Raw genomic sequence first — 72089 nt, forward strand, 5'->3', positions numbered from 1 at the left:
CCTCTATTACTTTAATTGAGTTTTGTTCCTAAGATTACTATAAATAGTGTGCTGATTTCACTATTCATCCCACCCAAAAATCAGAAAATTTCACAACCTCCTGTTTTTCCGGCCACCCTCCGACCACCACTACCTGCCGGCCTCCATTGCTGGGCTCCAGCTTCGCCACCATCGCCAGCACCACCACTTCCTCCTCCCTCCCCCACGCTGCACCCCTCCTCTCTTTCTCGCTACTCCCCTCCCCCTGACTTCTCTCTTCTCCTCGGCCCACCTATGCTGCTGCCACCCGACGCGCCGCCACCCTGCTGGGCAGCACGCCGCATCCTCCTCGCCGGAGCTTCGACCCTCCCGGCCTCCCCCTGCACTGTCCGTGTTCTTGTTAGTTCACTTAGGCTCCGTTTGGTAGGGCGTAAAACGTTTTCCCGGAAAACTGTTTTCCTCTATTTTCAGTTTTACATTGTTTGGTTGGCAAAAGAGTGTAAAACCATTTTCCCTTGGGGTAAAATTACTCTCCCAAGGATGGAAAACCATTTTCCTTTCAAAATGAAGGGAAAACTATTTTCCTTCTCTTCTTGTACACTCCTCTCACTACCTCCTTACTTTCCCTTTCATTTTCCTTTCATTTCATCATTTTTTTTACATCGAACCAAACAACGGAAAACTAATTTTGGAATTGTGTTTTCCATTGTAAATTGTTTTCCATGAAAATCATTTTACACTGAAAATATTTTACGCCCTACCAAACGGAGCCTTAGTGAAGGTATATTGCATACCTTTCCCTCCATTTTTTTAGTTTGAAAAAAAAGAGTCTTTAAGTTATTATAGTTTGGGCTCAATGATTTATTAACATGACCCATTAGTATATTGGACTAATTAACTAAACTAATTTAACTTGTGATCTTGTAGTTGATATTCATATTAGCTAATAAACTTATTTATGAATAATTGTACTTCTAACCTTGTAAGTCTAATGTAAATATAGGGACTTAGTATGTTTAATAAATCAAGTTGTTTGGACTTAGTTAATTAAACTTAATATTATGACGTAGTCACTTTTACTACACCTTAACTACATGAATGGTGCTTTTGGTTAATAAGATTATAGTTTCATGCTCATATAGTTATAACTTAAGTTTATGTATTATAAAGTAATACTAATCAAGTACACTTGAATTTTAAGAAAAATGTTAGTAAGCTTAGTCTATAATTATAGTCCCACTTTTTAGCTTAATGAAATGAATATCGCTTCTTAAGTTATAAATTAAGTAAGTCACTTATACATGGACACTAATTAGTAAAAAATATCACTAGTAGAAGTTAGAGTTGAATAGCTAGTTAGATAATCATTTTAGTATTAAAAGTCTAACTAAAATATGAAAGTTGTATAATCATACCTTCAAGTCATTAAACATGAATTTCCATAAATCTTATAAGTAGTGGTTATTACTAATTAAATAGTTTTACATAAGTTAGTAATCAAGTTACTAAATTCAAGAATTATAGTTTAAGTAATAAATGGTGATAATAAGGTTTCATAACTATTAACTTCATAAACTCTCTAGTATGGAAATGGATCGTAGAGTTTAAATCTAGATTAAAATATTAACAAGTCGTCTTTTATGAATCTTTGAATAGATTAGAAAGGAAAAGGGATATTACAAGTCTTCCCCGGCTATCCAGTATAATAATCACGACTCGAGGTAACGTCTACTGCTAACACCCACACTCCCCCTTCCAACTATGTTTTATGACGCTTTTACATAATGTTTCGATGATACGTGTTTATGGATTGCGGGTTATGAAATATTTTGCTAACTGATGTTTACGATGATGTTATGATATAAATTGTTTTTCAAGATGCTTAAAAGATAATTTATGACGTCTATATAAAAATGACGAAACGTGGTAAATGAAAGTGAAAAACGGTTCTTAGCAGTACTTTATGGGCACCGCAAGTGTTACCTTTGTTGTGACCGCCTTTCGGATATGGGCACCGTAAGTGTCACATTTGTTGTGACCGCCTTTCGGATTAATGTTATAGGCACCGCAAGTGTCACCTTTGTTGTGACCGCCTTTCGGATTAATGTTATAGGCACCGCAAGTGTCACCTTTGTTGTGACCACCTTTCGGATTAATGTTATGGGCACGGCTAGTGTCACCTTTGTTGTGGCCACCTTACGGTTTAATGATTATGATGATATGATATTGTACTTGTCAAGTTACCATTGATAAATGACGTATGTATATAAAAAGGATGATATCTTATAAATGGTTGAACTTCTATGTGTTTATGAAATGTTGTTGTCAATATTCTCTCCTCTCTGATTTCAAATAAAATGAGTTAAACTAAATTTACGTTGTTACAGTCATATGTTACTGAGCCTCGGCTCGCGACGTTTTGTTTTCTGTGTTAGGTATGGCAAAGCATATGCAAGGGTGATATTATGGATTATGTTGAAGTGACTCTACATATATTTGGGATATTTAGAATACTTTGTATTAAGGGTAATTATCACCTTAAATTGATCATATGTATGTTTAAGAGATAATTTTAGGCTATTAAGTTAATAGTGGGCCCTAACCCATAAGCTTAATTTATGATTCTATTGTTGATTTTAGGTTATGTATTTTCGGGGAGTTACATTTAATGGTGAATAGGTATAAGTTTCAGGTTTCGATCTCAGTTCACCTTTGCTTATGGATTTTGCTGCTTGGCTAGCTTATTTTAAGCTTGTTGTTGATGTACGCTGTTACACAGCAATAATGACGATTTTTAAAAGAAAATTTGTCAAGTTTTTTGGTTAATAAGAAAAGCCGGAGCATTTAAGAAATGCTCAAGTTCTCGTATAGTGTGTTACAGGTCAAATACAGAGTATTTGTACTATTTTTAACCGGAGCACTTGATGTTTTTTCACTATTGCCTATGAGTTCAAAACCTAGTATTCTTAAAACCCGATCATCCAATCCAATCTGCTTGCATAGTCCATTTCAGTCCATTCCATGTCTATATGCATATATTTAGTCCCATGTCAGCATCATGATCAAGCCCATACTAGTTCAATACCATAGTCATTCCTAATTATTTTCCATTCCGTTTCCCATTTCGCATTTCCCTTTTCCATTTCCTATTTCGAAAATAATTTCTTAAAACTTACAAGTAAGTTCCGTTTGATTTATGTTTATGACAGGTTGTGAGGTTATAACTTGGGAATGTCCAACGGAGACTAAAAAAGGTCAACCTACTCCCAGACTCGTCAAACAAATTCTCACCTTTTAGACGAATCTTCCGAAACTTCTAAATTGTCATCTGAAAAGGGAGACACTTATGAACAACTTAGTGCCATCACGGCTCAGCTTTAAATAATCAACTCTCTTCTTGAGGAACAAGACAATGAAATCAAGGTGCTAAGAGAAAAATTGACAACTGAGGAAGGAGAAGAGGAGACACTCCACCACCACCACCTCTAGAGGTGGGCATGGGCCGGGACAGCCCGGCACGAACCCGCTCGAGGCCCGGCCCGTTGTCCGCTACGTGGGCCGCGGTCCTGTCCCGGTCAAGAAATTTTATTTTCGGCCCGCAACGGCACGAGCCCGCGTGGACCGGCCCGCTGGCCGAACGCTCCTTTCCTTTGATTTTTTACCCCAAAACTGTCTAAAATACAAAAATACAACATAAGACATGGGCCGGCCCGCGGGAAGCACGGGCCCGTGGGCCTGGCCCGGACCGTGGACAAATTTTTAAAATTTCAAACCTGGATCGGCACGGCCCGCCACTCATGGACCCAGGCCCGGGCCCGACCGAGCCCGTGAACAGGCCCGGCCCGCCATTTACTCAAGCCCGCAGGCCGAGCCCGTGAACAGGCCTGGCCCAGCCCATGCCCACGTCTAACCACCTGCTATCCAAATTTGAGGTTTGAAAAACTCAAGCAATTGATCTAGTCAATTACTGCACTCGAGGATCAGGCTCATGGCCATGAGATCATCGATCGTGAATTGAGGGAAAAGCTTCGTGAAAAGGTAGCACTGGATGACCTCCCGAAATTCAAGGGGGTCGACACCCAAATGATCATTTGAGAGCTTTCTCCATCTATGTGGCTCTCAAAGGCGTGGCTCTCAAAGTCATGAGCAAGGACATGTTTGCTTATGTCTTTCCCTTAACCTTTGACGCACATCCATCCAGGTGGTTCAAGCACTGAATAAAACTAAGCTAAATGATTGGGACTACAACATAGAAGAGTTCCGCAAGCAGTATATATATAACACTCACCTTCCTATTGGTCTCTATGAGTTGGAGTTAACCAAACAAAACTCCAACGAAGACTTCATCACCTTCCTGAACAGATGGAGGAAAAAGGCCGCACAAATGACTAATAGGCCAAATGAAGAGGACCAAGTCCGACTAGTGATCCGTAACTTGCAGCCCAAAAATGGAGATCACATCAAATTCTTACCCATAGAGTCTTTCACGGAACTCTTTCAAGAAGTGTAACAATAAGCCTTCCAGATCCAAAGAATAGGTGCAAGCCTCAAATAATAAGGGTTACAATAACAATAACTCTTTCAAGAAGTGTAATAATAACCCTTCTAGCTCCAAAAGCAATGATGTCAATGCTTTAAGTACTTAAAAGGGAAGCTACCAAAAGCCTCAAATAACCTTCACTCCCATGGGCATGACTTCATACAAGAGGAGAAATCCAGCCTATTGGTTGCACTCCAGGCCCTGCACCTGAGAATAAGTCTAAGAAGTGGAATCCTAATGCTTATTACAAATACCACCAAGGGAATGGACATCCAACATCCGTGTGTTGGGCCTTAAAGAATGTTCTATAGGATATGGTTAATAATTGTAGACTTTCAATTCCGTCTGCAGCAAAAGTCAGCAACAATAACAATCCGGTAAGCATCGTCTCAACAGTGCATAGGGGCTTAGTCATTTAACGTTAGTTTTCTAAGGTGAGTCGACGAGTCACTCCCCTAGCTCTTTTATTTCCTTTCATGTCGAGTCTATGTCATTTAGGACTTTATTCTAATAAGCCTTATGTTCTATTTATTTCTAATTATTAAAAGTGCATTTCCTTTTTCATTGGTGTTCCATCATTATTTATGCTTCTAATTCAATGATGAAACTTAAATCACCTAAATAACTTTGAATAAAAATAAAGTGGACATACCCTTGATTATGAGTTATTTTCATGTATCCATCATTCAAAAAGCCATCACCTTCAATAAACCATCCTCATCCATGCAATCCCAAAAAAAAAAAAATCGTAATCCATCATCCTCCATGATCCTTAGCCATATAATCGAAGCTCCACAAAATATTATCCTTCAAGCCTTCCAAAACCATAAAAAGTCGTGTGTAATCCTTACTACACAAAAAAATCAATGCAAGGAAAAAAATAAAAATAAAAAAGGTGAGAAAGATCAAAGTACGAAAAAAAGCAAAATAAAATGTACAGAACAAAAAGAAAAAAATGCAAAAAGGAAAAGTCAAAGGCAAAGAAATAAATAGTCAAGTTAGGAGGCTTGCACACAAGTCTCTACCCCTCATTCAAAACCTTCAATCTATCAAAACCTTTACCCATATAATCTAAATATATCGTTTTTCTTCATATACCCTTAACAAAAAATTTTTTTGCACCATATACCTTCTCGACTTTTGAAATTCACCATATACTCCCCACTTTTCAAAAAAATATGTTCACTTATCCTTAATGACTAATGGCTTTAAACTTCGTTAGTCATTAACCCCTAAACTCCCCTTTAATCCTAATTAACTAACCTAAATCTGACCCCTAATCTAAGTAAACCCTAAACACCCCTCCCCCACCCTAACCTTAACCCTAAGTAAACCCTAAACACCCCTCCCCCACCCTAACCTTAACCCTAAGTAAACCCTAACTCTCTCTCTCTCTCTCCTTAACCCATCACCAACCCCCAGCCCCCCAACCCAACCCCAACCCCACCACCCCCTCCCACACACACAAAACCATCGTAGGCCCCACCCTCCCTCCCCCACCCTCGTAATCTCGTCAGCCCCCCACCCCATCCCCACAGCCCAACAGGCCCCCACCCCCACGCCCCCAACCCACCTGATTTTCACAACTCTCACACCCCACCCTACTGATTTTCGCACCCATCCCCCCACCCCGTCGATTTTCGTACCCAACGACTAGAATTTCGTGAACTGGGAATTCGGTGAAATTTGTAATCACGGGTGTTTATGAATCTGGTATATTTGGCATCTGAAACTCAGTGGGGTGCGAAAATCCAGTGGGGTGGGTACGAAAATCTAGTGGGGTGGGGGTGAGAGTTGCGAAAATCGAAGGGGTAGGGGTTGTTGGGCTGCGGGGGTGGGTAGGGGAGGGGGAGGGGGCGGGCGAGGCTGCAGGGGTGGGGGAGGGAGGGTGGGGGCTGCGGTGGTTGGGGGGCTGGTGGGGCTAGGGTTGGGTTGGGTGGCTGGTAGTGGGTTAGGGAGAGAGAGAGAGTTAGGGTTTACTTATGGTTAGGGTGGGAAAGGGGTGTTTAGGGTTAGGGTATTAGATTAGGAGTTAGTGTTAGATTTAGGTTAGTTAATTGGGATTAAAGAGGGATTTAGGGGTTAATGACTAATGGAGTTTAACATCGTTAGTTATTAAGGATAAGTAAATGTATTTTTTGAAAAGTTGGGGGTATATGGTGAATTTCAAAAGTCGAAAGGGTATATGGTGCAAAACAAAATTGTTAGGGGTATATGGTAAAAAAAACCGCTAATATGATCCTACATTAACCAAACCAATTAAACCTTCATCAAACTTCAAAATCTCAACCTTTCATCAACGCTAACTCCTCTTTCAAGTCCAAGCTCGCTAGGTTGAAAACCTGAAAGGGAAGCATAGGCAAAAGTTAGGGCACAAAAAACAAAACACTGGAAATATAAAAATCAGATCCATAACTACGAATGGTCTAAGGATACATATGAATCCTCATCTCGAGATCCGACCACTTCAATAAAATAGTTTAATCATGGTCAAATGATTTGATTTTATAAAATCTAAAAACATACTCTTTCTAGATCCCGGCATAGACTCGATTCTAAACCTATCAGCGTCAAAGCCTTTTCCCACCTACATCTATATGAGTAACAAATTTAAACCTTTTATTTTTCAATCACAAATTCTCATTTTCCCTGAAGGACTCTCCGACAATTCCATGCTATATGGCGATATTTGACTTTGCCTATATCAACTCCCGAAAGAAGAATCCCTCATTGAAGAAGTTTGAGTACTCAATACAGATCAAGTACATTCCAATCTAGGCTCATAATTCCTAATTTAAGACAAAATTACCCAAAAAGGGGGATTCCTACATATGAGGTGGTTCCTCCAAATCAAACTCCCAAAAAGTTGTAATCTGCGGATCTCACTTGTAGACCCTGATTATTTATCAAAACAGTTTTCGAAATCAATCTATCTATTTCTAATCATTTTATCTCCCTAACTATCCAGATCTCCTAATCTTGCATAACCCTGACCTTACATAACATTTCATCTTTTAGCCTTGCATAACCATGACCTTGCATGACAATTCATCTTCCTTAGCTTTCCATAACTCTGATCCTTGCATAGTGTCTCATGCATCCTTAGAGAGTCTAAGTTTGCATCTTTGCATCATTATGTGCCTTATACGAGTTGCTTGCACCTATCTGCTATCATCTTCTTCTGCAGGTAATCAGATTGCTTGTAGTTATTGTCCTACATATTAACTTTGTCTTGCAGAGACCGACGATATGTAGATCAGTTCTAAACTGCAAAGCATTTAGAATCGTTTTCTGTCTTGACACGGTAAACTTTGACTTTCGGTTTCCTGAACCTCAGTCAAAGTGGGGGGATTCCCTAGACACATAATGGTATCTCCCAATTTAAGGGCCTAATGATGAAATATATCACAGTCTAAATTGGTCCCGACCCAAGGGGAGAGTAGTATGAAGAGCCAGACCCAAAATTATTTTAAACTGTATTTATTAATTTTAATTATCTAAATCCTATTTTAAAAGTCCACTTAATTATTCATGATAATTAATTGTATTTTGAGCCCATTTAGAATATTTTAAGCCCAATCCTTTGAAAAAGCCCAAATAATTATTCAATTGTAATTAATTGTTTTAATATATAGATAATTATTTTTAAAGAAATTTTTAATCAAAATCAGATTTATCCCATAAAAGTGATTTTCGGATTTAAAGGATAAAAGAAAATTGTTCAAAACACTTTTAAAAGAAAGGTTGTCAAAACGTATTTGTTGCAAGGTGGCGCACCACATGCGCACATCGCACTAGTTGAGCTACATCAAGCACACCACTTTGCGCCTGACACGTGTCTTGTGCGTCACACAAAGACGTGCGCCTAGCGCTCTCCTTACATGATGCGTATTTTGTTTTTCTGTCTTTTTTTAATGTTTTCCTATAAATACGCAATGGTTTTACGGATCTAAACACACTTCGAATATACGACTTTAAGAATACACTTTTGTGCACCTTACACTCGAATATGAATTCTCTCACAAAAACTCTCTCCTTAAAAGACAAACAAAACACATACTGTTAGATACACATAAATTCATATTATAGGCTTCATTATTTCTCATCCCGAAGGTTGTCACTCTCTTAGACCTAAGCCGCATAGGTATACTCCTGAGAGTCCTTGAATAAATCTCTATTATTTTAATATTGAAGTTACTAACTATTTCTTTCCCAATGTAGTTTTTTTTTTTTTTGGAAATTCAAAATTGTTATTGATAACCAAAAAAAAGAGTAATACAAACACCAATTCTCCAAACTTCAGAGCAAGAAAGCATCAGTATCCAAACTTACCCACCTTCTAGGAAGGGTTGTAAGAGTAGACCCTTCATGTGCTTCTCTGAAGAAACAACTAAACCTAGCCAACAGCACAGCAAAGAAAACAACAAATTATCTACATCGTTGGGTTTTCATGGAATCAGGAATTCTACAAGCTATATTGAATAAAATTAAATCCATTGTCTGATTAGGGAGCTTGTGATTGCCTTCAAACACTTGATGGTTCCTTTGAAGCCAAATGTTGTAAATTGCTTCTGCAAACAGCATGCCATATAACTGGTTCCTGGTGCTCTTCCTTCTGCACTTACTTGCAGCTGTAGAGATTTCGTCTAAGAAAGCCATAGGTCTTCTAGCTATGCCCAAGAGATTCAAACACTGCATCCATATATCAGAAGAGAAGGGACAGTTGGAAAATAAATGTTGTATATCTTCTTCTGCATCATTGCACAAAACACAAGTGGTATCACTGATCATATTCCATTGGGCTAGCCTACTTTTGGTAGCAAGTCTGCCAAGCACAGCCAACCAAGTAATAAATAAGCTTTTTGGAGAAGCCTTGTTATTGCAAAGTAGCCTCTTTCATCTGACTTGAGTAATAGGTTCTCTAAGAGCTTTATAGCATTTACTAATAGAGAACTTTCCATTGTGTTCATAATCATGAAGTTTAGCACCATCATCAAAGTATGATCTGCAATTCATGATTTTCTTTAGAACCCAAGACATACCAATAGGGATTCTCATGGTCCAAATATTGTTACTCTTAATATAATAAGAGTGAATCCATTGTATCCACAGCTTGTCTTGCTTCAAAGCTATAGCCCAAAACTGTTTAGCTATGGCTGCTTTGTTCCAGTTTTCTAGATTGGTAAAGTTAAGCCCTCCTCCAGTTTTAGGAAAGCATGTTTGTTCCCATGAAACTAGTGTCTTCCTTGAAAGAGAATCTTTACCTGTCCAAAGGAAGGACTTGCAATGGCTTTGGATTTCTTTTATAATTTTCTTAGGGAGAATGAAGATTTGACACCAAAACACTTGCATACTTAGTAACACAGAATGCACCAACTGAGCTCTGCCAGCATAAGATAGGAGTTTAGCAGCCCAGACTTTAGTTCTAGCCATAATTTTCTCAATCAAAGGCTTACAAGTAATATATGACAGCTTCTTTGTGGATAAAGGGACACCAAGGTATCTGAAGGGAAACTCTCCCTTAGGAATCTTCACTAAATCTTCAATTTCCCTTATAGTGTCATTCATAACTCCCCCAATGTAGATATTGCTCTTCTGCAGATTAGCCTCAAGACCTGAAGCTTTTGAGAACTTAGTGAAGGCATTCATAAGTTCAGTTATAGAATCAAGGTCACCTCTACAAAACATCAACAAATCATCAGCAAACATCATATGAGTAATAGCAAATCTAGAGCATTTAGGATGAAAGTGAAACTTATGATTTCCTTTCAAAGTACTAAGACATCTAGATAAGTACTCCATGCCAATAGCAAACAAGAAGGGAGAGAGAGGGTCTCCCTGTCTGAGGCCTTTTTTTTGCATGAAAGGGGGTGCAAGGTTTGCCATTAAGTAAAATAGAATAGGAAACTGTAGAAAAACAGGCCATAATCCAATGAATAAAAATCTGAGGGAAACCTAATTCAACAAGCATACTGTGAAGGAAAGGCCACTCTATGGAGTCATAAGCCTTTTTAAGATCTACCTTTACTGTGCATCTTGGAGATATACCCTTCCTAGTATAACCCTTGATGAGGTCAGTAGCAAGAAGTATATTATCAGTAATGCTCCTTCCTGGAATGAAACCTGCCTGAGCAGTATCCACAATATCACCAATAACATCATGCAGCCTGTGAGTCAGAACTTTAGCAATAATTTTATAAATCATAATGCAGCAAGCAATGGGTCTAAAGTCACTAGCATAAGTAGGAGTAGAGACTTTAGGCACTAGAGTTATAGAAGCTATGTTTATTTTGTCTTCCATATGTCCTGTTTCAAAAAAGTTTAAGACAGCATCATAGATGTCAGGCTTAATATAATGCCAAGTTTCTCTAAAAAAGATCCCATTAAACCCATCAAGCCCAGGGGCTTTGTTACCATCAATGCTAAATAAAACCTTATCAATTTCAAGTATAGTAACAGGAGCACATAAGCTTTGTCTAGCAGTAGGGCTAAGAGTAGGCCCCTTCCTAATAATAGGAAGATCAATACTAGGAAGTTCTTGATTACACTTGCCCATTAGGTTATTATAAAAGAGATTCAACTCAGACTGAATCTCTTGATCTTTCTCCAGCTTAGCACCATTTAAAGAATAAAGAATATCAATAGAATTCCTAGCATATCTTTCCTTCATAGCTACAAAAAAGACTTTGCTGTTAGAATCCCCTGATTGTAGCCAATTTATTCTGGACTTTTGTTTAAGGATGCTTTCATCTATTTGCAACCACTTCCTGAGGCACTGAATGTGGTGTTGCTCTTGATCATGCAGACTAGAGTTGAAATGATCCTCATGAATTTGGGATTGAATCATATCTAACTGCCTCCTAGCTTCTTCAATTTTCTCTGTGATATTATTATAGTGATTGAGCTGCAAAGATTTCAACTGTCTACTTACATTCTTCAATTTAGTCCAGATATCAGCCAGATTATTAGCTGCTCCATTCAGCCTCCAAGTTGTTGAAACAATTTCATGAAACTGTGGATGCTTCACAAGATGGTTAAAAAACCTAAAAGGTCTTCCCCCATGAGAGGTGCCATGAGTTAGACTAATCATAAGAGGATTATGATCTGAAATAGACTGATTTTTCACTTCAATAGAGATATGAGTATGATTAGTCAACCATAAGGCATTCCATAAACATCTATCAATTCTACTATAAATTCTTTCTTCTTCATGTCTCTTATTAGACCAAGTAAAAAATTCTCCAATCCCCTTTACTTCAAGTAGAGAGGAGTTGTCAAGAAGATGACAAAAGTCATAGGTCTCAGCATTAGAAACAGGAACACCATTAATCCTATCCTCACTGCTTAAAATAGAGTTAAAATCGCCCATGGCTATCCAATCAATCAAGGTACTATTATCCAAGTTAAGTAAGATGTTCCAAAGACGTTTCCTAGCATCAATGCTATGAAGACCATAAACAGCGGAGAACATCATTTTATAGCTAGTGTTTTTATCTGTCACCATAGTGTGAATGATCTGATCAGACTAGGACAACCTCAATAGTAATCAAGTTAGGGTTCCAAGCCATCCAAATCCTACCTCTAGGACTATAAGTGTAATTATCAATCCACTTCCAATATCTACCAAATTTCTGTTGAATTCTATCTTTATTATTAAGTTTAACTCTTGTTTCAATTAAAAGCAAATAAAGCAATTTTATTTCTATTAAGAAAAGAAATTACATCCTTTACCTTGAGAGGGTCATTTAGCCCTCTGACATTCCAAGTGCAAGCAACTATCATGATAAATAAGGCTTTTCACCCGCTATTTCATCATTGTTTTCCTCGTCTGGGTCTTCACCTTGTTCCTCAAGAAGGAATTCTTCATTATTGTCAGAACATGGAACAATAACCCTCTTCCCTTTGTTCTTCCTAGTCACCATATTCCATTGATGGACAATTGGTTATACAGGTGTAGTAATTGCACTAGAAGGGTTAGATGAGCCCTTTTCCACCACTGCAGCTGGTTGGCTTTGTCTTTCCCCACCAACTTTGTCCCCAGGAATAGGATCAATAGAGATGGTTTCTGTAGGTACAGCATTTGTTTGCTTGGGAACCCATTTCTGCACCACTTTGGGTCTGTTTTGTTGTGGCTTGAACTGTTTATCTCCACAAGTATGTCCAATTTATTGACATTTCTGACAAAATGGAGGCCACCAATCATATTTAACCTCCTGCCTTATGGTCTTGCCATTAGCATCTTCCACCATAATGGACTGAGTCTTGTCCTTAGTGACATCAATTTCCACCAAGATACGAGCAAAAGAGATACGCATTTGTTTTGAAGTGCATTCATCAGCATACAATGGTATCCCTAGCAAGCTACCAATTCTACTGAGAGAGTCAAGGCTCCAACAGTTTAAGGGAAGATTAGGCAACTTGACCCATATTGGAATAATTTTTAAAACTTCCTCCTTAAAGCTGAAGTCTGGTGTCCAAGGTTTTACAATCATAGGACGACTGTAAAAACTGTGAGGTCCAGCATACAGAACTTCATTGCGATCATCAATTGATTCAGATTTTACCACAAAGAAACCATCATCGTGTAAGAAAATTTTTGGTTTTGAAACAAAGTTCCAGTCTTGTTCTATAAATCTCATCAAAGCACCTATAGTAGGAGTATTACCCACGATGTATACTACTAAAGAAGTAGCCCAGATTCCTGAAAGTTTATCAGTTTCAGATTTATCTAAACAAGCAACTGCAACCCCATCTTTGATTGTTGGTGCTACAAAGTTTAATGTAGTACCTTTAGACGTAAGTCTACTACTTTTGAACAAAGTATTCCATGTAGAATCAGTCTCTCTGATTGTTTGGACTTCAGGTGGTGGTTGCTCTGGTGGTTCTTCAATCTCTGTCACAATAGTTCGAGGTTCTCTTAGAGGTGTTATAATCGCTGTTTGAATCGCATTCAAAGCTGTTTGTAACTCTGTTGAAGTAGTGCCAACATTTAATTGTGGTTGATTATCCTTAATTTTACTCTCCGGTACAACTGATGAAGGTTCAGATGGAGTTTTCTTCTTCCTAGCCATGGCAAGAACTAGTTGAAACCCTAACCAAGAATCGCCATGGAAGAGAGAAAAAAACTAGCCGTTGGAGCGTGCAAAACCTTTTTTTCCCAATGTAGATTTTTAATATAATAAAATTACTTTTTTCCTCTTTTTATTTATTTTTGGTACACATGGATGTTACATGATTGTCTTGTTATGCTTTCATCACCTTACATGTTTTTATTGTTAATCAAGACCTAAAGAATAGTTCTAATATTAATCAGATAATTTGAACAACTTGTGAGATTTTCTATAATATTGATTGTTTAATACCATATATATCACTAAAAAAAGTAGTCTTTATGTGTTTCATGAACCAACCTGGACTAATTATTTTTAGGGTGTTTTAAAATATTATGTGGTTATTCTTTTGCATAAAACTTGACATGAATCGATATTAGGTCTAGGTCATCAATAGGCAAACATGGTTCCTGACCGTGTTCATACCCTCACCCCCGAACTCAATTTTTGGTTCATTAACCATCTATGGGGTCCAAACGGGGAAATTGACATCGGATAAGTCACTAATTTGTCCCTGATATTTTCCAATATCCAATTAGGTGTATGAGTCTTCCTTTAATGATTTGTTCACGACTTCAAAACATTTTCAATACAAAACCTTTACAAGGAGGTAGTCAAATACGCGCTCATCCTGCGTAGGCGAAATAAAAACACGCCTACAAGTAGCTAGGAAGAGAAATAGGTATTGAGAAACTGAGAGTACTTTAGAGTGATTGGAAGAAATCTTGGCCTCTCGAATTCTCTGACTTAGCTTGTAATTTGTTCCTCCGTTGATCACATATCCTACTTATGTTACACTCTTGTTCTTTCTCTTCTTACTTTCATTTTTTTGTGGTGGTTCGGCTTGTTCATGAGTACTCATTAAAGTCTCGAATTGCTTGACTTTCTTAAAGTACTCATTAAAGTCTTCACTGGAGAAAGGATATAAACACTAGTTGAAAAAAACGCAAGGGCTGCGTTTTTTGGAGAACGCAACCCTTTTTTTTATAATTAATAGTCCATTTTATTATAATGGAAAGAGGAGCAAAAGCTCAATACACCAAAGAACACACCTAGAAACCATCGATTTGGGAATCAATCTCCTAAAAAAACCCCCATACATCATTCATGACTCCAATGAAAACAAATTACAACAACAAAAAGACCAAGACAACAAAGTTAAACTCCACTAATTAAGCTTTCATTTAAACCACTAACTAAACTCCACAAACATGCGAAATCATGTGATGACGAGGATGAGCTACAGATCATGATACACCCCTCGAACAAAACAAACAAACAACAATCACCATTGAAACTCCTAATTGTGCACCCTCTTTGCTACTTGAAAGCCATTCTTCTTTTCCATCTTAAACCCAAGATGTTGAAGTAATGGTGATATATTTTTCTTCTCTGATTTGTGATGAACCCCCAAATGTTGAGAAAGTCTACCATTATTTTTCTTTGCTGACCATTGAAAGTGAGGACTTGATACATTATTGCTCCCATTAGGCTCTAAAGACATACTCCTACCATCACAACCATCATCATCCGATTCAACAGATCCATCCAAACAAGTAGAACCTGCATCCGTGCACTTCTTATAAGAAGAACGTCGAACAATAACAACTCCATTAACAATAACATTTTCGAAGGAGTTCTTTGGTTTTGGCGACACTTTTTCATTGCTAACAACCTCTTTAAGAGAGACATCTTGCAACAAACAACTGTTATCACTAGAGCTCTTCACATTTTCAGCAATGCCCTTTGATATAGAAGGAAAATTTTTATCATTCTCCATTTGAAGAAGAGCATCCACCTCTAATTTAAGCTCACTAACTTCAGACAATGACTCTATTTTTCCTTTGTGCACATCAATAAAATCCAAATTGACATTCTTACATAATCCTTCATAACTTGTAGAGGGTCGCTTCATCTCGTGACCAATAACATGAAAAAAAGCATTAAAAAATGTATTACATGGGTTAACACTAGAAGAAGCAGGGACAAAGACTGAATATGATACACCCTTAATAATAATGCTTAGTTTCAAAAACCACCCCCATCTATTACAACCTGACTGAATTTTCCACCAAAGATGACCACGACGGATAGAGTGTTCAAACTCAATCAAATTTCAACAACAATTAAGCACGTTGGAAACCCATTTGACCAAATTAACTGGAAAATTAACCCAACGTTCCCGATTCTTAAACAATTCACGGAATTTTACAGAACCATTAATCAACTCCAATTTGAAAACCTTACCCTTAATTTGGATCTCCATTATCAACTGCAAATTAACACAAACTTGAATTTGAACTTACAGAGGAACTTGACCAATGACACTAGATCTGAGAAGAATCCTCCCTGTAGAACTCGAATAACTAACGGAAAAAATTGAGACTTGAAACCCGGTGGAGCTCGCTCTAAGAAGAATCCTCCCACCTTAGACAAGCTTTGATAAATAGTTGGGAGGAAATTCGAATCTGGAAATCAAAGAAATCAGAAGTTAATGTGAAAATATAGTGAAATAATGCTCGCCAGAAAGATTAATGGCTCGCCGGCGACTGAGAAGGGCGCAGCCACCGGCGAGACACAGGAAACTTAGGGTCGCAGCGTGAGGTTTTGAGGAGGGATTTGGGGGGTCTTTTAACTTTTTTTTCATCTAGACTGTATCTAACTCGACATCCCATCTTAAAGGATCTATGAAGAACGCAACCCTTAATAGTGAAGAGTTGCGGTTAGCCCAAAAACCGCAGCCCTTTGTATACGAAGCGTTGCAGTCAATGAAAAATTCGTAGCCCTTTTAGTGAAGGGTTGTTGCGGTTATCCCAAAACCGCGGCTCTTAATTACTAAAGGGTTGTGGTTTTGGGCCAATCCGCAACCCTTTATAATTAATTCTCGGGATGATGGCCTAGGCTTGTATTGAGCGCGCACAAATGAAACCTAGCACAAATAAATCTTCCTGAGCGCCGAATTTCTCTCATCTTTCTCTCTCCTCACTCTAACCTCTCCCCCTCTCTCATTCTCGGTTGTTTCCTCTCACAAATCTTCACACCACCACCACCACAAATCTTCACAAATCTTCGCAGCCCCTCTCCTCCTTCACAAATCGGTGGTTTCCTCTGACAAATCTCACCGGCATTTGCGCACAAACAGTCGCGCACACCACCACACCACTCGCCTCTCGTCGCGCACAACACCACACCACTCGCCTCTCGTCGCGCACAACACCACCCCACTCGCCTCTCGTCACGCACACCACACCACATCAACTTATCGCCTCTTGCCGTCACCTTTACTTTCAATATCTTTAATGGCGGCTTTAGTCCATAGCATCTCTGATAATTCTTTCTTCCAAATCTCTGCCTTGGGTTTTTTTTTTCTTGCTACTACATGAAATTCAGATGGTAAAATTCTTCTTCGTTGCTTTCTTTCATCGACGCATTTCGTCGAACATGTTGAAGACAAAAAAGAAGACGACAACCACGTGGATTTCAGTAAATCTACGAGTAAAATATCCATCAAAATATTGAAGTTTTTTTTTGAGAGAAATTTGGATGATTTTTAGATAGACTGGGGATTCTGATATATGAGTACCATAGTAAGATTAGATGAAGAGGTTTGAAATTTATTGTTTTTTGTAATTTTATTTTTTTTTTTTTTTTTGTATCTGTTGGTTCATGATTGTAGTCGATTTTTGGTTCATTTTGGTACGAGATTTATTAGTTTTTGTTATTTTGGTTCGCAATTTATTAGTTTTTGGCTCGAGATTTATCAGTTTTTGTCATTTTTAATCATCTTCTCTTGTTGTATGATGTTATTTAGAGTACCAATTATAATGTTCAAAATTTACGCTCTTTATAATTTTTGGTTATGTTTTAGAGCGATGAATTGTTCTTTGGTTCATTTTAGGGCTCAAATCGATCGAAAAAATTATATACATAAAAGTAACTGTTATTTTTTGTATATTTAGTACTCAAAAAATGCAACAAAAAAAATTAGGTCATGAAGGGCTGCGATTTTGACCATTAATCGTGGCTTTCTGAGCTCATTGCAAGGGGACTCTTATATTTGCATATTTTTATAACACTCTCCCTACAAGACCGCGACTCTAAGGATATAGTTCGATGATACCTCTAGTCAGATTTGGTCTAGGTATTTCTTTATTAGTGCATAAATTATTACCATAATATTTTTATTTTCAAGATGATAATGAATTTTCAATTGAGAAAGTGATAATATGCTCGCCCTTTCTTCTTGTTATGGTTTCCTGAAGGTTTTGCCCTTTGTCATTTATTAAGGTATTACTTTCATCATGTGGGATAAAAAACAGAAACTTTTGCAAATGGTTTTAGTTTCGCTCCCTTGAATTCCTAGAAATCCTTATTTGTTAATGTATAAAATGGAAGTACATGTGGAGAGAACGATAAAAAATAAGAAGTTTGTATTCATTGTAGATTTTAAGCTACGCATGCTGATACCGGTAATCAAGCTATAATTGGATTAAGCATTTGCGAGTTCTTTAATTGATGAACCCTTATACTACTCCTTCAATCATGCTTCTTAATGGTCCATGTGTTCAACGTTGGAAGTTTAGTATCTTGAACTTTAACATGTTTATTACTTTGTTTAATAACAGTAGGGGAGAATATACCACTACTACTAATGCATAAATATGAGAAGAGCTAGAGAGAGAAACTCTAATCTCTCTCTAGAAACCAATGGAACAGTAACTGAGCGCCTATTTTGCTTCTTCTTCTCCGGTGTGTAATCGTTGGTGCCATGGCAAGAGGGAGAGCTAAGAAAAGTGCTCAGAAAGGTAAGGATAAGGCAACGGGACCGTCGTCTTCGCCGGTTAAAAAAACTAAATCAGTAGATGAAGTAACTGGAGTTAGTGAGTTACGAATTCCAAGCCCGATACTAGAAAAGGAGGTGTTGAGTTCTAAATCGATTGAAGAAGTGACTCAGAGGATGTCAACGCCGGTTGCGATGGAAGAGCATCAGATGCCAGAACATAGTGCTATTTCAGAATGGAGGGATGTGATGACTAGTGGAGCTAAAACTCCTACCATAGCTAGACGAATGTCTTGGGCAGATGATGTGGAGCAACAGGAAGTTAATCAGGTGAGTAATAAGTCTCCCACTGTTCATATTGTGTCTGATGATATCCAAGAAGAGGTAGAATATTGGTCATCGGCGGTTGTTTGTTATGTGCTAGGAGCTAACCCACCATTTAAGGTGATGGATGGTTTTTTTAGAAGGATATGGGGGAAACTAGGGATTAAAAAAACAGCTATGGTAGGGAAGGGAATGTTTATTGTGAGATTTGCTACTGTCGAAGCTTGCTTGAAGGTTACGACTGATGGGTTTCAATTTTTCGACCAAAAACCAGTGATAACTCGAATGTGGGATGCTGATATGCCTCTTGATAAGGAGTGTATACAGAAGGTACCCATTTGGATTAAGTTACCTGGATTAGCCTAGAAATATTGGGGTGAGAAGAGTCTATACAAGATTGTGGGGCTTGTAGGAGATGCTTTGCAAATGGACAAGGCTACTAAGATGAAAGATAGGCTGCAATATGCTAGGGTTATGGTTGAAATACAACTTCAATAGGAACTTCCGGAGGTTATTTACTTCTGTAATGAGCATGGAAATGTGGTGGAACAGCAGGTGGAGTATGAATGGAGGCCTACTCTATGCAAGAAATGTGGGGGTATAGGACACAGTGAGGAAGAATGTAGAAAAGGTGAGCCAGCTAAGAAATGGGTACCAAAAAAACAAGTGAGAGTAGATAAAGATGGTTTCCAGATGGTAGGAAGTGGTGCTGGTATAATTGAGAAGATGCCAGAACTTCCTGTGCATAACTCTTTTATGGTTTTGATGGATGATCAGGAGGTGGACAAGGTGGATGAAGTGAAGGAAAAGGCTAGTGAAGATGGAAACATCAGTGTGACTGTCCATTCAGGGGAGGAAAGTGGAGAGCAAGGGCAGGGGTTGGCAGCCCCTATGCCCAATGGATAGAGTTCTATCATGGAATGTAAGGGGGCTGAACAGCAAGGCTAAACAGATTGAAGTGAGAGCTTTCATTGCTACTCACAACATTAAGTTGTCCAGTCTCCTTGAAACTAGGGTGAAGACACCTAACTTGGGGAAAGTTTATCTTAATTTGTGCCCAGGTTGGTGTTTTACCCACAATAATGCCCACCATGGAAATGGTAGGATAATTATAGGTTGGTGTCCAGGAGCTTTCAATGTGAATATTTTGACTATGAGTAATCAGTTTATCCATTGTGAGATTAAGCCTACACAAGGTGGGAGTGGTTTTGTATGCACATTTGTGTATGGGTTTAATGACCTTAATAGTAGAAGTGATTTATGGGAAGGTCTGAAAGAGATAGCAAAAAAGGTTACTGGTGGATGGGTGCTGATGGGAGACTTTAATGCCTTATCCAGTGTAGATGATAGAATTGGTAGCTCTGTTAGAATGTCTGAAGTGAGACCTATGCTTGACTGTATCCATGAATGTGGCCTGAGTGATGTGAAGGCAACTGGCAGATACTATACATGGAGTAATAAGCAAGAGGGCACAGCAAGGGTATTTTCTAGAATAGATAGAGTTCTAGCTAATACAATGTGGTTGGATAGCTTTGATCAAGCTGTTGTCTCCTTTTTACCAGAGGGTAACTTTGACCACTCTTCTGCTTTACTTAGTGTCTATGATGTTCCTGTGATTCATAGACCATTTAAGTTTTGCAATGTTTGGATTCAATACCCTGCTATGATGGAAGATGTGAAAGAAGCTTGGAGGAACCCAATTCATGGCTGTCCTATGTATATTGTGGTTGAGAAGATGAAAAGGGTTAAAAGGGTTCTGAGGAGCCTTAAGAAGCAGGGATTTGGGGAAGCTGAGGCAGACCTTATTAAAGCTACAGAAGAGCTTAAGAAGGTGCAAGATGAGGTCCATGAAAATCCTAGTAATCTAGATAGCATAGCTCTGGAAAGAGATGCTATGGCTAGAGTTCAGAAGGCAAAAAAGTGTGTTATGATTAAGCTACAACAACAATCAAAGTTGTCATGGCTGAAAAATGGAGATGAGAACTCTAAAATTTTCTATCAGGCTATTAAAGCTAGAAAAAGGCAGAATACAATTCATGCCATACACACTGAGACTGGTGACTGGGTAGATTCTCATGACAAAGTCTCTACAGCATTTCTGGACTATTATAAGAACCTATTTGCTAGCAAGAAGCAGAAGCAAGTTGTTTTCAATACACTGATGAGCAGAGGCAAGAGCTTAAATGATAATCACAGGAGGATCCTTCAGAGACCTATCACCAAAGAGGATGTCAAAAGAGTTTTGTTCAGTATCCCTGATGATAAGGCACCTGGAGCTGATGGTTTTAATAGTTGCTTCTACAAAAGTTGCTGGGAGACTGTTGGTGATGATGTGGCAGCAGTAATTATTGATTTTTTTAGAACTGGCAAGTTATTGAAGGTAATCAATATAACCACCTTAACTCTGATTCCTAAAGTTGTTGTGCCTAGCAATGTAACTGAGTTTAGGCCCATAGCTTGCTGCTCAGTCCTTTATAAATGTATCACTAAATTAATTAGTGAGAAGCTCAATAGTATTTTACCAGATATAGTGTCTCACAGTCAAGGAGCATTTGTCACTGGTAGAAGTATCCTTCATAATGTGTTGTTGTATCAAGATTTGGTGAAGGTTTACAACAGGAAGGGCAGTAGAGCTTGTTGTTTGATGAAGCTTGACCTTAGGAAAGCCTATGATACTCTAAATTGGCAATTTTTGCAGCAAATGTTGGAAGGTGTTGGTTTTTCGAAAGAGTTTATTCATTTGATTATGATATGTGTCACAACTCCTCAGTTTACAATCATGGTGAATGGTTCTTTGTCAAGTTATTTGGAGCTCAGAGGGGGTTGAGGCAGGGTGACCCCATGTCCCCTCTCCTATTTGCTCTCTGTATGGACTATTTAGCAAGGGTGATTGATTACATTGGTGAACAAGAAGGTTTTAAATACCATGCTAGATGTAAAGAGCTGAAGTTAGTTCATCTCTGCTTTGCTGATGATCTGCTCCTGTTTCGCAATGGAGATTTTAGATCCATTTACACCTTGTTGCAGGGGGTTCAAATGTTTTCTAATGTGTCTGGGTTGGAGGTTAATAGGAGTAAATCTGAAGTGTACTATGCAGGGATGAGTGATGAAGACATTCAAAGAGTTAAAGATGTGAGTGGATTTCAAACTGGGAAGCTGCCATTCAAATACTTAGGAGTTCCTATCTCTTCTAATAAGCTGAAAGCCAGTGATTGTCAATCTTTGCTTGATAAGATGATAATGAGAATTAAAACCTGGAGCACTAGGAACCTGTCATTTGCTGCTAGATGCCAATTGGTGAATAGTGTTTTGATGAGCATTCACACTTATTGGGGGCAACTGTTTCTTATCCCTAAAAGTGTGATTAATGAAGTGAATAGCATATGCAGATGTTTCATTTGGAGTGGTGCTCATAATGATGCTAAGCCTGGAGCTGTTAAGTGGGAGTCTCTTTGCAAATCTAAAGCTGCTGGAGGTCTTGGTCTCAGAAATACTATGAACTGGAATATAGCAGCAGTAGGGAAGCTTGCTTGGTGTATTGCTCAAAAGCAAGATAACATGTAGGTGAAGTGGGTTAATGAGATGTACATCAAGGATCAACAGTGGAGTACTTATGTTGCTCCTGATAGTTCCAGCTGGGCATGGAAGTATATTTGTCAGGCCAAAGAAGAAATGAAGGTGAAAATTGGAGGGGATCAATGGTTGCAAGACATCAGGTATAGCATTAAGAAACAGTATACAGCACTGAATGGAAGTGATACAAGAGTCCAATGGAGCTCTTATGTGTGGAATAGATACACTCAGCCTAAGCATCGATTTATCTTATGGATGAGTGTGCAAAACAGGCTGAAAACCAAAGACAGGTTGAAAAGAATTGGTGTGTGTGCTGATGATGTGTGTCCTATATGTGGACAACATGGTGAAACTGTTAAGCACTTGTTCTTCCAATGTTACTACAGTAGTCAGTGCATTGAGCAGGTGCTAAGATGGTTGGGTATGCATTGGAATGCCAGGAATGTACTTCAGCTATGTAGATGGATCAAAGGGAGATACACTGGGTCCAGTTTTCAGAAAAAGGTGGGTATAGCTGCTGCAGTTTACTCCATCCATCTGGAGAGTGCGTAATTCTGCGCATTGGGATGGCCTTGTGGTGATTAGTAGTAAGACTGTACAGGAGATAAAGTACTGTGTGAAAGAGAGAATTAAACAGCTCATGAATGACAAAGTGAAGGATAGGGATAGAAGATGGTTTGACAATGTATAAGCTGGGCTTGTCCAGTGTGTAGTGTGATTTGCTGTGGCAAATGGCTAGGTGTAGTTTTGGTTGTGCTATTAATCTACTTATCTGTTTCAAAAAAAAAATATATATATATATACCACTACTCCATGTCTCTTTTGTTTGATCATTAGTATATTGAGCATAACATATTATGATAATTGTAATTTGATCCTTTTCGTATGGATGGAATATATTACTGCATATCGATTTCATGACACGTATATAGTAAAACACCATACGACTTTAGCCTGCATGTTCATGATCATCATCTAAGAAAGAAAAGAACTTCAATTGCAAAATTCAACTCCAGCTAAATCAATCATCAAACAATGTTCATCTCCAAGGACAGAAAGTAGTGGTGGTTCCGACTTGTTCATAAGTCGGTCGATGGGATTTTGGAAAGGTTTAGTTTGTATGCTTCAGAAAAATTGTCATATATTGCTTGAGCAGACTTAGGGTCATTTAGAAGTTTTTATGAACCCCCCAGCACCTTCTACTTGTAGTTCTGAGCACTATATTTTCATGTTACAATATTAATTTAGTTGTCGGATATAATTGAGAGTCTCTTTGGAGTTGTTCTTCTTGGTTAGTTTATTATTTAGCATTGTGTGTTGTAAATTAATTAAGGCTGACATTGCATAAGTTTATAGGTGCTACATGCTTTGGTCCCTTTATAAGTTCTTAAATATTTGGACCAATTAACTAAATCGAATCAATGATATATGTGTGCTGAATTCTTCATTTATAAATATTTATTTTTTTACAACGATAAAAATAGATGATTGAGAAGTAAAAAGTAGCTTGTGGACTTCAAATTTAGGAAGTAATTTATTTTTAAGTATTAGGTTTGCTTTTCTTTTGTTTGGAATTGAATATGGATATACTTAATTAAGTCCATAGCAGTATAAGGTTTAGTTCCGTCTTTAAACATGATTATTATATGTATTTCATTATTTAACATTTGCGCCAAGTACAATATATATATTAATATAATTGTATGTGTTATTTAGAAGTGAAGAGACTTATGCATATATTTAGAAGTGAAGAGACTTATGCATACATTATAGAGGTGATCATGGGCCGGGCCGGGCCGGGCCGGGTTCGGGCCGGGCCGTGGCCAAAAAAATTTGCCCATTGGCCGGGCCGGGCCGGGCCTAAATTCGGGCCGAATTTTTGTGTCCAAAGCCCGCTATTTCGGGCCGGGCTTAGCGGGCTTTTGCGGGCCAAAACGGGCCGGGCCAAAAAATAGACTAAAAAGTCGTTTTTAGCTTTCCCAAAGCCGCCAAAAACAAAAAAAAAATGACCGGGCCGGGCCCGGCCCGGCCCGCGGGCCGAAAAATTCTGCCCAAAACCCGGCCCAAAAACGGGCCGGGCCGGGTCGGGCCAGCGGGCCGGGCCAAAATGATCACCTCTAATACATTATAGGGTGTGAATATATTATATATTATATACAATTATGCATATAAAAGTTGGAGGAAAAAAATAAAAGCGAATTGTGATGCTTTAGAGCATTAATATAGTTTGGCTCGATTGTTGGGAACTAATTGTACAAAAATTATCGGCTATAAAAAGCATCGATATTTCCATATAGTGATTCCAATCAAAATATTCTCGTAGAGTGACTACAAAAAACTTCAATATATTTCGGCTCTGAAAATAGTGACGCTTTCTTGAAGTGTTGAGAATGAAAACAATGACGCCTTTATTGCGACGAAAAAACGTCGAAAAATGTCGTGTTTTCTTATAGTGGTACTTGTAGGACATGAATATTCCTTGAGTGATTTCTAGTGCATGAAGGTGGCACAAATAATAGTTTACACCAGGTACATGTATGTTTAAGAGTATCATGTTTTAGGAACATTTTATTATGCTTAGGAAACTTTGATTGTTCTTAAGCAAAAAATCTTGTGACAAAATATCACATTGCAGTTATTGTTGTGTAAAAGCATGTGATTTTTATTTATTTATTATGCGTTTTGGACTGTTGACACAAGCATGTTAAGGGAGTTTGATTATTTGTTAATCATTTTTATTTATGATCTAAGATTGATAAAGGTAGTTATTCAGTTTAATCTTATATTAATCCATGTTTAATATTTATTGCTTATGGAAAGGTAAAGGTTAGTTTGTAGAATTAATTGCAGTCTTATTGCTTTGTTACTTTATTATTTTTTCATGATCGTAAATCTGATTCAGTAAGTGGAAGGTACGGTATGTCTTAATGACATTAGTTTAATGTTGTTTTTTCATCAATTGGATTAAAAGATTATATTACACTAGTGGAAAAATGAAGAAGGGCTGCGTTGAAAAAGGCCTGTAAGGCTGCGCTTTTTGACAGCAGCCCTTTCAATAGCAGCCCTTCATGGCTAGAAGGGCTGCGCTTTTACCTAAAACGCGCAGCCCTTCCTACCAAAAAAAATAAAAAAAAAAAAATTTTTTTGAAATTTTTTTACTCATAATCTCACATTTTCTGAAATTATATAGAAGAGAAGAGAAATGAAACGAAAATAAACCCAAAACAAAAAAAAGAACGAAACAAAAATGAAAAAAAAGAACAAAAACTAATATACAGAAGAGAAGAAATTATAGATCTGAAAATACAAATTAATCAAAACGAATATGAAAATACAAGAACATTAATCAAAACAAAGAGAAGTATACAAGAACATTAAATCAAAACAAAGAGAAGTATACAAGAACATTAATCAAAACAAAGAGAAGTATACAAGAACATTAATCAAACACAAAGAGAAGTATACAAGACCTAATAATGTTTAAATACATAAAACAAAACCCTAATACATAATTAAGGAAAAAAAATTTCGGAAAAACTTAAAATGGCTATTTGGAGCCTTAAATGAACTCAGATGGCTTAAAAGGTATCACAATAGGCAATCGGACTCCGTCGGCATGATTCGTGCAAATCATTTCAGGCTTTTTGTCACGTTTGTCGCATTTTCTGGGAGTTTTTGAGAGAGAAGAGAGGATAAGAGAGAAGGAGGAAAGGGAGGAGGGTCGTGAGAGAGGAGAGAAAAGGAGGAAAATGGATGAGGGACGTGAGAGAGGAGAGAGAAGGATGGATAATATATCTGAAGCCCGCTCAATATTTCAAAGCCCGCGAATTTTTATTTCAAATTTTTTTAAGAAGGGCTGCGCTTTTCTTCAAAAGCGCAGCCCTTCCTCCGCAGCCCTTCCTCCGCAACCCTTCCTTTTTTTCCCCAGTGTTAATGATTATGGAATTGGTAATAGTGTAAGATCACTTTGTTCTCTTTATTCGCAATTAATGATTAATTAATTACTTAAAGTGAAAGAGCATGACCAATAACTCTGGATTAATGCACGTATGGAGTACTAAACACTAGAAGTTGGAGTACATGGTAGTAAACCATGGCTTTTCAAGGACAGCTTGATCTACGTGTCCATCTCATATTATTTGAATAATCCATATCGATTGGGTTTGGGGGGCAAAAAGTCGCACATGTTGCCCCGTCTTCTCATTGAAAACTGATTTTGGTTTAGTCAACTCATTCATTGTTTATTTAAACTAAATTAATTAATCAAATTAATAGTGGAGTCATGTTTTGTTTTATTTATTTTACACTGCAAAATTCTGAAAAGATCGAAAGGTTTTCACATGTTGTGGTAATACTTTAATGATCATTCATAATTTATTCGAAGAAAGTACTTTTAAAAGGAGAGAATTGTTGGGTGTCACATTACCAATACTATAGTGAAAATAACATATAGAATTTTGTTTGTTAAATTTTATAAAAGAATGTGCCAAATTTTCTAGCAAACTAAAAAAAATGCTTTCACTAGCTAGTCATAGAAGATTTATTGCCAATCTTGACAAAAACATATTATATACCTTGAATTATACGATTTCTTACAAAATTAGCAATTGTTAGTACATTAATATTCACATGTCCTTGGAGACACCAAAAAAGTAATTAAAAGAAAAGTAGGGAATGCCTTAAAAATAGAAGATAATATGGTGGTAATTTAGTTGAATGCACGAAGCATATATTCTTAGAAAATACCAGTGTCATGGAAATTTATTTCATGAGAAATGCTAAAGTTGCTGGCTGGTATAGGAAGTGAACATTCACATGGGAAATACTCGCTCTATTTTTTTTTATCATTCTCATTTCATGTGCGCATTTTTCAATACATGTCTTGAACTTAAATATATTTTATTATCTATTAGTAAAGTATAACGATTGAATATTAATAAAGTACTAATTGAGATGAATCAAACAAGACCCTTCATGATTATGTATTTTCTTATAAATTGAGAAAAATTGAGAAAATTTTCCACAAATATGAATAGTGTCAAGATTTTCGATGAAAAATATAGAAAAAAAATGGAGGGAGTACTTACTTGAGGAAGGGACTGAGTAACTGAATTCCTCCCCTTTTGAGAAGTAGAACATCCTAAATTCCAGCTCCTAAACTTCCTATATTTTTTGTTTGCTCTGAAGTTTTTCTTGCCACTTTGAGTGAATTTCTAGTTCTCATAATTTTTCATATCAACCAAAGAAGCCCTTCATCACATCAAAGTCCATACGCAATTGACATTAGAAAATCCTTCTAAATTTTAATACATACAGATAAGTTCATAAAAATTCCAATAAGTTTTGATAAGTTACATTAACTTTTGATAAGTTTAGATGAATATAATTCAAATTAGTTTAGGCGAAAATAAAAGGTGAAAAAACGTATCTATAAACATTCCGAATACTTCAAATTATGAATACTCACGTTTAGATTGCTTGAATAGAATATGTCCTCTTTTATTCAGTGATGAACATCATGCAAATCAATCTAAACTTCAACCATATATATATATATATATATATATATATATATATATATAATCGGAGGAAGCATATTTAACAATTGCTGTAATAGAATCGGAAAGTCAATGAAGCTTTTTTTTAAACAATGTCAAACATACAAAATATTTGAAATGTCGCAGGAATCAATAAGACGTTCAATTAAAAATAATTTCATTGAGCTAAATTATTGCAACTAATAAAATGGATTGTTACTAATAATAATTATACTTCCTCTAAATCTAAATAGATACATCAAGTTGACTAGGCATACAAGTTGTCAATGAAAAACTTTAACTCTAATTGTTTTTAAACTTATATTATTAAAATTTATAATTTTTTTTTTGATTATATACATTAAGATTATACATATAGTAATTAAACTAATGTCATTTATCTCTATATATATTAGTAATTAAATATGATCAAAGTTAATATTTTAATAGTGTAAAAAAGTCAATACAATACACTATACAAATAATAATTAAACTAATGTCATTAACTTTATACATTATCAATTAAATATGGTCAAAGTTAATATTTAAATAGTATAAAAAATTAATACAATACATCCGAAAATAAAGAGAAGAAATCTTTGAAATTGAAACTAACTTATCATCAATTGAACCAATCTTTCATAATTTAAAATGAATTTTTTCGTTGACTCTTCATTATATTCTCTTATATAATTTATTTATTCTAATTAATTAAAAATGTAACTTAACGTAAACAAAGTTAGTTGATTCATTGTCCCTCTACATATAAAAAATAATTTTCACTAGTCATAGAAGATATATTACCAAATCTTGAAAAAACACAATTACATACCTAAAAAATTCGATTTCTTACCAAATAAGCAGTAACACATTGACTTTTCTGTCCTTGAAGAAAACCGAAATATTAGAAAGAGTAAAAAATTAGAAGAAAATATGATTACACCACCAAAGTCTTTACACATTTGACACTGAAAAAAAAAAGCCTTCCAAACAATAATCTACTACTCGTCTACTATATATAATATGAGTACTTAAATCCCTAATCCAATAATTACACTCATTTCCCTCCACACTTGTACAACACACATTCGCTGTAATAACAAATAAGAGCATCAAACAAACAAACAGTAGTACTACTACTTACAAACTACAACTACTTAACTCTTTCACTTTCTCTCTCCTCCAACCAAACAACCCCTTCTTTCTCTCTCCTAAATTCTCTCTAAACGGCGGCGTCGTCGCCATGAATAACCCGGCGAACTACTCTAAGCTGAGTCAGCAGCATCAAGTGGACCCCAGTCCACAAAGGGGTGGACCCCACCATCGTAGGGCCCTCTCAGACACAACTTTCCGATTCTCCGGCGACGAAGACGATGATTTTTTATTCGACATCGACAACTTCAACCTCTCTTCTTTAGACCTAATTCCTCCTTCTCCTTCTCCTCCTCAATTAGCTGCTTCTATGCCTGTTGATTCTTCAAGGTCGGATGAATCTAGCGGTGATAATCGCTCTTCTTCCACATCTTCTAGGCTGCCTCAACCTTACAACAATAATAACAGTAACATTCCTGTAGCTGCTCACCTTCGGAGTTTGTCTGTTGATGCCGATTTCTTCGATGGATTGTCATTTGGTGGTGGTGCTGCTGGTGGTGGTGCTGGTGGAATTGGAATTGAAGGTGGAGAGAGGAAAGTAGGGATGCATCGGAGAACTAGCTCAATGGATGGTGGGAGCTCGTCGAGTTCGATGATGTTTGAAGGAGAGTCTATGTTGGTGGATGGTGTTAAGAAAGCTATGCCTCCTGAGAGACTTGCTGAACTTGCTCTCATTGATCCTAAGCGCGCTAAAAGGTTTTCTTTTCTCCATTTTTACAAATGCTGTATGTTTTTGGTATTACTGTATGTGTATTTATTTTGTTTTGTGTTTCTGTTGCATTTTGATTTTATGTGTTTTAAACCCTAAGGAAAAGTGGTTAATTTTGTATGAATCTATCTTGCTTTTATATTGACTGCAGAATTACCATCTAGAATTAGTTCTTACCGTGTAAAATTATGCTAATGCTTAAAATACCATGGCTGTTCGTGGTCAGACATACTGTTTTTTATTGTAGCAGGAGAAAAAAAAATTGAGAATAGAGTTTGTATGAGGGTTATTGGTGGAACACTGATGTATTTTTGGGAGAGGCTCAAATGATTCAGTACTTATTGGACAAGGTTTGGGAACAAATGGTGAAAGTTTAGAAAGAGGAGTGCTTTGGAGGTTCTTAGGTTTAGTTTGCCAATGGAGAAAATGATGTACGCTAATGGTCTAAAAACTTAAGCCACCGAACTTTTAGCAAAGACTATACAGTACAGTCCACCGCGGAATGAAGGTTGGAGAGTGAAATGGATATTCACCACAACTATGAAGGATGAACAATGGGGTTGTGGATAAAGAATTTCACTTTGCTGACCAGAGTGTTATACCATAAAGGAACAAATCTTGAACGAAACTCTCAAGAAAGTGTCAATGATGCTTACTAATTAATAAATATTTCGAAGTTTGTATTGCATGGACATGTGATACTTGTAGTCTAGTATATATAACCTAGATCTAGAAAGACCTACTTGAACAGAGAGTTAAAGATGATGTCTGGTATCTCCAAGCAATATCTTTAAATTACTTCCATTCTTCTATTTAAGACAAATTCCTTAATAGTACATGACGTGTTCGGCCCGGAGATCTCTTGTTCTGGAATTTATGTGTTAATATATTCTTGAAGTTTTCTTTCGACTTAAGTTTTCCTCATTAATCTTTAACTCTCTCACGGAGTCCAAAGAAGCCTTCAACTACATATTCACCGGATTCCGAAATTGAGAGCTACAAATTTTAGAATTTGACTATTACGTGGACCTCAGGTAGTTTTTGTTGAACTGTTGTAATGATGGACTAGGTTCTTGAGGTAGTTCCTCGTTCTGGAGAGAGACATAAAAACAAACAACTTACTAATTGACATAGACATGAAACATACAACTTGCTCATGCACAAAAGCATAGAAACAGACCACTTACTCATGGACAGAAACGAAAAAGCAAACAAATTGCTTTTATCAGGGTTATCTCCTGTGTGCTGTCTTATGCTGTTTGAAGGTTACTTTCCTTAAATACCTTCATTGTGTCAGTGTGCCCCTTGAGAGTTGAGGTTGTGTCTCTTGTAATACTCTCATTGTTGTTGATCTATTTCGTCCTTTTTCTTTCATATGGAGGATTTTCCTGCTTTGCTTCTCGTGTATTGCTTTGTTGCATCATCTTTCTTTTTTCTTTTTTGTGCTGATGCTATGCTTTTGATAGTCGTACCAGCTATGCAAAGATCCGCTGACAGAACTTGTAATGTCCACTTAGGTGAACTCTCTGTTTGTGCTACATATATTACACTGATAAATTACGAACCCATCAAAGACAAACAATTTGTGTCATTCCAAACAATTTTTTTAACTACTCTTCGACTTTGTATTCCATGATGAAGCTATTACATTTATGTTTCACATGCTGTAAATTTTCTTGCCTTATGGGTAATGCTGAAATGCTTGTTGCACATAACTAAACCCTCAGGGAGAAGTGCTTAATTTTGTATGAATCTAACGTTTCTTTTTTCTGCAAATTTGTGATGTATAATTAGTTCTTACCCTCTTGAAAGTTTCTATTACATGTAGTCACGTACATATGATACTCACTTATATAACCTAGGTCCTACAAAAGACCTACTTGAATGTACAGTGAAAAAATGATGTCCGGTTTCCCTAAACAATATCTTCAAAGTACTTCTCTTCTAAATTGAGACAAATAATAGTACATGAGGTATTCAGTCAAGAGATTCTCTGAATTTACGTAAGAATCTAGAAATATTCTGCAAGTTTGTTGAATAAAGTCTCCCAGTGAAAATTCTAAATTATTAGATATTGTATCTATAATCTATATAAAGTGAGATTCAAATATTTGAATCTTTTTAAGAATAAGCTTCAAGTCTTTCAAGAGCTCCAGGTTTAGATTCTGAGTGTTGCTAGGACTTCAGGTAGTTTGTGTGAAACTGCTGTAGTGATGAATCAATATTTTTGAGGTAGTCCCTAGTTCTGGGGAGACACAAAGAAAACAACTTACTAATTTTCATAGACACAGAAACAAACAACTTAATCATGGACAAAGACATATAAACACACACTTTACAAACAAATTTTTTTTTGTTATGAGGGCTACCTCCTGTCTCTGTGATATGCTCGTTGACAGTTACTTTCTTTAAATGCCCTCATTGAGTCAATATGCTCGTTGAGGTTGTTTCTCTTACTCTCTTATAATACTCTCATGGTAGAAGATTTATTTTGGATTTTCTCTCTTATTGAGGATTTACCCACTTCTGTGTATTGCTTAATTGTATCATCTTTTGTTATTTTCATGCATATGATCTTGGTGGCCATACTTGCTACGCCAAAATCTGCTGATTTTTTTTCAGTGTCCACTTTGGTGAACTTTGTGTTTCTGCTACATATGTTACCTAACAAATCATGAACACAGCAAACACAAACAATTCCGTCAGTCCAAACAAATTATTATTAGTCACTCTTTAACATTCGTATTCTTGCAAAAAAAATTCCATGATGAAGCTATCACCTTTATGTCTTGCACATTGTGAACTTTCTTCCCTTGAAGTACTGCGGCAATGCTTGTTTCACATAACTGGATCTTATATCTGATTTTCAAATCCATTTATAACTTCTCCAATGTTGACTTATTGGATCTGCTGATCCCTTATTGTGACAGTTGTACTTTGAAACTAGAAAGATCACCAATTTCCAATCCTTCTCTCTCTTTCCTCCTTTGCTACTTGTTCAAGATTAAACTATCTTAGGAATCTTCATCTGATTACGGTTTCCCAAAACACCAGTCTCTTTAAGCTGTCCAAAAACCATATCCGTAATTTTTTTGTTCTATTTACTTAATGTGATCAAGAAGTTCCATAGTTATCAACTTCTCACAACACAAGGTCTTTCAAACTTCTTGAACCCCTTTAAAGTAAACATAACTGTTCCTTTGCTATCTCAAAACTGAATCTGACTTTGGATATCCTACTCTTTAATTAATGTCGTGTTGCAAATGGTCAGTTTTCTTAAGAGCAGACAATTTATTAATTCATGCAGGATCTTACTTCCTGGATAAGATTTTCTTTTATGAATAATAAATATTTGGAAGGGGGGGGGGGGAATAGTCGCTGGACGTACAAGCTTTACTTGATGAATGAAATAGATATTTCGAGGTTTTCTTGCTTATATTGCAAAGTGGAGTAAGGCTTAAAAAATATATTGATATAGATCTATGTCAAGGTCCTTAAACCCTAGGCTACTGGAGGATCTAGGTGCCCATTTTATGCCTTCTCAAACTATTAGAGTAAAAATATAGGAATGATATTGATATATGATTGCCGTAGACAATATTTCTTAACAATTAATTTGTAATTGAAGGCAAATTTTGGAGAAAGATCATGAAGAATTTGGCCATGAGATTTTTAAGTCTGAAATATAATAAAAAATCTAAACCGAATATCCTAATTCAGTTTTTCTAGTGAAGGGCTGATACTTTGCACTTACCAAAACTAACTGCAAGATAGAGTATAACATTAACTCCTTCCAAATTAAGAGTTCTTCTCTTTCAAGGAGTCTAAACTCTAGAAGTAGTAAGAAGTTGTTAAAACTCCAACTCATAGTTCGAAAATACGGTTTCGGTCACGGTTGCGGTAACGGTCACGGTGATGCGGGAACGGGGATGATGCGGTTGTCGTATCGCTAAATATCGGCTTAGACCATGAAATATCCCTAAAATGCGGTTTTTTACATCTTTACGATGCGGGTAATACCGGTTCGGTAGATTTGAAAACCTTTACGATACGGGCGATACGATACGATGTAGTTAATGGAGCTTTATGATAGTAGATAGTCTTTTCAATTCGGGTGTTACTGATAACGGCACTGCCATTGAGATTGTCTTGAAATCTTGAATTGAGATCCTATAGGATATGTTGGTGGCATATCTATGTGGTTAATGGAAATTTGTAGTACTCTATCTAATTTGTTGCTGAGAAAGAGGTGTTGGTATGGAAAAAGGAGATAATTTTTATTCAGTAAGTTAGATGAGTGCGTATTTTACTTGTTGGTACCTTTTACATTGACTTGGAAGAATCAGACCATAACTTGCAGCGCAAAAATTATCTTTCCTTTTCAGATTGGATACAGGGCTTCTGTTTGTGCCTATTATTTTCCATACGCTTTGCCATCAACTACTTTCTTTTCGAACCTTTTCCTAACTTATTTTCTTGTTATAAAATGATTTTAGAATGCTTTCAACATTTATCCTCATGCTTGTGTGTAAGATCTTTCTGATCAACTACAGCATTGCCTGCTTTCTGTTATATTTTTCTATATAGGATTCTTGCGAACAGACAATCTGCAGCGCGATCAAAGGAAAGGAAAATCAGATACACTGGGGAGTTAGAGAGAAGGGTACAGACACTGCAGACGGAAGCAACTACTCTTTCTGCACAAGTCACATTGCTTCAGGTAAGTAAAACAATTTACATTGGACCTCTATCAAGTTCATTACGTACTGAACCCTCTCGACAGGTGCTTTATATTGTTTTCTTTTACCTCAGTTACTCTTTTCACGGCTCGGTGTTATGTATTCATGTGTTGGTTTTCTTCCTAAGTTTGAGTCCACAGTGTTTGATATGTTATCCTTCCCGTGCTTGACACGAAAGCCATTTTAATGGTGTAAAATTGCTTCGAACCTGGTTAATCCTAAGTTTTAAGTTTTAGGAAAGTATCACAAATAATTTGAATCCATATCATCATGGAGGCGTGACGAAAGCAGTTTCTATCTTATATCTGCTGCTAAATGTCTTCCTTAGTATGTCAAAATATCAGTAAAGGAAATATGGGCAGCTATAACTGACCTTTTAATTTTACAAACTATAATCTCTAGAAAATCAGAAGTGAAAACATCCTTTTGATTGTTGGTATGATGTTGTGATGCCAGAATGACTATTGTGGTGCTAAAGCTGATCATCATATGGATTTACCAACTTGCATACATTAAATCTGAGAACATTGCAAGGTAAAGATAGCATGGCTGCTAGTACTTATGTTCCGCATCTTTAGTTGATCCACTGATCAGTAAGTGTTCATCTTTGATATCAACACTAAACTCTACTCGTGACTACTTATCTTTGATGCCAACATTAAACTCCCTCAGTGATTGTGTAACACTCTGTTTGGATTGAAAGATTTGGAAGAAGGGAAGGGAAAGGAAAGGGAGGGATCAATTTAATTGTTCATGTAACAAATTGATTGAGATGAGTGAAATGGAGGCAATGTTTAAAATAAGTCAAAAGGTTCACACTTGCGGCTGAGAAGAAATATTTTTACATCTGTGTAATGGGGTTAGGAAAAATCTTGAGAAATAATTATATTCCACTCCCAGTAGGTGGACATAATATGGCACGCACTAAGTTGGATGAAATTCTGGTGAAAGGATTTCAATCCAACAATGGTAATTTCTACTGAACATAATTTTTCCGTCCTACATTACCAGTTGTGGTCTCAAACTGCTAATCTTTCCTTCCAAACCTGGTCAATCTTGGAAAGATTTATTATACTGAAGAATGAAGACTGAAGGGAAAATAAATCCCTTCAAATCCTTTTCTTTCCTTTCCAAGCTAACCCAATTGTTATCCGAATGAAAGAAATAGACCACCACCTTTTACTTTGCTCCAAATCCTTCAATTCACATAATTTTTCTTATTACCTCATTTTAATTTCCTACACTTCTGCTGTGAAATTACATGGCTTAGACACCATTAATGCCAGATTATAAGGAAGAAATAGATTATTTAGATTAGTATTAGTGGAAATTACAGCAAACTGTAAAGATATTCAAGCTGTCAAGACTCAAGAGGCTTGAATCTCTCCCAATTAACTCTTAAAAATCACGTGTTGAACTTTCAAAATCAAAGCAGCTTACTTTTTACTTTTCAGTCTGCCCAACTTTCCAAATGTTGAGCTATCAGTATGTTACTCCGACACGGATACAGGTGTCGCATCCAAGTAGAGATTGGAGGATCCGACACTCTACTCCAAAAGTATGGCCGATACGGGGATACGGTCAAAAGAGTGTCTTGTCCAGTTTTATAGACATGGGTATCGTATAATTGTCGGCAAAAAATTCCCGACATCTTTTTCCCGTAAAAAAAAATTTAAAATTGTTAAAAAGTAGGTAGAATTTAAAATTCTACCTTTGGTTTAATAAGTAGGAGTAAATGAGGGCCATGTTCCAAACTTCCAATACACACTAGTTCCAATAGTCAACTGTCAATGCAGACATTTGATAACTATTTATTTTGCTTTTATTTGTTTTGCTTTTCTTTATAACATTTCAAGCTTTTAGTAGTATTTGTTTTTGTTTTTGTTTTTTAGAAGGACCATTTCCCACGTTTGACCTCCCACCCTTCCACCTTCTATCTCTTTCTTTCATCTTCTTCAGTTCTCTTGGTTCTCCCTATGTATGTCAATCACATCATAGCACCGGATAACAATGAAGTCCTCCTTCTAGTTTGAAATTGATCGAAAAGCAAAATCCCTATGGTAATTTTCCTAAGCTCGGTCTCCTCTCTTTCCAATTTCACATCTAGGTTTGTCATCCAAGCCCTAGATTTGTAATTTCTCCGTTGCAATTTCAATGGGCTTTTCTTTATTCTCTTTTTCTCTTATGATTGGGTGATTTCGACACTTCTCTTCCGACACTTTTCTGATACTCGACTCGGACCAGGCGTGTCGAGCGTCGTGTCGCATGTCGTGTCGAGTAGACACGCGACACCCAAGGTGAAAGGTGGTGTCGAAGTAACATAGGCTGTCACTATTATTTTACCTTTCACTTATATTGATCTATATTTTCTTTTACCCCCACTTCCTTGCCGAAAGCTTAGGGGCTTATTTAACTAAAACATATATTTTGGCCTCTTTATATTGATTAAATTATTAGTTAAACAATATTATAGTAATTATTTTATACATCAAAGTATCCCATATAGGTTATTATAACAGTTTTCATAATATAGGAGACCATCGTACCCAAAATTTATTTTTGTGCCAGGCTTCCTCAAGCTGTCTTCTATAGTAATGTCTTCTATAGTAACCTGGCCTCTCTTTTTTGAGAAATCTAATCCCAAGGAAGGATCCCCTTTTAGTGTGATGGCATCCCTCCTATTTGGAATTACAATGTCCGAATATTTCAATTTGCACTTATTGTCCCCATTTCTCTATGCCCAAGCTATGTTGCTCGGACTCGGGTACCTATGTCCAACACGGGTGCGTGTCCCAGTGTCCGACTCGACTATTTCAATTTTTTTGGCCCAAAATGAAGTGTCCAAGTGTCTCACTCATGCCCGAGTGTCTCACTCATGTCCGAGTGTCGAGGATCCGACACGGGTACTTGAGATGAAATGAAGAGTCTGAGCAACATAGCTCCCAAGAATGCAAGTCACGCACTAGAATAGTGAGTAATTCTTAATGACTCCTAATGGAGAATAATCCCTGGCATTCCTCCTCCTTTAAATTGTTTTCACAATGCCTATAGAAATACCTTTAGTGGGGTAAAAGTGTAGCTGCAATTTCTTGACCAACATAGTCGAAGTGAGATTATGAGTGCCCTCCATGTCAACCATAATTGCCACCTCTTATGCCTTAATCACCCCTACCATCTTAATGGTCCTGGGAACAATGACTCCCATCATTGGGTTGTGGGAGGTCTTTGAATTGGTTCAGTGTCTCTCCATGAAATGGTAATCTAATGCAAGTTCTTCTTTCTCTTCTTCATCGGTGAGAAACACCCAATTCTCGTCTCCCCCCTTTGTGTTGGAGCTCTTTTCACTCAGTTTCCTTCTCTCCTATTGGGTTTGCGACACGTATGTTATTATTGTGGTGGCAGAGGCTGAGCGAGTGGGATAAATATGTTGAGGAATATAGGTTTCAGTTTTTAGGGTGAATATTTGGTTTTAAGTAGTTGGGCTTGGTGGTATCGGGCCCAAGTTGCATCTTCTCTATCGTAAATTAGAGATCCATGGCTTGGTCCAGTGATCACAGGCCCTACAAACTGACTTCGGCCTCCACCTCATCTTACATCCTACATATGTAATACCCCTTGGTAATCTCTTTTGGTATATCATCCAAAGGATAGCCAACTCAATGAATCTCCTTCGATACTCTACAACATTACCTTGCTATAGTCACAACCATTGTTCATGGAAAATAACAACTACAACTATGAAATCAAAATCCAACATTTCACTCATACGAGCATAACATGTCCCCTTAGAGGCATACGAGCATAACATGTCCCCTTTACTGCTGCGTAATTTTGTAATGAAGGTATCTATCCGCTTGTAAATCCAACAATTTGGATTCTCTCCACCAAAGATTAGCATATCAAGCTTGTGGAACCTCTAGCCAGAAGGTAAAGGCATATAGATACGTCATTGGGCACTAAAAAAGAGACAAGGAACAGGTATAATAGGTGTTGACACAAGGGGGATAAGTTGTCTCCTCCTAGCCTTTTCCCTTGCCGGTATGAAGGCAGATGTAAAAGAATGCCAGTGGTTTGTTCGATCAACAAAGGAAATTTTAAGGTTACCAAAATTAAGCTTTGGGGAAGAGCCCTTTGGATGTGCCCTGTACTTTTCAATGCTGCCTCCATGAAAAAAAAATCTCTTCTATGCATTTTTAACTCTTCATGCTTGAATTTGCTTGCAAATTCTAGTGATAGAAGCAGATAACCTTCTCATTCTCAGTTCTGACAGCCATGCTTAATTTTTAGTATGGCAATCCTGCATACCTAACATACGTATTTGAGGCTTCTCTTGATCAACTACTTGTTTGAATGGCATCCAGAAGAGGTGAGTTAAGAGTAGACCTTTTCCTTCCGCTCTCAAGAATCCCACAAACTGCTCTATCTTCCGTATCCCCATCTGCGATCCTCCCAAGTGAAACTATTTCTGGAAGAGTATGCCTTTTCCTTAACTTGAGCATCATAGGTTTTTGAGGATAAAGCGAAGAGCTAATACTAGCTTTTAGTAAAACAACTACATCAGGCTTGATCTTCCTTGACTCAAGTAATTCTGCACTACTTTTAAACCACAAATTCCACTCCATGCTATGCAATTCAAACTTCACATGAAGTTGAATAATCTCTATTTGGACATATTTATTGTGAGATTTGACGGTAAGGGCTTTTCATAATTTTGAAGAGCAGCTAAAAAGTTTCTCACCTTTGGTCAAGTTCGGGCTCTTTGGAAAAGCACTTGTTTGATCCAAAAGAGACTATATAGGTATACAATGAGGTAACATGATCAGACTTATCAAGTTCTAAGACGCATGCTGCGAAGTTCAGATGGCATAAAACGACTAGGCTTTCCATTTTTTTTCAGTAAACATGCAGCAAGAGTTAGAAAGGAAAAGTTTTTAATCTTGGACTTGTTAGCTTTATACTCTTATAGGTGGTAAACTGGTAATATATTTTACAAACTATCTGGATTTATTTTTTAAGGTCTAAGTAATACCTTTTGTTAATGCAGAGGGACACTACAGGACTGACTGTTGAGAATAAGGAACTAAAATTACGTCTGCAGGCTTTGGAGCAACAAGCACAGCTGAGAGACGGTATGTCTGTTCTGGCAATGTATATTTCTTCATATTCGCCTTCATATGCACTATGGACTAAAACCTTATTCAATTACCTGGTGCCATAAATTTAAGCAATTGCTGCTTGTTTAATATGTTTTTGAACCCCTACTTTGTCTTTGTTGTTGGCTTGTAGCTCTGAATGAAGCATTGAGACAAGAAGTTCAAAGATTGAGGATAGCAACTGGGCAAATTCCACCAGGCAACAACTCTTCTGGCAGGGGGATGTTTTCTCAGTTTCCAACACATGCGCAAAACGCACAATCCTTTGGCGGCCAGCAGAACCAGCAGCAGCAGCAGTTTCATATCCCTGATCAGGCGGCTGCCAACAACGCGGGTGCTCATAAGCAGCTGAAACCAAATTTCATGGACTTCAATCACAAAATTTAAGGTATATTCTGAGGCTGCGACTGTTAGAAATTTGATGTCTCTTATTCAGGGCTATCTGTAGCCAGATAGCATGCTGTAAATATAATGGTGTATGTATATGTTTTATCTGCGGATCCACATTTTCAATACTTCATAGATTTTATCAAGTTGGTTATATTGCTACTGTAGAATTGGTGTATTTTGTTTAGTTGGACCACAGAGATATTACAAGGAAATGTTTTCCTACACCTAATCCTCTCCCCCAACCCCACCCTTCCAGAACCCCTTTTATGCATTTAGGATGCCTTTTGAAATGATTTGTAAAATTTTCTTTAATATTTCCATTGAAAGAAAAAACGGGTTTTCTTAAACAATATTCTTAGGTGTGATGAACTTTTCTTCTTATGGTTCCTTCAAATGATCTGGTCTATCTGTCGTTTTATAATATACTCTCTTTACTTCCTTTTAATCTACGTTGTTTCCATGCAACTTTTGAATGTGGGTTTACACATCTTTTGTTTGATTAAAATCCCCATGCAATGATTTTTTTTTTTTTTTTTGCTTACTTTTTAATTTTTATTATAATTATCATAATTATTAAGATACCCATGATTTTATTTTTTGAGGAGAAGCAATATCCATTGACAGATAAAAGAAGTATGAGAATTATAAAAATAATCATAATAACAATATTGATTATTTGATGGAATTGGAATTTTTCATTACTTTCCTTCCACATAGTCCAGATTATCGCGAAAAAACTAGCAGACAACACCTTTTCTGAAAACTCTTTAGGCCAAGACTATTGATCAAAGACTTCTGTGAGATTAGGAGGTAAGACCCAATGATAATTCCAGACATCAACCACTAGCACCATAATTTCCATGTGAAAGGACAAAGTAACAAGAGATGATATGAGCATTCTACAGAGTTCCATAGTACCAATGATGTGAAGATTATTGACCATGCAAACTCTGTAGAACACTCGAAAACTGATCACTTGAAGTATTTGTTAAGAATGTGGAGATTATTCAAAGGCTTTGATTTATCTTAATTGACATGATCATATCCTCCAAAGAGAGGAAAAGATCTAGAATTTCAAAGCTTATAAAACCCAATCACCGCATCATCATTGGTTACGGTTTTCATAACATTAGATTTGACTGTTACAAGAGAAAATTGAAAATCGGTGGCACGGAACATAGCACGGGGTTACAGACATTGCCAAGGAGATATCTTGAAACCTCCATTTGCTTAATTAAGAACTCTGTAAACTTCATAGTTGTAGAGTGTTGGTCTGGGTACATTTTTTTTTTTTTTTTTTTTTTTTTTTTTTTTTTTTTTGAGGGGTGTTGGTCTGGGTACATGATTATATATTTAAGAGTCTTTCTATCCTATACATCTAGCGGAAAGGTTAAGTCTTATCTATTAAACAAATTGATTAACTAAAGTAGAATATCTTCCTTATAAATATGCTAGATAATTAGTTTTCTTATTAATATATATTTTATCTTTCCTTTTAATCAAATTAAAATTGTCATTAATATATATTTAAAAGAGGATATTATATTTTAGTTAATTAATTTATTGAATTTTTTTTTTAAAAATTAACATTAATTCATTGATTCAAAGTCATACGACATCTACAAATAGAAGTAGAAATTAAACAAATACATATCAAAATAAAATAAATACAATTCTAATATGATAAAATCACGATCGTTGAGTAGATATAACACTTCTGAAAATTCTTGTCTTTCACATAAATGTCTGATGCAGCCTTTTGCAAGGGGTCTGTCGATTTTTGTAGTTTTGAAGTAGAACTGGATTTAATTCGAGTGATTGTAAATGAAGTCTTGACATCTGTTGCAACTTCGCACAAATTCCGATCAACAAATCAACATATTGAATTACACTAAAAACCCAAAAACAAAGTCTCCAAACTCTCACATGGAGAGAGATAAAACCCAATATATGGGTAGATATAACCCAATATATGGTAGAAAAATCTCCATTAAATAGAAACTGAAATTTATTGGAAACATAAACATAAAAAAAATTAGTAACAAAAAGAGAAAAAGGGGCTTACCACCGGGTGGTGGTAGCCTCTAAGTTGAAAATTAGGGTTTTGTGGGAGAGGAGAGAGAATAATCTTGATCCCCCGATACTGTTGTTCAATTTTTTTTAATTAATTTATTGAATAGATGAGACTTAACCTTTGTACTAGGGGTATAGATTAGAAAAACCCAACTTTCGCATAACTCGTGTTATTGTTGAACATGTGAACAAACCGTTTCTGTACATTGGCGGCTGTGGGTGGAGGGTGAGTAAAATTTGAATTTTGCCTAATCGTACTTAACCAATAAAGCAATTTTAGATAAAAACATAGGCAAATTAGAGGAATCTACATAGATAAAATTAATCACTGGTAAAGTTTTCAGATACATCATCTTGCTATAGGAGTAAATATTCAAGAAGTAATTTAGGAATAATAAGCTTCACACATACTGTACTCTCAAGTCAACTACTCAGTTACATCACTCATTAAGTAAAGACTTAGATTAGCTTCAAGCTCAAAATAAGTACTCAACAGTGGTAAAACCACCTGAGTTATGGTTCCATGTAACTTGAACCTTAATCATGCTCTCTTCATACTCAAACTCCATGTCTTCTCCATTAACTCTACACGCTTTTGGCTTTTCTGATGAATAAACCATCATTTCTCCGGCCCCTTTAATACCAACCTGAACCATCTTATCCTCATTATCCTCACTGATGTCCAAAGACTTGACTGCCCCTCCGGCGTTGAGCATGTTTACTAATCCTATGGGTGCAAATGCGATCGACTCCCAGGGTAGAATTGTCATCGGAGAGACTACAATAAGCTCGTAATCGAAGGGATCAAGTGATATTTCAATGGTGTCAGATAGTTGTGAGAGGATTAGCTTTTTTTCCTTGGTGAAGTACATGGCAAAACATTCCACTCCTTTGATGGGGAATGGCTTGTGTCCGTTCTCCCATTCAACATCTTTTGGACTTGTCTTGCAGGAAATAGGTTTTGAATACTCTGAGAAACATAGATTTTTTCGAGACTCACGGCTCCACCCTCCTCCTTGGCAATTGAAGACTCCAAGCACTCCATTGTACTGCAATATGGAAACACAGTCTTTATTATGTTTATGGAAAACCATCAAAGTCTTTACTAAAGTTGACAAGTCGAACTTAGACTTAGAAGTTAGTATGAAATTTTCAGATAAAACTCCATAAAACAAGACATCTAAGCTTAAAGATTAGTTAGGCGTATGCTTATTTACCTTGTTGAGGTTCCAAATTTTGAGCATTGTTTTGCCATCGTGCAAAGGATCTACAAATAGGCAATCCTTAGTAGGAAGTGCATGGTACTCGCAACGAAGGATCGAACCATCAGCCAAGACGAGCCTTTTGAGCAAGGGGATGTTATGCTTGCCAACAACATCACTAACATAAATTGGTCCACCAGAAATCGCACGAGATGCAGCATGAAATTCAGCACAAGGGTGTGTAGATTGGAACATGTCCCAGTCAGGGTGTATAAAGTTTCCCATCCATAAGCTATTGTAGGCACAATGCACCATATGACAGCCTTGGAGCCAATATGTACCATTTATATCTCCAGACGGATCAGTTGGCCAAAAGTCATCCCCTAATGTAGCAATTTTACCCCACGAAGGAGAGCCTCATGTCAATATATATCAGCAAAAAAATTGAAATAGTATTATGAGAGTCCTGAATCCTATTTTTTATGCTAAAGATATAGAAGTAGACGTTAGACGTACCAACGCGACCAAGACAAATGGTCTCAGTACCAAGGAGCATGAAATCGTTGCACTGCTCCATGCTAGCAATCACACCGTTGCCTTTGAAATGCTTACGCACTGATTCTGTTATTGCCTTATAGTATGTTTTTGCTAGTTCAACTCTTCCTCCATAGTCCTCTGCCATCATCTCCAACAACTGTTGCAACACCAATCAATAAAATATAATGGGTCATACATACAATATATAAGCAAGGGGAGCTATGATGCCCCCAATGAAATATCTTTTTTATCCTTAGCTAAATATATATATTTTATTGGATAGTCATATTTTGTACAGTTATATCCTTTCCTAATTAAAGATGGGTCAAGAATTCCTATAATAAACTAAATAAACATTAACAACGTAACTTGACTTTATGAAAAAAATGGTTACTCAATAAAAAAAAAATTACAAATTTAATTTGACCACAAAACTTTACATCTAAATGTTTATCTCAATTTTTAAAAACTTTATAGATTACAGTAGTTTGTATAAGAATAATTATAAATCACACTTCTATAATTATATTTTAATAATGAAATTTATTAATAATTGACTCAAACAATCGCATACGCGTGCATAGAAGACTAGTTACAAATATTGAAAGGTGGAACATTCTATTTTAGAGCATAAACCATGGAAAAAAAAATTAAACTCAAATCAAATTTCTTATATGTATTCCAAGGATACAGCAAATGATCGTCAATTTTCGACGCCTATAAATTTTGTGTCAGCTTGTGGTTGATTTTTTTCGGTTCTTATTTTAGACAATATCTCTTTCATTTGATATAATTTGGTTCAACGTCATGATAACAATTTTTTCACGCTAGACAAAAATTATGAAAAAGTAACAATTTAGGACATCATTCAAAACATTCACTAGTTTATATTCAATATATGCATATTGCTGTTTGTGACAAAGTAACCTTACTAATTTGCCGAAAATTTTCAAGAAACACGCCGAATAATAGAATATACTTCCTCCGTTTGTTTTTAGATGTTACACTTTCTATTTTAGGAAATTTTAAATTAGATGTTACACTTTTATTTTGGGTAAGAACTTCTCTCTATCTCTCTCCTCACATGTTCACACGGGACCCTTTTGTTTTTCATTCTCTCTATCTCTCTCCTCTCCAAAAATTACCTAGGAGTCCGTGATTTGAAAAGTGTAACATCTAAAAAAACGGAGGAAGTATATAATTTGCATATATCAAATGAAGTATAAATAACGACAACTTCATAAACGTGTAAAGATGAACAATTCTTGACGAGGACAAGAGACAATATTATAGCTACAGTTTTTTTTTCCTTTGAATTTCCCAAGTAAAATAAATATATTAATGAAACGACACATGAAAAGCATATTACTAAAGTAATGTTCACGTAAGAAAATCAAATACTTAAATTAAAATACTATATTGGACAATAAAGTAAATAAATAAGGAATTGTTCTTAAGAAGCTAAGATAGTAAAAACTTACATGGATGACATCAACTTTGACTCCATCAATCCCACAATTTTCCAAATGAGAATGCAACCCTTCATAAAGTTCTTGGGCCTTATCAGGCTGGACAAGCCCAATACCATTATTAACAATTTTATCCACAGCTAGATCTTCCATTGTCATCTCAAGACCCGGGGAAAGCTTTGGGGTTACTACTTGGGCCTCCGGTAGGCCTGGAACATTGGGCCTTACCCCTCCCCAATAGCCCGTAAAAGCATGCCAAACATACACATGCTCAACAGTTTTGAACTCCTCCTTAAGGTCCCTAACAAAGGCCCTCATTCCCATATTGGGATGATCCTCATGGCCCATAATATTTGGGCTTTTATAGTCCCTAAACTTGAAGTTTTCCTCGTACTTGATCAATCTACATGGCATTTGCTCGCCGGCAGAAGTCCGGTTTATCCCTTCTTGGTCGGTAATCGGATCATCGTCATGACAAATAGATTGCCACCCATCATCAATGAGTACGAGACCGGGTGGGACCCCGTTTTCGACGAGTCCTTTAACTCCTTCCCAAACACCATAAGGCTCTACTTTGAGGTAAAATGCATCCCATGTACACCATCCAAACTTGTCCACTATTCCTGGAGGAGTTTTGTCATCTAAGAGTTTGAAAGTCCCTAAATGGGCTTGGACTTCCTTCATTGTATCTTTAATTAACTTAAATGGGTCAGGCCCAGCCCGTATATAAAGAACAGCCCGGAACGAGTCTCCGACAACTTTAGTGGACCCACTCTCAACACATATATCCACATAGTCATCAACAGAACCCGGCTGGAGAGATGCCCGAAATGGGCCTTCGATCAATGGGAGGATCACAATATAGGGACGGCCCAAACCTTCATCTGACTTATCAAGGATGAGAATTTGGGTCTCATGCTCAAGGTCCCGCCCATTGGACCCAGTCCAATGGGTAGTCCACCATACCTTGAACCTGAAGATACTCATGAAGGGAATTCCCTTGAGCTGGCCCACGGATACAACGTGCCGGGCCTTGGGCTCTGGAGCATCAAAACCCACAAAAAGCCCATCAAAACCCATTTTACTAATGGCCGTGATGTTGGATGGAACTTGGGACAATATCACGTGACCATTCACCATGAAGTTTGATTCTTCCAAGGAAATTATTGGACACGTGTTGCAATCATCATGGTTTGCAACCTCATCACACGTCTTGGAATTTTCCTTGCTAAAGCTTGGAGCCATAGTTATGCAAAACTTTTGCTATTAATTTCTTAGGAAATAAGAGCTAAAAAAACTCACTCTCTTTTTTGTAGAATGATCTACACAAATAATATGATAGTTATAAATATCCCCACAAAAAAAATGACAAAATTCAGAATTAAGAATTTGAATTCAATTACAAAATCTTAACAATGAAGTTTAGGGAGGAAAAATGGAATAAAGATTGAGGTGAACTTTAAGTTGTGGAATTTGGTAGAAGTTTAAAGTGGAGCTTGTAGGAGAATATATATTGGTATGTTTGAGAAAAGGAGGAGAATATGCAAAGATATAAGTTGGGTAGTTGCCAATTTTATAGGCATCCATTATGAATTGGTGCTTGTGGAATGAAAGTTGAAGAAGATATGGTGGTTGTTGTGCTACGGTTAGTAATGGTGGGGTCAATGGATCATAAAAAGGATATAATAGATGGGGTCAGAAAATATATTACATACTTTTTAAAGAATGGTAAATACAGTGACTCCATGTCATGATGTCAACTTTAAATGGGAGTTGTATAAAGTCATCATCACTGGGCCTCTGTCCGATCTTTATGATTTTTCTAATTTAACTAAACAAATTGGCTCTTTTTTATAAAAAAAATTCGCACAAAATGGATGTTCTAAATAAATTGTTTTATGTCATGTTGACCTTTTATATTTTTCTCTATCCATTTTATCTATTTTATCTTAGTTATGAAATCCGAACAATTTTAACATACATTTTTTAAATTTTTGTGTGAAACCACCATATATCAACTAATACAATGAAATTATAAAGAGTAATGTAAAATAATGTTTGCTAAAAGTTTTTTTTGGCAATTCAAAGATATTATTAACTACCAAAAAAATATGGTGGGGATACAACCAAACACATTGAGATGACCTCAGTAGAACAGGCTCTACCTGAGGACATAACCCAATATCACAGAGCTACAAACAGCAACATTAATAGACTAACAGATGTCTATCTTCCTCTTTACATAAACAAGCAACTCTAAATATGATATCTTTAACCACCTGTCTATAATCTAAACACTTGCCATTGAATATTTTGTTATTTCTTTGACTCCATACTACATATATGGCTTCACTGAAACACATTGTATAGAGCCTTGCCTGTCTAGTGCTTCCTCTAGCTTTAGTTATAGCAATGGCACTTTCTTGCTCAAAGGAATTTCCTGAACTTGTGCTACAGATGATCTGACACACCCTTCTCCAGATATTAGCAGCATAATCACAAGCAAAGAACAAGTGTTGCACACTTTCATCTTCTCTATCACATAAACTGCAGGTAGCTCTGCAAGTTATATTCCATTTAAGAAGTCTGTCAGTTGTGGCTAGCCTATTTTGAATAGCTAACCAGACTATAAACTTGCTCTTTGGTGAAGCATGATTGTTGCAAATAATTCTTTTCCAAGGTACATGCTGCTGGACACCTTGAAGAAGCTTATAGGTTTGTTTAATACTGAATTTGCCAGCATTGGTAACCTCATTCCATCCTCCTAACTGATGTAGAAGCTCTCTGCTATCCATAATTTTCCTAAGAAGCCAGGAAGTATTAGCAGTAATACTCACTATATTGTAGGTACCTCTCTTAATATAGTACTCATGTACCCATTTCACCCACAATCTATCAGATTTAAAAGCTATAGCCCATAAAAGCTTTAGCATTGCTGCCTTATTCCATAGATTCATGTTAACAAGATTTCAGCCACCATAGGATTTAGGCTCATAAAATTTACTCCAGGCTATAGTTGCTTTCTTAGCCTCAATAACATTACCAGTCCATAAGAATCTTCTGCAAATTCCTTCCACTTCCTTGATTACTTTCTTTGGTAGAGGAAATATATGCCCCCAGTAGTTTTGCCTACTACTTAATATACTCCTAACCAATTGAAGACGCCCAGCATATGAAAGCAGTTTAGCAACCCACCCTTGAGCTCTACTAGTGATTCTTTCAACAAGAGGCTTGCACTGAGAGTAGGTGAGCTTTTTTGAACTCAGAGTGATCCCCAGGTACTTGAAAGGAAGAGTACCTAATTGCATATTGCTCACATCAATTAAACCAGCAGCTTCATCATTGTTTACTCCAGCTAAGTAGATGTTACTCTTTTCAGGGCTGATGTGTAGACCTGAAGCAGCAGAAAACTTAGCAATTGTACTACAAATCTTTGAAACAGAGTTGTGATCTGCTCTACAGAAAAGTAGAAGATCATCAGCAAACATCAGGTGGGTGAGATGAACTCTTTCACATTTAGGATGAAAATTAAAATCAGGATTGTGCCTTAGCTCTCCCAGGCACCTACTTAAATACTCCATGCTTAGAGCAAACAAATAGGGGGATAAGGGATCCCCTTGCCTCAACCCCTTCTTGGCACAGAAAGGAGGAGTAGATTTACCATTTATCAAGATAGAGTAGCTCACTGTGTTCACACATGTCATGATCCAATTAATAAAGGTACTTGGGAACCCCAATTCTTTCAGCATAGTATGTAAAAAGGACCACTCAACTGAGTCATAAGCCTTTTTAATATCAACCTTTAGGCAACACCTAGGTGAGACACTTTTCCTGCTGTATCCTCTTATAAGCTCAGTGGCTAACAAGATGTTTTCAGCAATGTGCCTATCAGGCATGAATCCTGATTGAGGTGTGTCCACAATTTCACCAATGACAGCTTGTAATCTCTTTGTAATAATCTTAGAGATTATTTTATACATTACAGTACAACAGGCTATAGGTCTAAAATCTTTAGCCTTTGTAGCATTTTCAGTTTTGGGGATCAAAGTAATGATTGTAGCATTTATAGGCTTATGCATTCTTTCCTTCTCAAAAAATTCAGTAACTGCTCTATACATATCATCCTTAATAACATTCCAACTTTTCTTGAAAAAGAAAGAGTTAAAACCATCAATTCCAGGGGCTTTGGAATCTTTGATGTTGTTCAAGGCTTCATCAATTTCTTGAACTGTTATAGGAACCAAAAGCCTATTCCTTGCCTCTAAACTTAAGCTTGAACCAGCTCTTACAGTTTCCAAATCAACAGCTTGGATTGAAGGAGCAGCAGTTCCAAGTAAGTTTTTGTAGAACCCCATTATCTCATCTTGAATCTCCTCAGGTTTAGCTAATAGCACACCCTGATCAGTATAGAGAACAATGATAGTATTCCTTGCCTTCCTTACTTTTACAGCAGTAAAGAAAAGCTTAGAATTAGTGTCTCCATGAGCTATCCAATCAATTCTGGACTTTTGCCTCATAATACTATCATCTACCTTGCTCCAGTGCCTATACTGCTGATATATCTCCCTTTTCTTCCAGCTGAAGTTGAGCATTTTGCTGCAAATCACTGTGAACTTGAATGCAGTTAAGCCTTTGCCTATACTCTTCCACTTTCTGACGAGCATTCGAGTAAGCTCTATTATGCAATCCCTTCATTGCCTCCTTTACTACCTTCAGCCTCTTCCAGATGGTCTGAAGATAGTACCTCTCTGATATAGATTGCCATGCTTCCTTAACAAGATCCAAAAATAACTCATGCTCTGCCAGTATATTATGGAATTTAAATGGTCTGCCTCCTTCACTTTCTCTACCTTCAGATTCAAGCATCAAAGGGGAATGATCAGATATCCCACTAGCTAGGTATTGTACTTGAACATCAGGATATTTACACATCCATTCCTCATTCACAAAAGCTTTATCTATTCTGCTTGAAACTCTATCATCACCAATACTTCTGTTTGTCCAAGAATAGAATAAGCCAGTACTAGGTGCTTCCGTTACTTACCCTCTCATGATAAACTCATTAAAATCATGAGTTTCATGATCTGTTATTTGTGCTCCATTGATTCTATCCCTGGTATGAGTGACAACATTGTAGTCTCCTATAAGAATAAGAGGCTCCTGACAAGCAGCTGTGTGCCTTAACAACTCTCTCCAAAGTTCTTTCCTATCCTGAACAGTGTGCAGTCCATATACAGCTGCAATATGGAAACTCACACTTCTACTCAGATTCTCAACTTTCATAACTATTACTTGTTCAGATTTAGCAATAACCTGAACTTGAACTTCTCCTGGTCTCCAGCCAAATCAGATTCTTCCTCTTGGAGAAAAGTCATTGTTATCCTCCCATTGCCAATCAGTCCCAAACCTTTTCCTGATTTTACCCACATTATTTCTCCTCACTCTTGTCTCATACAAAGCAATACAACTAACATGATTCTTATTTAAGAAGTTTCTAACTTCTTTTTGTTTAAGAGGATCATTGAGCCCTCTCACATTCCATGTTGTGAGAATCATCAAGACAAATAAGGGTTAGGTCCGTTAGCACCCCCAGGAGCTCCTGAGTTATGACCACCATGAGAGAAATAGACAGCTTTACTAGATTGAAATGCTGCTTGTTTCCCCTTATCTTTGGTTTTCCTTGTTACCACCTTCCAAACTCCTTCTTCATCTTGTGCTTCATCCCTGGACTGATGCATACTAGGGGATGCTACAGGTGTTTTCTCACTACTTAGATCTACTACAATACTAGGATCTCCAGTATTCTCATGTTGAACACTAGGATCTACTAGTACTGTAGGATCACCAATAGGAGCTTCTTGTTCTGTAGTAAGCCCTTTCACAGTCATTGTTTGAAGCTTTGGTACCCACTTCTGCACAGGCTTAGGATTAGCTTTAGGTTTGTTTCCTACAGCTTCACAATTATGCCCTATCTTTAGACATTTCTTACAGTAAGGTGGTACCCAGTCATAGCTTACTTTCTGAGTGAAAGTAGCTCCATTTGGCTCTTCTATTTGTATCTCAGATGGTAGCTTTTGAGTTACTTCCATTTCAATGAGTATCCTAGCAAATGATACTCTTTGGGCTTTAGATGTACATTCATCAGCATACATAGGCTTCCCAAGTAAGCTTCCTATCCTACTGAGTGAATCCCCACTCCAGTAATGTAAAGGCAAATTAGGAAGCTTAACCCATAAGGGAATAATTCTCAATACTTCATTGTGGAAATTAAAACTAGGTACCCACTGTTTAACTATGATTGGTTTACCATAGAAAAGGTGTGGTCCTGCACACAAGATTGCATCTCTTTCCTCCCTAGATTCAAATTTCACCACAAAATATCCTTCCTCATGCTTGAATATTTTAGGGTCATTAGATACATTCCAATGAGCCCTAATATATGCTGTCATAGCAGTAATAGTAGGAGATTGCCCAATAACATAAACAATAATGGAGTTAAGCCACATTTCACTCAGCTTAGCTACCTCTGCCTTATCTAGTTTTGCTACTGGAACTCCATTCATGACTACAGGGGCAATAAATTTTAGTCCCATACCTTTATCAGAGATACGACTCTGAGCCGTGAATGTTTTCCAGTTGCGCATAGCTTCGTTCTCAACCACTGTTGTGTTCTCCTTCAATGGTGATTTCCCAGGGTTTCCAGGTGTTACTGTTCCATTAGTTTCCGTAACATTCAAAGTTTGGTTTGCCACTTTTGAGGTACTAGGTTGATGCTCAAGAGATTCCGGTTCCGGTGTACTCGGAATCGGCGTCGCCACCTTCTTCTTTCTCCCCATAGCTTCAGGGAGGAGCACGTTAGCGAACCACTTTAACGTGCGCCTAGAGAGGTTTTAGGGAGGTTTCTTTTTAAGGCCAAGTCAATATAAAATAATAGGTTGAGATAAGTAGGAGAACAAGAATGCAATATTAGCTACTTCAATTACTTATTATGCATGTTAGTAAAAAATTGACTCGGTTTGGCTATTTGTTTCAACATCAATCAAAATAAGTAAATCTGAATCCGAAATATTCAATCTATTAAATCAAATGATGGACACAATTAATTAACAATTTATTATTCTGTTTCTTAATAGATGCTTCACATTGACTTTTTATACTATTTAGGTATTAACTCTTTAAATACTAATGTATAAAGACAAATGTCACGGTTTTAATGGTTGATGGCTTAATCTCAATTTATAAGTTAATAATATATTATTTTTTATAATTAAGTAATATATTCTCTCTGTTTCTTTTTAAGTGCAACACTTTGACTTTTACACTATTCACACATCTCTTTAATCGTATTTTGAGCTAATATATAAAAACAAAAATAACATATAAAATGTTATTGGATCTGTTTCAATGAATATTTTCATAATATCAACTCCTTATAACTTTTACAAATACTTAATCAGATATATTAATGGTTAAAGTCGTGTGTTGGCTATCATGAAAGTCAAATAATTATACTTATTAAAAAACGAATGTTAGTAAAATTGAAGACTGATGATCAAATGTGTATCTTCAATATGTCCAATTAATATGATATATCTATTAATAAACACAGTAAAATGGTTCTAATTTCCCCGCTAGTTTGCACTCTTACGACGATGAGAATTACGGGATTTATGGCATGTCGGTGAAATGGTGAATAATGTGAGCCAAAAAGTTGGGCCCGTCATTGTCTCCAAAATCTTCTGGATAATTGTGGAAGCATAATATTACTTAATAAACGTATTAACTATTACGTACGTGCTAATTGCTATTGCATCGACAAATAGGCGCCGACCATATTACTCCGTCCTTCATCAGTTGTTGGAGGGCTCAAGTTTAGCCACGTACATGACTTATATTACAAGATAACCAACAATGTTGGAATTAGCCCACCATCTATTTTTATAATTCTCTTTCATTTTTTTGAGGAGAAACAGTTGATAACTTAATAATATTCAACTACCTAACCTGGTCCCCTCAAAAAAAAAAAAAAAAAACTACCTAACCTGGTAGATTTCTCCTCATAATAAAGAAACCAAAAAATATATCTTACCGACGTTACCCTCAAATTTTATCCTCATGAGTCACTCGTGACAACGTTAGTTCATAGCTTAACCATGAAATTACTAGCATACTAATCCTGTAATCCATGTGTTCCATGTTTTTCTTTTTAAATTTTTTCAAAATAAGTAAATAGTATGTTTCGGTAAGTTGTGGTGGATGAAGAATTTCATCCACGTGGTTCAAAATCAATGATCAATTAAATAAAAAAAGACTTGATTAGATTGATTTAAATAATAAAACATACAATTCAAGTAAGAAATTAAAACTGAAATTTATGAGAATAACTTATTAGATTACATAGAAAAAAAACTAAAAAAATCATTCTACGAGTTTTTATAAGCATTCTAATACATCATCGTTGCTAGCTCGAGCGAAAAGACCACTAGTTAAAAGATGTTAGGAACAAATAAGGAAATGGTTGTTACTAAACGTTGGAAATTTGTCACAGTCCCAATTAGGGATGTTAGTAGGTAATGGACCCTACTCGAATATGTGGATTCAGATCCCTTTTAAGCGGATCTGAACCCTTAAATTTTGGACTCGACCTATTAAGGTAGGAATTGGATCCTAGTTTTTAACCTTTTTAAAAAGTTTTTTTAAAAATATGTAATTAAAAGGAAAATCGTAATTTATGCTTAGATTTGTTATATTAATGTTGAATGCTTGTTTAGTTCATCATGGACAAAGGAAATGCTAAATAGCGTTGGTTGTTCTTTAAAATCTTTAATGAGTAAAAATTAGAGTCATTTGAAGAAAATAGGTTAGTGTATGGGGGCTGACTAAGTTCCATACCGGTTTAAGTTATACCGGTCTAATAGCTTTTGGGCTTACGAGCCTGGGCTTAAATCCAGTCTATATCTCCAGCGCCTACGGGCCTAAAAGATATACTTTCAGTAAAAGATAAGAATATATCCTAAGGGAATATTCCTGGGGATATCTCCCGTAAATACCGGGCCCAACCCAGATATGGGCTTATTCGGGTCCCTATAAATACTCCGTTGATCTGAGTCATGAAGTACGTTGACGAATCCCAATACATTATACTTGAGAGCTACCGGCTTTTAACCTAATACTGACTTAGGCATCGGAGGGGCGTTCCTCGGATCAACCCCCGAGGCTAGTTTACTTATTCTCTTTTGCAGGGATCCAAACCGGCTTCAATACAAGGACTTAACGGTCCAAGAACCTGTAATTTGTCCCATACCGGAATAATTGGCGCTAGAAGGAGGGGAGAACAATACCTTGTAGTCTAAGCCATCTCTTGCAAACAAAAACCCTCATGGATCCTAAGCAGCCATTAGGGATGCCAGAAACTGACGAAAACAACGTTCCCATTGACAAAGCACCCCCAGGGTTCTCAACTCCACTGCCGGCCACTAGCCAAAGTCGGCCTCCTGTTGACATGACTAGAAAAACCCCTGAGACTCCCCAGGAAGACATCTTCCATACCCTGCAGAATATGTTCACCCCAGAACAACTTAGAAGTGCGGCAGAGGTATTCCAGGCAATGGCTAGCGGTACCCCACCGACCGGTCCCCGGGCAAAGCGACCTCTGAGCAGATCCCACAGCCCAGTGAGAAAGCTCCGCTCACTGTGGACGGGCCGCCAGGGAGAGCGAGATCGGCATGATCAGGATCAGGTGGCAAACTCGAAGACCCCCACAGAGCAGGTGGGGGGTGAAGAGGAAGAAGAGGAGGAGGCGCAGGACACGGAAGTCCTGCAGCATTCGTCCCAGCCGCGAAAGGGAAGTAAATATCGGTGCAGGGCGCCGGTATCACTGCGGAATTCGCCGTTTTCCACTGCGATTCTGCAAGAGCCCATGGAGAAGCTGAAAATGCCGACATGCAAGTATGACGGCAAATCTGACCCAGAGGATCACATATCGGCTTATGAGGGTCATATGCTGTTATACACCGACACCGACTCGGTGTGGTGTACAGTATTCCCATCTACCTTGATTGCACTAGGCCAAACCTGGTTTAAAAGTATTCCGCCGGCAACCGTCTTTGACTTCCGCCAACTCACGTCAATGTTCGTAACACACTTTGTCAGTAATAAGCGGCGTGAGAAAACAACCGGCGAGCTAATGTCTATTAAACAAGGGGAGACAGAAAGCTTGAGGGATTATGTCGGGCGTTTCAATGCGGAAGCCGTCACCATCCCAACACTGCAGCAGGAAGTAGCGGTCCTGGCCCTTATGACGGGGCTGAGAGAAGGGACCCCATTTCGCAGTTATCTCGGCAGAAAAAAGATGACATGCCTAACAGAGGTCTTGGGAAAGGCGAATGACTTTATCAGGGGAGAAGAGTTTGACAAAGCAGCTAGCGCTAAAAGGTCGGCAGCCATAGAAAAAGACAAGGAGAAAGATAAGGATAAGGATCGCCGGGACGATAAGTACCGGAAGGATAAAAAGTACGACACTACCGGCAGGAGAGAGGAGAACAACTCGGTGAAAAAAGGATTTGAAGGGAGGCCGGACAAATATCACAATTACACACCACTAACGATATCCCGAGCCCGAATTTTCGAACTGCATAGCAAAGATGAGAAATGGCAAAGGCCGAGAAAGATGTACTACAAGGGTAGAGATAAGTCCAAGTGGTGTGAATTTCATGATGATTACGGCCACAAGACAGATGATTGCAAAGATCTTAAGGACGGGATTGAAAGCCTCATCAGGCGAGGTTATTTCACCCAGTACCAAGCAAGAACTGATCGCAAAACTCCTCCTAGGGAGGATGAAAATAGTAACAAAAGGCCGGTAAAGGATAGGATCACTAAGATCCATGTCATAAGCGGAGGACCGACAAGAGGCGGCAGCATTCACGGGGCGAAAGCTAGCCTGAAAGAAGTTCGCCACCAGGTGAACTACAACAATGCCAGGAAGTGGCCGGCACCTCCATCAATGCCGTCTGTGGCTTTTACTTCAGAGGACGCTAAAGGGATCGTTTACCCCCATGACGACCCTTTGGTAGTCTCTCTGCAGATATCCAATGCAATGGTCCATCGCGTCCTGGTCAACGGAGGAAGCTCCGCCAACATTCTCTACAAAGAAACGTTTGAAAAAATGGGATTTGACGAAGCATGTTTGAAGCCGGTCTCTTACCCGGTTATCGGTTTCATAGGAGCATCTGTTGTCCCAGAAGGGACGGTAAAGCTGGCTGTAAAATTAGGAGAAGGATCCCGTTCCAAGGACCTCATGGTGGAGTTTCTGGTTGTAGATGTCCCAGCGGCGTATAACGCCATCATTGGAAGGCCGATGATTCACGACTCCCAGGCCGTCGTCTCAACGTACCACCTTACTCTGATCTACACCTCCAATGACGGCAACCCCGAAAAAATCAGGGGAAACCAAGAGTCGGCAAGGGCCTGCTACCTTACCGCGCTAAAACACTCTGACCATAAACGACCGGTTGATACACCGCCGTCAGAAAGAAAACGGAGAAGGCTGGAAAACAAAGTCAAGAAGGATTTGTCTATGGAGAACTTCGAGGCAAGGCCGGCAGATCAGCCGAGACCCAGCCCAGAAGGGGAGACTGAAGAAATCGGTTTGGAAGAGGAGAGACCTGACAGAACGGTGAAAATTGGGGCCGATTTAGGTGAAGAGGTTAAGGTTAACCTAATTTCCCTGCTAAGAGGTCATGCCGACATATTCGCTTTCTCGGCGGACGAAATGCCCGGTATTGAACCAGAGTTCATGGTGCACCGTCTAAATGTGAATGAGGATGTCAGGCCGGTAAAGCAGAAGAAGCGTAACTTTTCTGCCGAAAAGAACGCAGCCATAAAGGAGGAAGTAGACAAGTTGCTGGCAGCATACTTTATTGAACCTTGCGATTACCCAGAGTGGTTGGCGAATGTGGTGATGGTGAAAAAATCCAATGGGACATGGCGTATGTGTGTAGACTTTACCGACCTTAACAAGGCTTGCCTAAAGTACTGCTACCCCTTGCCAAGAATTGACCAGTTGGTAGACTCAACTAGCGGCCACACACTATTGAGCTTCATGGACGCTTTTTCAGGGTATCACCAGATAAGTTTGCTTAAGTCCGACAGAAATAAGGCAGCTTTCATTACAGATGCAGGAGTGTATGCCTACAAGGCCATGCCATTTGGGCTCAAGAATGCCGGTGCTACTTACCAAAAGCTAGTGGACAAGATATTTGAGCGACAAAAAGGCAGAAACGTAGAGGTATATGTGGACGACAGCATAGTCAAGAGCTTAACAGAAGAAGACCACATAGTAGACCTCGAAGAAACTTTCGAAACACTCCGGCAGCATCAGATGAAGCTAAACCCGAAGAAATGCGTGTTTGGGGTGCGATCCGGCAAGTTCCTGGGTTTCATGGTGACTGAAAGGGGGACCGATGCCAACCCCGACAAGATCAAAGCTATCTGTAATAGTCCTAATTTCAATATTGTTTATTTAGAAGCTAATTATAATTATTAATTTTATTATGTTCCGAAAATTTTTTATTACATTTGAGTTGGAGTATGGATATTTATTTTTGTTGTATTTGTAATATACTTATTTGTTTAATTTTATGAAGTTATTTATATTATGTGTTTGTAATTTTGTTGTTTAAAAGTATTTGAGTAATATTTGTCAAAAGTTCCCAACTACAGTCGATTCCCATTTTCGTAGTTATCCATCGGTTTATTTGACACACACTCCTTGTCGGTTTAATGAAAAACAAAACCCACCTCTAGATTTTTCTCTCAACTCCTCGGGTCTTCTAAACCCCAAACCCCGAATTGAAAAACCCCCAACCCCATTCTCTCTCCTTCCCGTCAGATTTTCTGTTTCTCTCTCGCTCACCTGCGTCGCGTCTCGCCGGCGTTCTCCAAGGTTGCCGGAGATTTCGCGTCGTTCTCTACTCCCCAGTTTCGTTACTTGTTGTTCGAGGGTGTCGCTCTGCCGCTCTTAGTGCGCCGCGTTGCCATGGTTGCGTGGCAGTGGTGTTGTTGTCTTGGGTTGTTTTCGGTGACGCTGGTGGTGTTCCCCTTCGCGCGGTGTCGCTGCTACTCGCCGGTACTCAACCAGCCTCACCCAAGCTTCGAACCCCCCTCTTAGCCCTCGTAGATTTGTTCTTCGCTGCTCTTGTGAGCAGAGGTACTAATCCCTTTGATCTTAATTTCCTTTCTTTGAATCATGATAATGGTTGATAGTTGATGATGAATTGTGGTTGTTGATTTATGTGGTATTGATGGGGCTAAACTATTGTTGTTGGTGAATTTGTATATTAAATTAGATTTTGTTTATATTGATTGATTTTGTAAATAGCGTATTATTGAATTATTGTAAATTATTGGTGGTAAATGTATATTGGATATGCCCCTAAACTTAATTGATAAATTAAGTTGGTGTAATATTGGATTTGGAAGAGAGTTCTGAGTACAAGCTATTGAATTAGTTGAGTTAAATGTTAGTTTATCTTGTTTAATGAAAGCCTTATACTAACTACGTGGATTAGTAAGTAACTAAACTAATTTATATCTCGGTTTAAGAGTCCAATGATTAGGATAATGGTTCATAATAGGAGAAACAAGAGATGATTATTGGTATTCCTTGGATTAGCTTATTTGGTTAGATAATCTTTAAGAAATGATAATTGATATTACTTAATAGTATTAAAGTGAAATCATGAATTGAGTTATGAAGCGAAGAGTTATTTGAAGAGCCATGATTGTTCTTAGAAGGTTATTAGCATAAGGGTGAACATGTCAGTTCAGTTGTCTGCTAATCAATGAGTTGTAATTAGATTATTCATGAGGGATGATTTCTTTATTTAAGAAAAGTGATTTGAGTTAGTTTTATATAATGAACTAGATGAGAAATACTTGTTAATAGTTAAAGAATTGGAATGTTGTGAGCTATCAAGAGTTAATCTATATTGCTTGGTTCTAATGATAATAGAAAGTTGTTAATCCTTAAATAATATTCATGATATCAATTAGAATAGTACGTTGTTCGAGTTCATTGTTAATTATGATATACTTCTATGGTTTTGGCTTAAATGGTCTTTATTAGCGTTTAAAGGCGACTTGAGTACCAGATTGATATAGTAATGAAATTATGTTATTGATGTCTTGATAAGAATTAATGTAGTAAAATATAAGAAAGTGATTGATAGAGTATGAAAACATAAGTTTGGAGTTCTGATAAGAAATCAATTAAAGGAAGTAAAGTATATTGCTTATATCAAAGTTAGTAACCCAGATTCCTCATAAGGGATCGTGATATGTTGAAAGGTTAACTAATCAGTTTCTATATAAGATATATTAGTTACAAGATTGTTTGGAGTTACGTTGTTGGGTTTACTTTTATGTAAATGACGACGTAGTAGAAAAGGAACAATCAGATAAAGATGTATAAGTATGTTGTCAACATGAGTTGATGTGATGCATGTTATGACAATGTGATTATGTTGACTGATGAGTCGTTTTCAAGTAAAAGCCACCAAAGCATGTGTTACTCTTGTTTATGGGTTAGTACTCAGCTTTGCTAATGTGTGTACGTTGTTTTGTCATTTCTGTGGCCTGTCACTTGGTGGGTGGCAGTATTTTATATGTTTCAGGTTGAAGCCGTGAGTTATTCTTTTGCAAGCTGAAGCGGATACGAGATGGTGCAGTATTATATTTGTTATTGAAGTGAGGACGCTCCACTTGTAATAGTTAAATCGTTTATTTTCTATAATGTATTTTCTTCATTTAAGAACCGTTAGCTAGTGCTCTTGATTCTCTGTTGGTTGTTACTCCGCGAAAGCGTTGAGGTTGTTGAGCTTTGGGATTTGGAAATATTTTATAAATTGAATTTGCAAACAGGCTAAATCATTTTTCGCTTTAGCGTTGTCCTATTTTCAAAGGAAACTCTGTCGAATTTTCTGTAGAAATTTATGGGAATAAAATCTGAGAATCAGAGTGTAGTTGCAATAGTTAATTAATTTGAATAGAGTTGGGAATCGAGTCCCACACTCTCCGATGTAGTTCGGTGAGTGTGATGGTAATAGTTCGGGTTATCTCGACCAGAGTCTCTTTCGCTGTGCTTAATCCTCTATAAGCTGGTCGGGAAAATTCGGGCTGTTACAAGTGGTATCAGAGCTTGAGTAGTTTTTGGATACGTTGTGATCTTCATATCATAGTGTAAGGGTTGAAAAATAGGTTTAATGAATTGACTTAAAATGTAGGTATAAATGAATCAAGTCGTATGAGTGTTTGCGCTTATGCGTGTGCTATATGGATCCATTCATATGAATAAGTGATACTTGTGTGTAAAATAGCTAATGTGTATAGCATTATCTTGTTATGACTTGATTGTGTCTGATATTATTTATTTAAAAGTGTGTATTTCGAGAAAACTTACTTGATTTGTTTCATTAAATAAATTTCAAACGAGATCTCTGCAAATGAGATGATTGAAATCCAATGCCAACAAGTTTGCCCCTTTTGCTCTTTGCTCCTTGATTTTGCGATTCAAGTCGAAGTAGAGATTTTCTTTGCTCCTTGATTTCGCGAGTCGAGTAGAAGTAGAGAAACAAAAGATGATGGTAGAATGGAGGCTGGCCTAACGTCTTGCGAGCTTGAGATTTTGGTTTTCTGAGAATAATTGTTTGCAAGTTTCGAGGACGAAACTTTTGATAAGGGTGGTAGTATGTAATAGTCCTAATTTCAATATTGTTTATTTAGAAGCTAATTATAATTATTAAGTTAATTATGTTCCGAAATTTTTTTATTACATTTGAGTTGGAGTATGGATATTTATTTTTGTTGTATTTGTAAAATACTTATTTGTTGAATTTATGAAGTTATTTATATTATGTGTTTGTAATTTTGTTGTTTAAAAGTATTTGAGTAATATTTGTCGAAAGTTCCCAACTACAGTCGATTCCCATTTTCGTAGTTATCCATCGGTTTATTTGACACACACTCCTTGTCGGTTTAATGAAAAACAAAACCCACCTCTAGATTTTTCTCTCAACTCCTCGGGTCTTCTAAACCCCAAACCCGAATTGAAAAACCCCCAACCCCATTCTCTCTCTTCCCGTCAGATTTTCTGTTTCTCTCTCGCTCACCTGCGTCGCGCCTCGCCGGCGTTCTCCAAGTTGCCGGAGATTTCGCGTCGTTCTCTACTCCCCAGTTTCGTTACTTGTTGTTCGAGGGTGTCGCTCTGCCGCTCTTAGTGCGCCGCGTTGCCATGGTTGCGTGGCAGTGGTGTTGTTGTCTTGGGTTGTTTTCGGTGACGCTGGTGGTGTTCCCCTTCGCGCGGTGTCGCTGCTACTCGCCGGTGCTCAACCAGCCTCACCCAAGCTTCGAAACCCCCCCCTCTTAGCCCTCGTAGATTTGTTCTTCGCTGCTCTTGTGAGCAGAGGTACTAATCCCTTTGATCTTAATTTCCTTTCTTTGAATCATGATAATGGTTGATAGTTGATGATGAATTGTGGTTGTTGATTTATGTGGTATTGATGGGGCTAAACTATTGTTGTTGGTGAATTTGTATATTAAATTAGATTTTGTTTATATTGATTGATTTATAAATAGCGTATTATTGAATTATTGTAAATTATTGGTGGTAAATGTATATTGGATATGCCCTAAACTTAATTGATAAATTAAGTTGGTGTAATATTGGATTTGGAAGAGAGTTGTGAGTACAAGCTATTGAATTAGTTGAGTTAAATGTTAGTTTATCTTGTTTAATGAAAGCCTTATACTAACTACGTGGATTAGTAAGTAACTAAACTAATTTATATCTCGGTTTAAGAGTCCAATGATTAGGATAATGGTTCATAATAGGAGAAACAAGAGATGATTATTGGTATTCTTGGATTAGCTTATTTGGTTAGATAATCTTTAAGAAATGATAATTGATATTACTTAATAGTATTAAAGTGAAATCATGAATTGAGTTATGAAGCGAAGAGTTATTTGAAGAGCCATGATTGTTCTTAGAAGGTTATTAGCATAAGGGTGAACATGTCAGTTCAGTTGTCTGCTAATCAATGAGTTGTAATTAGATTATTCATGAGGGATGATTTCTTTATTTAAGAAAAGTGATTTGAGTTAGTTTTATATAATGAACTAGATGAGAAATACTTGTTAATAGTTAAAGAATTGGAATGTTGTGAGCTATCAAGAGTTAATCTATATTGCTTGGTTCTAATGATAATAGAAAGTTGTTAATCCTTAAATAATATTCATGATATCAATTAGAATAGTACGTTGTTCGAGTTCATTGTTAATTATGATATACTTCTATGGTTTTGGCTTAAATGGTCTTTATTAGCGTTTAAAGGCGACTTGAGTACCAGATTGATATAGTAATGAAATTATGTTATTGATGTCTTGATAAGAATTAATATAGTAAAATATAAGAAAGTGATTGATAGAGTATGAAAACATAAGTTTGGAGTTCTGATAAGAAATCAATTAAAGGAAGTAAAGTATATTGCTTATATCAAAGTTAGTAACCCAGATTCCTCATAAGGGATCGTGATATGTTGAAAGGTTAACTAATCAGTTTCTATATAAGATATATTAGTTACAAGATTGTTTGGAGTTACGTTGTTGGGTTTACTTTTATGTAAATGACGATGTAGTAGAAAAGGAACAATCAGATAAAGATGTATAAGTATGTTGTCAACATGAGTTGATGTGATGCATGTTATGACAATGTGATTATGTTGACTGATGAGTCGTTTTCAAGTAAAAGCCACCAAAGAATGTGTTACCTTGTTTATGGGTTAGTACTCTAGCTTTGCTGATGGTGTACGTTGTTTTGTCATTTCTGTGGCCTGTCACTTGGTGGGTGGCAGTATTTTATGTTTCAGGTTGAAGCCGTGAGTTATTCTTTTGCAAGCTGAAGCGGATACGAGATGGTGCAGTATTATATTTGTTATTGAAGTGAGGACGCTCCACTTGTAATAGTTAAATCGTTTATTTTCTATAATGTATTTTCTTCATTTAAGAACCGTTAGCTAGTGCTCTTGATTCTCTGTTGGTTGTTACTCCGCGAAAGCGTTGAGGTTGTTGAGCTTTGGGATTTGGAAATATTTTATAAATTGAATTTGCAAACAGGGCTAAATCATTTTTCGCTTTAGCGTTGTCCTATTTTCAAAGGAAACTCTGTCGAATTTTCTGTAGAAATTTATGGGAATAAAATCTGAGAATCAGAGTGTAGTTGCAATAGTTAATTAATTTGAATAGAGTTGGGAATCGAGTCCCACACTCTCCGATGTAGTTCGGTGAGTGTGATGGTAATAGTTCGGGTTATCTCGACCAGAGTCTCTTTCGCTGTGCTTAATCCTCTATAAGCTGGTCGGGAAAATTCGGGCTGTTACACTATCAGTGATCTCCCGGCGCCAAGGAGCATCCGGGACATTCAAAAGCTAACCGGAAGGATGGCGGCCATACGAGATTCGTTTCCAAGTCGGCCGAAAAAGCCTTGCCATTCTTTAAGATACTCAGAGGAAACAAGAAGTTTGAGTGGGGAGAGGAGCAGAAGCAAGCCTTTGAAGGAGTAAAAAAAGCACTTCCTGAAACTGCCAACCATAACCCGACCAGAGTTGGGGGAGAAGCTGCAGTTATACGTATCAGTAACTGAGAAGACAGTCGCAGCAGTGTTATTAGTAAACCGGCAGGGACAGCAAAGCCCCATATACTTTGTCAGTCACGTGCTTGCAGGCGCTGAGCAAAGGTATGAGCTACTGGAGAAGATGGCCTATGCCGTCTTAATTGCAGCACGGAAGCTGAGACCATACTTTGACTCTCACACTGTTCAAGTCCTTACCAACCAGCCCCTGGAAAAAGCTCTCCACAAGGTGGACACCACGGGCAGATTATTGAAATGGGCAATAGAGCTCTCGGAGTTTGACATAGAATACCGGCCGCGTACCGCAATCAAAGCCCAAGCCTTAGCCGACTTCATTGTGGAGACAACCTATACTGAAACAACAGAATCCACCGGCAAGTGGAAAATTGAGGTAGATGGATCAGCGGCCCAGAGTGAAGCTGGGGCCGGGGTGGTCATGACGTCCCTAGAAGGGGAAATCTTTGAGCATGCCATCCGTTTCGGGTTTAAAGCCTCCAACAATGAAGCTGGGTACGAAGCAGCCCTGGCCGGACTAAGTCTGAGCATTGCGGCTGGAGCAAAAAACGTCATCATGATAACGGACTCGCAGTTAATCTCGAGCCAAATAGAAGGGACGTATGAGGCTAGAGAGCCGGTAATGCAGAAATACCTCAACCTAGTCAAAAACATGGTAAAAGGGTTGCAGAGCTTTGAAGTGCAATTGGTTCCAAGAGCAGAAAACATGGCGGCAGATGCCCTATCAAAGCTGGCAAGCTCCAGTCTCAGCGACAAGAAAAGGAGCGTCATGGTAGAGACGATAAAAGAAAGAAGCATAGAGGTTACCCCAATATCCGTTAATACAATCACCTCTGAGCCGGAATGGTACGATGGTATATTGGCATACAAACTCAAGGGTGAGCTCCCGGAAGACAAGATGGAGGCGACAAAATTGAAAAGAGACTCCTTTTGGTACTGCGTCTTTCAAGGACAGCTGTACAAAAAAGGATTCTCGTTGCCTTTGCTAAGGTGTGTCACGGCCAATGAAGCAACGAAAATAATTGAGGAGATTCATGAAGGGGTCAGTGGGAACCATATCGGTGGAAAGGCGTTAGCACTTAAAGCGCTGAGAGCAGGGTTTTACTGGCCCACAATGCTGACGGATGCCCAAACCTATGTAAAAAAGTGTGACAAATGTCAAAGGTTTGCGCCGGTGATAAACCAACCGGCCAATGACCTTCAGCCAATCCTAAACCCAATCCCTTTCGCACAGTGGGGGATGGATATAATAGGGCCCTTCACACCAGCATCTGGGGGAAGAAAGTTCCTGATAGTGGGCATTGACTACTTCACGAAATGGATTGAGGTCGAACCAACATCAGAGATAACGGCTAATCAGGTAAAAAAGTTCATCTGGCAAAACATCATCACTAGGTTCGGCATCCCAATGGGCATAGTGATGGACCATGGCGTCCAGTTCGATTGCGGCCCAATACGCGACTTTTTGCGTCCCTACAGCATCAAGTTTGCCTACTCTTCAGTTTGCCACCCCCAAAGCAACGTCAGGCTAAAGCCGCTAACAAACAGATTCTCAATGCCCTGAAAAAGAGGTTAGATGAGTTGAAGGGCGCGTGGGCCGACATGATACCAGCAATTTTGTGGTCCAACAGGACTACCGAAAAGGAGGCCACCGGAGAAACACCGTTCAGGCTAGCTTTCGGAGCGGAGGCAGTGCTACCGGTAGAAGTGGGGTTACTCAACTGGCGAATCCTAAACTACAAGCCCGGTTTAAACGAACAGATACACAAGGAGGACCTAGACCTCTTACCGGAGATCAGATTGGCAGCGGAGCTGAGGTCGGCAGCATATAAAGACCGGATAAGCAAAGCCTACAATAAGAGAGTGCGAAGCCGTCCTATCTCCAAGGGACACCTCGTCCTCAGGCGAACGGCCGCAACTGGAAAAGCCCATGTAGATGGAAAGCTTACGGCCAATTGGGAAGGGCCTTACTTGGTTAAAGAAGAAATAGTACCAGGGTCCTACCGGCTCGAAGACATGGCAGGCAAGCTGTTGAAAAATAGTTGGAACGCGAGTGTCCTTAAGAGATACTATGTGTAGTTAACAGAAAGGCAATGTTGCCAGTAGGAGTTAATAATCAGGCGCTTATGCCGAAGAGATTTAGCAAGTTAATTGTAGGCAATAATTCCGACACGGCCGAGAAGAGCCGTTTTATCTTAATAAAATGAGCATCTTTCGCACACAACTTCTCAATACGGAATCAAATAAATCAACATTATTGATTAATCAGTCAATGACCTTCGTGGATCTGCTGAATTAATCAATAGTGTGAAACTGGTCAATGACCTTCGTGGATCTGCCGGAATTAAATAAAGTAGCATTATTGATTAATCTGTCAATGACCTTCGTGGATCTGCTGAATTAGTCAATAGTGTGAAACCGGTCAATGACCTTCGTGGATCTGCCAGAATCAAATAAATTAACATTATTGATTAATCAGTCAATGACCTTAGTGGATCTGCTGAATTAATCAATAGTGTGAAATCGGTCAATGACCTTCGTGGATCTGCCGGAATCAAATAAATTAACATTATTGATTAATCAGTGAACGACCTTAATGGATCTGCTAAATTAATCAATAGTGTGAAACCGGTCAATGACCCTCATGGATTTGCCGGAATCAAATAAGTCACAACAAATAAAGCATAAAAATCAGTAAAGACGACACAAAAGTTCAGCAAAAAATGTACTTCATTAATTAATGAAAGACTACAGTCCTAAAACTAAGCAATCAACCACAGACGGTATGATCGCAAAAATAAAAGCAAAATTACCGATCACAGGCGAACGGATTTACAGAACGGTAAAGATAGTTTGGCTGCCCAAGGGAAAAGGCGTTATGATCGCAAAAAGCACACCACACACAAAGTGACCCAATACAAGAAGGGCAAGGAAGGGAAGGAGGGAAAAAACCTATCTACTCGGCACGGTCCTCCTCCTCAGAGCCGTCAACGACTACCACTTGCTCTTCCGGTTTGTCATCCCCGATAGCAGTGTTGGCAACTTCAGCAGCGTCGTTGGCGGCCTCCTCGCCCTCTTCGAACTCAGCCCGGGGGTCTGCATTGGCGATGTCGGCCTCGGTGACGCCAGGGTCTAGGACCTCGCCCTCAACCGGTAGGCTGTGAACTTGCAGGGTATGGGCGTCCTCAATTTTGGACTAGTCTAGGTCCGGAAAGGTATGACAGACACACCTCATGGCAGCCGACCACCCGCCATTATACCGGTTGAGCAGGCGAGAGACAAAGTCCATCCCTTTCTGGTACTCCCTCACGGCCTCACGCTCGTTCTCCTTAGCTTCAGAAATCTGCTCACGAAGAAGCCGGATTTCTTCGTCCTTGTTGAACACAACCAAAGAGTGGTCCTCCCCCACCTTGGTAAGCGTGGCATCTGCCTTGCTTTCAGCTACCAGGGCATCATTCTTTTCGGTATTAGCGAGAAGAAGCTCTTGTTCCTTGGCAGCCATCTTAACCTTCAAGTCTTTGTGATCCTTCACCTCATTAAAATATGAAGTCTGGAAGTACCGGTAAAAGTCACAAAGCTCTTTACCGGACTGAGCTGTCTAAAACGAAAGGGGAAGATTAACGGAAGGAAAGGCCTATAAAACACTTGTATAAAAAAGAAGAAAAGGGTTAATGCAAGACTTACCAGAGCCAAGTTGTGCGCGTGCATGGCAGCAAGAGTATACACTTCGTCCACCGGGATATCGTACTTGAGCTGCATAGCCTTCAAGATACGGTATCCTAGATTCCCGCCCTCAAGAGGACGGTCAAGAAGCAGCGACTCGTCGTCCAAAACGTTCAGTTTTGGATCGAACTTCTCACCATTCTTCACTGGTGAGCGAGTCCAGCGCTTTCTCAGGATTTCCGGCATCTCAAGCCGGGTCCGCTCCAAGAAGCCCACCTTCCTGGGATTAGCAAAGGACTCTAAACCGGGCACCATTTCCGGCAGAGTCAGCTGTTTATAGATCTTGGGCCGCAGCGAAAAATCGTCGACTTTAGCAACTCGGCCGGTAAGAAGAGGGGGAGCGGTGGAAACAGGAATTTCCTTATCCTTGCCAGCCTTAGAAGCTGCCCTCTTTGCCGGCGGCTCCTCCTTATGCTGCTCAGATTTCCTCTTCTGAGCAACAACTTCAGCCTGTCGACGCAGAAGGGGCATCGAATCCCTGACATCCTCCTCGGGGCTAGGTTTGCGACCGGCTCCACGGCCCCCTCGACCACCTCGGCCACCGCCGGCTGGCAGTTGGATGGGAACGAACTTGCGAGGAGGTTTAGGAGGCATATTGATGAGGGGCCGGTAGGATCGATCGACGTGAAGAGCTTCGCGGATCAGAAAATCTCTGCCTGAAAATAGGAAGAAAAGGAAAAGGCATCATAGTTAGCAAGATTCGATAAAAAGAACAACAGACATAACAGTTAAGAACAGTGGCAAATACACACCATAGGGGGTCAGACTGGTAGAAGCATAAGGCCGACAATGCCGGGTTAGTAAAGACATAGTTGGTGTGGGGAAGCCAGTACTTAGGAACCGCTATCTTCTTCTTGCCTCTCAAGGCCGGGATGGAGTCCGACGCAAAATAATCAAAGGCCACTCGTTCCCGGCGAGTTAAACCCCTGTCCTTAATGTGCTCCATCCGGGAACGGGGTTTGGTCCATTGTCGCCTCAAGGGGAAGTCATCAGGGACATGCACCCAGTATAACCGGCCTCTCCAAAGCTTGAGGGAGCTAGGTTTGGGGTATACTGTCAACTTACCGGCCTTGGTGTACATTGACATCCATCCACCCCGGCCCTCAAGCTCATTATCTCGGGAGTTCCTCTTCTTCCCAGCCCCTTTTCCCTTGGCAGAACCATCTTCCTTAATCCAGTGAAGCTTGCGGAAGAGGTTCAAGGTCTACGGAAAGCCTTTAAAACGGACCACCCAAGCATAGGCCATCAAATTCCGCCATCCTAGGGGGGTTAGTTGGGCCAAGCATATATTCCAGGCATTGAAGACCTTGACAAAAAAGGGGTCCAAGGGGAATCGCATTCCAAAATCGAGCATGTGGGCATAAATAGCCACATGACCGGAAGGACAGTCTGTTACGCGGCTTCCTTCAGCCGGGAGTACTTGTCGATATCCCTCCGGAAAGGCAAAATATTTGGGACCCTTAATAAGAAATTTGCTCTGCCGGCAAGTATTGGCCCAGCCACTGTCCAACTGAACACTACCGGCACAACCTTCGTCACTAGGAGGCATAAACAATTCAGCTAGGGTATCCTCATCGGACTCCTCTGGGATTAGCTCCGGAGGGTCCTCTTGGTCGGAATCCGACTCGGCTTCTAAGGTAGTGGACTCCTCATCCGACTCTGCTACATACCTTTCTATACTATCCACAGCATCTGAATGAACAGGAGAAACCGGAATCTCCCTAGGCACCGGTCTGCGGGAAGTCTCACCAACTTCAAAAGTAGAACGGTGGACTGGGGGCTTACCGGAAGGAAATAACTCTGGGGAATGTTCCGCTAATCCTACCATGGTCCCATATTGTCCATCACCCCTAGAGCTTCAGCTTGTCCTACCACTATTCCCAGGGGGGAGGCACGGATGGCCGGTTCATCCTCTTGCCTACCGGAAACACTACAGTCTCTCTGGCTATTGATCCTATGTTCATGGCCGGGATCAGGCATGGGTGAATCATTAACCCCCACAGATCTAAGGGAGGTTTTACCAGAGTCCACATCACTTTCCGTCATGACGGAAGGGCTTTTGGAGATATTTTGTGAGTCAGAGTTCTCGGAATTGGAAGACATTATAAATAAGACGGTATGAAAGATGGAAAAGTTTCGATAAAATACCTGGAAGTAGGAATGCGAGGAGTAAAGGCATCGGAATCAGCAAATAGCGTGAGGCCGGAATGAGAGATCAAACAAATACCGCCAGGAACACAGAAAGGGATTTTGAGAGAGAAAGTCCGATATGAGCACATCGCAAGAGAGAGAATGTGGGAAATGAGGCGGAGGTCGCACAAAGGGTATTTATAGAAGAAGTCGCGATCGAGATTAAGTGACTCTTCGTCTTCCCGTCCCGATCCTGCCACGTGTTTCAGTAGCACCCAACTGTGAAGCAGTTACTCTTTGAAGAGCTTTTAATGTAGGTGCGCAGCTCGAGGCAACCGTTGGAATTCTCTGACCAACGTTTCGCATTCTCCCGCCAAAAATAAATCAGCATCTCCCATAACGGTTTTAAACCTATAAGCAGGATATGCCTATGCTAGTCATACCGGCTTGGGGGCTAGTTGTATGGGGGCTGACTAAGTTCCATACCGGTTTAAGTTATACCGGTCTAATAGCTTTTGGGCTTACGAGCCTGGGCTTAAATCCAGTCTATATCTCCAGCGCCTACGGGCCTAAAAGATATACTTTCAGTAAAAGATAAGAATATATCCTAAGGGAATATTCCTGGGGATATCTCCCTTAAATACCGGGCCCAACCCAGATATGGGCTTATTCGGGTCCCTATAAATACTCTGTTGATCTGAGTCATGAGGTACGTTGACGAATCCCAATACATTATACTTGAGAGCTACCGGCTTTTAACCTAATACTGACTTAGGCATCGGAGGGGCGTTCCTCGGATCAACCCCCGAGGCTAGTTTACTTATTCTCTTTTGCAGGGATCCAAACCGGCTTCAATACAAGGACTTAACGGTCCAAGACCCTGTAATTTGTCCCATGCCGGAATAGTTAGGATTGTTTTAGACCTGATAAGTAGGATCAATTGGATCTTAATCCTCAATTTTATTACCCAGCGAATCCGGATCAGATCTGAATCTATACCTAAAAATCGGATTTAAAATCTACAAGATTCGGTCGAGATCTTACCCATTGACATCCCTTGTACCAATGGAAAACAACTTACATTTTTCTGTCTTCGTTTTATTTCAACTTCCTAGGATAACTATATTACCGGAAACTTCTCTTTCTTCTCATTCACGCAGAGTGTACGAATGAATTACTGACACTAGTCCTTCATAGTTTACATGCGTGTCTTATATAATTGTTACTTTCCTTCTTTTGAAGCTATTTCAATGTCGCTTTTGGCTCACTTTTCATGGAATTAGTCGATTTAATACTTTAAATATTTTGGTAGAGGATTTCTCCAAACACTGCCAAATCTCCACCTCCATTTCATTACGGTTGAGCTACTTTGGACCTTTTTCTTGTGATATATATATATAAATATTTATTATTGACAAGATTGAGGCGGATATTGGTTAAGATTAATGTTATCTAATTGAATATGGTCGGTGATTTACTTCGTCCAATACTTTTTTTCAAGGGTTCTTCGTCCATCTCTGAAAGAGGTAGAAAGATTCAACTCTTTCAAAAATGCAATAAGTAATCATATCTTTAAGGCCGTATGGAACGGAGATTGATGCAATTGCCAATTATACCGTGGAAGTTGCATGGCATTACATCACTCTCTTTCACAAAGAAGTATTAAAGAGCGACTAAAAAGACTTTTATGGTTCTTTTAAATAGTTTTTTCTTTTTGACATCCCATTTTAAATAGTTACAAGTGGGAGGCCTTTGTATATTCAAAGTGGATAGTCACACATGACACAATGACATAATAAAGTAATCATAAGTCGAGATAAATTTATACAAGTGTTAATAAGTTTAAATAAATTTATATATAAATATTTTCTGCTTCCTTGAGTTATTTCTTTCGTATATTTATTTATTCTACAAAACGTACACATTATTACAAAATATTAGTAATATGATGATTTTTAGTACTACTTTTTCCGTCACATATAGTTCCTCATTCTATTTTTTCCACAAGAATTAAGATAAGTAAAATCTAAGAAGGATAATAAAGATTTTTTGTTTAATTAAATAAATATAGTAGGGAAAAAGATGATTTTAAGAGAGAGAATGAAAAATTATTGGTGAAAAACAGCATTAATTGTAACACTTGGGTTGAATAAAGAAAGCAAAAAATTAATTTCAATAAGAAACAAATGATACAGACATGGTATTTTTAGATGAATTACATAAAAATGTGGAACGAAATATGGAAACAAGAACTATATTTTAGGACATC

At 38.1% G+C, this 72089-nt stretch overlaps 4 protein-coding genes across 6 annotated transcripts in view; 2 read left to right on the top strand and 2 right to left on the bottom strand.

Moving 5' to 3' along the window:
• Positions 1–22315: 22315 nt before the first annotated feature.
• LOC104887201 (uncharacterized) lies at positions 22316–22858 on the top strand. The gene has a single exon (XM_048635496.1). The coding sequence runs from the start codon at positions 22316–22318 to the stop codon at positions 22856–22858; it is 543 nt and encodes a 180-aa protein (XP_048491453.1).
• Positions 22859–28948: 6090 nt separating this feature from the next.
• LOC104895660 (transcription factor VIP1) lies at positions 28949–40208 on the top strand. The gene is made up of 4 exons (XM_010682229.4): positions 28949–29691; positions 34292–34424; positions 39488–39572; positions 39730–40208. The coding sequence occupies exons 1-4, from the start codon at positions 29087–29089 to the stop codon at positions 39981–39983; spliced, it is 1077 nt and encodes a 358-aa protein (XP_010680531.2). The 5' UTR covers positions 28949–29086; the 3' UTR covers positions 39984–40208.
• A 2148-nt stretch (positions 40209–42356) lies between these two features.
• LOC104895650 (galactinol--sucrose galactosyltransferase) lies at positions 42357–46889 on the bottom strand. The gene is made up of 4 exons (XM_010682220.4): positions 45280–46889; positions 43778–43955; positions 43277–43644; positions 42357–43108 (listed from the first exon to the last, which is right to left on the bottom strand). The coding sequence occupies exons 1-4, from the start codon at positions 46510–46512 to the stop codon at positions 42536–42538; spliced, it is 2352 nt and encodes a 783-aa protein (XP_010680522.2). The 5' UTR covers positions 46513–46889; the 3' UTR covers positions 42357–42535.
• Positions 46890–71965: 25076 nt separating this feature from the next.
• Positions 71966–72089, bottom strand: part of LOC104895637 (protein WHAT'S THIS FACTOR 1 homolog, chloroplastic) — a 5926-nt gene continuing 5802 nt past the window's right edge. For all 3 annotated transcript variants that reach the window (XM_019249316.3, XM_010682208.4, XM_010682197.4), the window contains one exon: positions 71966–72089. This exon is cut by the window's right edge. The gene's annotated coding sequence lies outside the window, so the exon portion shown is untranslated.

This window comes from Beta vulgaris, chromosome 1 (assembly GCF_026745355.1).
Source record: "Beta vulgaris subsp. vulgaris cultivar EL10 chromosome 1, EL10.2, whole genome shotgun sequence".
NCBI classification, from domain to species: domain Eukaryota; kingdom Viridiplantae; phylum Streptophyta; class Magnoliopsida; order Caryophyllales; family Amaranthaceae; genus Beta; species Beta vulgaris.

What these genes read in the sequence shown, in the direction of transcription:
- LOC104887201 (XM_048635496.1), top strand. Translation starts at nt 22,316, where the DNA reads ATGTACATCAAGGATCAACAGTGGAGTACTTATGTTGCTCCTGATAGT.
- LOC104895660 (XM_010682229.4), top strand. Translation starts at nt 29,087, where the DNA reads ATGAATAACCCGGCGAACTACTCTAAGCTGAGTCAGCAGCATCAAGTG. An exon ending in GATCCTAAGCGCGCTAAAAG is followed by an intron (nt 29,692 to 34,291) that starts GTTTTCTTTTCT and finishes TTTTCTATATAG; the next exon opens with GATTCTTGCGAACAGACAAT. An exon ending in ACAAGCACAGCTGAGAGACG is followed by an intron (nt 39,573 to 39,729) that starts GTATGTCTGTTC and finishes GTTGGCTTGTAG; the next exon opens with CTCTGAATGAAGCATTGAGA.
- LOC104895650 (XM_010682220.4), bottom strand. Translation starts at nt 46,512, where the DNA reads ATGGCTCCAAGCTTTAGCAAGGAAAATTCCAAGACGTGTGATGAGGTT. An exon ending in TCAAAGTTGATGTCATCCAT is followed by an intron (nt 43,956 to 45,279) that starts GTAAGTTTTTAC and finishes GTGTTGCAACAG; the next exon opens with TTGTTGGAGATGATGGCAGA. An exon ending in AAATTTGGAACCTCAACAAG is followed by an intron (nt 43,109 to 43,276) that starts GTAAATAAGCAT and finishes TCCATATTGCAG; the next exon opens with TACAATGGAGTGCTTGGAGT.